At 47.4% G+C, this 72,089-nt stretch overlaps 1 protein-coding gene across 1 annotated transcript; it reads left to right on the top strand.

Moving 5' to 3' along the window:
• The first annotated feature begins 31,554 nt into the window (after positions 1-31,554).
• LOC144102681 (speckle-type POZ protein-like) lies at positions 31,555-32,241 on the top strand. The gene has a single exon (XM_077635883.1). It carries the CDS (start codon positions 31,555-31,557, stop codon positions 32,239-32,241), a length of 687 nt encoding a protein of 228 aa, XP_077492009.1.
• Positions 32,242-72,089: the final 39,848 nt, after the last annotated feature.

Raw genomic sequence — 72,089 nt, 5'->3', positions numbered from 1 at the left:
CATTTCAGCTACAGCAGCACGAGTGTTGGCCGGCAGTCCACCACCGGCAGAACTGGTAGCGCTCATCTGGACACCCGTGCACCAAGGGTTGAGGGGAAACGAGAAAGCGCACGAACTGGCCCGAGGATTAGCTACTTTCCGGGATCCCAGTGGCGTCTTGTGCACAACCCCTTCCCCCTCGCGCGATGAGGAGCTCCTAAAGTTCGAAGACGACCTTAACACGTATCAGGAAATCCTAAACCATTACAAATTAGGCCGAGCGGTACTTCTAAAAGCAAGTAAGCAGCTAACCAAACACGAAGAGGTTGCGTGGCGCAAGCTCCAAACCGGAGTATTCCCTAACCCTCAGCTTTATAGCAAGCGGCACCCTGAAATTTTCTGCCCCAGGTGCAAACGTTGCGACGGCATAGCGGACATGATCCATATAATATGGACATGTCCGAGCTTTGGACAACTTGACCGAACAGATGAGTCCTGGGAGGCACTGCTTCACAACGAGGACGAAACTAAACAATGTGAAGTCATCCGTCTCGCCCTTGCCGCTGCTGAGATCCAAGAGAGCCCGGTCGACGACTGATGTGGAGGACATGGCTGGGACCGAGCGGCGCCTCGGATACCCATCATCTTTTTGACGGGTGCTAATAAATGTTATTTCTCTCTCTCTCTCTCTCCTGACACGCTGAATTAGATGGTGCATTACATTTGTTCATACTTTATCGCGCACATCGCGCAAAGCTAACCGGCTGAACCTCCGTCCATTAAAAATGCATGCACCATCTGTGAGGTAACGTGAAAAGAGGAAGCTCTGCTTCTGTAGAATGTCTGCCTGAAGTGAAAGCCGGCAGAGTGTATGACATCACCGTAGCGTTCCCATGCGCTGCGAAGAAAATGTTACAATTACAAATTATGACAAATAGAAATTAATTACAAATTATTCCGAAGCGTGTTCAGTGTACGCTTTGCACAGTAGAAAATGCTTATGAAGTGTCATAAAATAAGCAAGGAAAATGCACTAAAAATAGGTTTGATAGTCTGTAGTTTCACAGGAAAAATGGACTCTGTGGAACAATAAAGGAATGAAAGCAGTCACAGTGCGGTTAAGTAGTGTCACTTTCGCTATAGTCGGCGAAGCACATGAGGTGTCATCCAAGTGGTGACTCAGATTGGCTCTAAAATGGAGGGGCATCGAGAGATTGAGATAAATTTTATGCTTTGATGCTGTTAGTGCATATGTCTGAGAGCGTCACGATAGCTCGGGGAGAGACACAGGTTTGTTAAGTTCCGGGCATCCTGCATTGCGCCCAAATAGTCGAATGGCACAGCCAATGAAACGGGAATGAGACTGATGGCACAGTGATGCGGGTATAAGCTGGCCTTGAAATAGTAGAAGCTTCACAATAAATTCTTAAGGACAGCCTACCTAATCATGGACTTATTCCCGCGATGCTTAGGTTTATCTGGTGTAGATAAAAATAAACATGTATAAAAAGCTTTAGAAGCAAAGAAGCATATTGTTGTCACATCTGCGGTGCTGCTGTGTTAGTTTTTCAATATTTTTGACAATGTCAGCTCAGAGGAAGTGGCAAAGCGCTCACTGCTCTAGAGGTTGGAGATAAAATTACATGGCTGAGAAGTTTCTAGCCAGTAGATAACAACACCGAAAAAACGAGAAGTTTTACATGCAGCAGCTGGGAAACGTGCTTACTTCTACTCGTATTCGGGTGCTTATCTCCACATCGCCTGTTGCGTGACTCCTTCAGCTGTAATGCACTGAAAAATTTTATTTATGGCAGTTGGTTAGAAAGAAGCGCATTCTGCTTGTTAGAATATAACTCAGCCTCAGAAAATTTGTTTTATCACAATCTCAGTGATCTCCAGTCATTTCCACTAAAGACGAAAGGCGATTCAAAAAGAATTCTGTCCCATGCCAAACAGAAATACTGCCTACCACAAACTCTTGCAGTACCCTCATATGTACAAAAATGGGAGCCATATAGTTCATATCCCTCCATGTCAACGACGAGTATGTAGCAATATGAAGTGGAGTCTGCATGATACGGCAAATATAGAGATATACCCGTGCGACATTATATGTTGTTCATGCGATTTTTTTCTTGTGTGTACTTCACACGGTAGTTCCATATTATTAGCATAACGTGCCATGTCCGTGTAAAGTTTGTCTTTGGCACCATCAATGTCGTTATAGCTAATATAGGCTCCTATATAGTGAATACGAGCTCTTTATCGCTCGCATATGAACCAATCGCAGACCAACGGAGTTGTAGGAATTGCAAAAAGGAACTTTTTACATGGAATAGGCTCAGTACACGTCGGATGAAATTGGGACGAATGTGGATTTGTTATCCTAAGAACTTATGATCCGAAGCGCGACAAGGGTTTGTTTTTCCGCGGCAAATCCTTTAAGCCTCATTCTTGATAAAAGATTATTCATATTCCACCTCGCACACTTTCTGCCCATGGTGTGGAAAATACTGGCACGTAACAAAGGGTTCCGCGATGGTATGGCTAGCTCGTCAATGTGTGAGTGCAGCCAATGTCAAAAGGCGATTCAAAAAAAAAAATCTGTCGCATGCCAAACAGAAATACGGCCTCGAGACATTTATGTGCTCTTCCGTTCAGATCTTGCACCCTCCGTTTAGTCAAGAGGCCTAGCCGTCTCTGGAAATGTCTGGGCACAATGTAATAACACGCAACTATTTCTATAACGTTTCTATACCTCTCTATTTCTGTACCTTGTTTCATTTTCAAACTACTTCCTCACATTTAAAATTCCCGCTACAGACACCTGGATTGAGCCTGAAATGCAATGACCACCGAGCATACTTGCCGCTGTAGCTGCTGTGGGGATGTTTCTGTGAGCGAGCACGAATTTGCACAATTAAGTGTTTTAGTTAATAACAGCATTTTGTCTGTCATCCGCACCTACGGCTGTGGTGTCATCAGAGCCGCCTAACCACATCCCTATTGATTTACTCGGTGTTCAGTACTAGGCGCGTACCATGGTCGCGAACTCGGTGAACTGTTGTAAAGCTGCGCTTGAAGCTTGATACCGGGAGCAAGCTTCGCGCGAAGCTCGTTTGAGAGCAAAATGAAGTCGGAAAAACAGCTTTATAAATTGACATGCACAGCTATTTCAGTATCCAGCCCGAATTCTTCACTGTCCGAGGCCATGGAACTTATGAATTTGTGCTCCATCACTGAAAGGCAGCCAAAGGTTTTTAACACGAAGCTATGCTTGTGTTATGGGACAAGTTGCACCGCTAGACCCATCAGCTGCCGTGTCCACATATGTGAACCCGACCTAAGCATGCATGTATTTTCGTATACAAGGCGAATTTCCACCTTTCAATTCACTGCGGTCGCGTTTCGATGTAGGCGAAACGCAAAATAAACGCGTCCAAGTGCTGTGCGATGTCAGTGCGCGTTAAAGATCTGCAGGTAGTCGAATTTATTCCGGAGCCCTCAATTACGGCACCTCTTTCTACCTTTCTTCTTTCACTCCGTCTTTTCTCCCTTCCCTTACGGTGCGGTTCGGGTGTCCGCCGAGGTATGAGAGTTACTGCGTCATTTCCTTTCCTGAAAAATAAATTTTCATTTCCATTTTTTACTGTCCTCTATCAGCAGCTTTTTTCGTTCAAGTGGGGTATGAAATGGACTTATTGCTAACAGAATTTGAAAACAATAATTCTATAAGGAGACCGTTGGACGACTTCCGCGCTGAAACCTTCTTCATGAAAATGGCCAATGGAGAAGCACCTGGAAAGAAGCATGGCCGAACTTGCACTGAAGACCCGCAGACGGTCGCAAACAACCGCCACTACGCCGAGCCGCTGCTGACAAACACAACGCGCTATGATCAGCGTTCAAAGTAAAGGGGTCTTGAAGGTTCTTAGGTACTCTACCAATATTGAAAAAGAGTCTATACCCCCATGCTGAGAACCCCCGCGCACATGAGTGGGCATAGGAGCAGCTTCGTGCTGCAGCTTTTCAATTTCGACTTTCTTTGCCCAGGTTTCTTCACGTCCAGTGTTTGGCGCCCTGCTTACTTCGGATGCGCGGAAATGCCACGAACCGTCAATACATTTCGCCACCACGCATAGTGAAAACTCCATCGCTGAAAGGCAACAAAAGGTTTTTAACACGAAGCTATGCTTGTGTTATGGGCCATGCTGCACCGCAGGACCGTTGAGGCACTGTGTCCACATATATGGACACGATCTAAGCCTGCACATATTTTCGTATAAAAGGCGATTTTGCACATTTCAATTCCGCGCTCCTACCATTTTGACACTCAATGTCAAGTTGGTGGCTGCATCTCTTGCAGCTACAGTGCAATGTGTGAATAAAAGAAATAAAAAAGGTAAGGAAAAATTGGCGGTGGTTTAGCTCTGGCCACACCTGGACTGACGCGATAGCTACAGCTGGCCGAGTGGAACTTGCTCAGTTGAATTGCAAAGTCAGTCTTTCGCCGCTCCGTTTCTCTGGGCGTTCCTCCTTCATATTTGTCCCACTTGACACGGCGCATGCGCACAGCAGTTGCAGCTCGGTTTCGCCGGCGCGCCGCGGCTCTGGCTGCTCCGCGCCACTGGTCACGTGACCAACCACGTGACATCGTGGTGGCGCGGCCACTATGATGGCTCGAAATGCTACCGTAATGTAGCTTTCGCTACAAAACAAGAAAACCGCGCATGATCGCTCCACAGTGGCACAAGGCATCCGGATCGACCATACCATCAAAATCGATCGTCGATAAGAACGGCGTGCTCCGGAACATTACATGCGGTGTGGGAGCAGCTTGGGGATGCGGCTCTTCAATTTCGTCCGTTTCTTTGCCCAGAGAAGTCATGACCCTTGTCTATATGCGAGTAAATCGGAGAGTGTCTACTTATTGTTGTTCCCACGCCCGGGCATACTTATTTCTTTGGTAAGTGATCGTCTTAAAGAGCTGCTCGGCTTTGCGGTGATGTGGAGGAAAATCTCGGGCCCACTACGCATGCTCAAGACACCGATATGTTAAGGGGAATCAGCAGGTTGATTTAATTAGCACACTAAATGAAATAAAAAAGAGAAGGTAATTCATAATCACTTATTAGATATCGGTAGAAAGCTAAATGTGGTCATATGCAGAAGTGCTGCTAGTGAATCGCTTCAGCAAGAATATCAGCGCCTACGATGCTTTGCCGAGAACCTAGCTAGTGAAAGCTTAAATTCATGGTTAGTCAGGCGGACCTCGAAGGTAGGCAGCGCCATGATTATCTTGTTTTATGGCCTGCCTCACGCCAGTTCTGAATCTCGGGCCGAGACTGAAGAAATGTTAATTTACTCTCGTCTGCCTTAAATGTTCCGGCATCGTAGCTCTCGATTGAACGGGAGCATAAGATTGATGGTTTCTTAGAATAAAAATGTAGACCAGTCATTGCGAAATTCTCCTCTTTTCAATCAAGACAAGAAATTTTCAAATTACAAACTCAACGATAATGGAATGAGCGTAAGTAACGATTACTTTCTTCTGACGCGTCAGGCGAGGTGAAAACTACACTAATTTGGACTCTCTAAAAAGTATAAACTCAAACTGGGCTACAATTAGCTTTACATGAATAGATTTTATAGCTACAATCATCTTAGTGACAGCGTTTCTGAAGGTGGTATTGTAACTAGCCTTTCTTCCTAATCTTCCACAGACTAAGTATGCGTGAGGGGTGTTGGCTAACGATTTGCAGCCCGGAATTCATTGTCCTTTTTGTATATTAACATTTTAGTAGCAAACGAAGGCGTTCTACTCCGATCATTCACGAACAATATGCTGTGGCCGGTGTTACGTTTCGCCTTCGACGCGCGGTATAGCCGGCGCGGATACAACGGACGCCGGGGCTTCGTTCAAAGCGGCGGTCATTTGGACCCGTTCAGTGCTGCCGTAACGCCTCCCGCCAAGCGCGTCCAGGCAGGTTTCAATGCCACGTGTCGTCGTGTGTGTGTGTGTGTGCATGTTGGTGCCCACGCTTGTCAAAGCGCGGCAGCCGGGGAGAGGAGCTCCCCAACTGGGAGGCGAGGAGGTCTGACCGGCGCCGGCGCCGGCCCGGCTGACGCGCCCGTCACGTCTGTATATGTTCGAGCGTCGCCGTATCGGACGCCTCTTCCCAAGCCGTTCCTTCTTGCCCTCGACTCCGTGGGTATAAAGGGAGCTGCCCCGGACGCCAAAGAGAGACTTCGATTTCGTCCTTCGAGTAACGTGGTCGCCCTGACCGGATGCTCTTTTGAGATGCCAGAATAAACAAGTTGTTCTGTTGCCAGTCGACTCATCCTTTGCCGGGACCTTCGGATGTTTCCAGCTTTGCCCCAGGCCGCCAGGCCAACGCTACCCTTGGGGCTTGCAACCCATTTGCAACAACTGGTTGCCAGCGGTGGGATCCCGACAACGGAGGCCAGCAGCGAAGATATGCGGTCAGCTGTATGCTGAGCAGCACAACGACCATCCGGGAGCAGTGCAACGAGCCCTGTGTGATGACTGGTTGCCTGCAGCGGAACGACTGCGCTGAATTCTTGGTTGCGAGGTTTGGTGAGTGCGGGACTTTCTTCTGAGTTTTGCCAGGCTTTTGTTAGTGTCAGAAACAGAGCTGGTAATTGTGTTGTCGTTGCTGCCGGGTTAGCTTGCGGCAAGACAATAGTAGGCAGTAGAGAAAGCAGCATTCGGAGCAGCCATGGATTTGAAGTCGTTGCGCAAACCGAAATTGCTGGAGCTTGCAAGAGAGTTGGGTCTGGATGTCTCAGACAAACTCAGAAAACCAGAACTGCTAAGGGCTATTCTTGAGTTGGAGGCTGAGGATGACGAGCTGTCGGAATGCCTTGAGACCATTGAGGAGAGGGAGCAAAAAGAGGGGCGCGAACGTAAAGAGCAAAAAGAGAAAGACGAGCACGAACGTAAAGAACAAAAAGATAAAGAGAAAGAAGAGCGCGCTTTGGAAATGAAGCGTCTCGAGGTAGAGATGGAACGCGCTCGTAATGGAAGTCAGGCACACGGTGCAGGAGAAAACGGTAATCGTTCAAAATGACTGACCTGATGCGGTCGTTTAAGCTTGGAGAGGACATTGGTTTGTTCCTGGTTAACTTTGAGCGAACGTGCGAGAAGCAGGGGTTCTCTCGGGAAACGTGGCCACAGCGCTTGCTCACTTGGTTACCCGGCGAGGCGGCCGACGTAGTCGCTCGCTTGAAGAGAGAGGAGGCAGAGGATTTCGACCAAGTGAAATCGAGTCTGCTAAAAAAGTACAGGCTGTCCGCGGAGGCGTTCCGTCGGAAGTTTCGGGAAAATGAAAAAGGCAGAAGTGAGTCATATACAGAGTTTGCCGACAGGCTTATGTCAAACATGCAGGAGTGGCTCAAAGAAGAGAAAGCGTTTGGTGACCACGAGAAAATTCTGCAGTGTTTCGGGCTGGAACAGTTTTACAGTCGGTTACCTGAGAACGTGCGGTACTGGGTCTTGGATAGGCCAGACGTTAGTACAGTGGCTAAAGCCGCCGAGCTAGCCGAGGAGATGTGACGCGTCGGGCTCGCGGAGCTAAGGACGGTCAAAAGGGTGAATTTGGCTGCAAGTCTGAGAGGCCGAAGTTCACACCCATGAGAGCAAGGGGGGACACACGTAGTGCGGATGCGAGTGAAAGCAGTCCGACCGAACGTAAGGAGACGGCGGCAGCCGAAGCCGAACGCAGAAAGCGGTTCGAGAGGAGGCAAGCGCGCGTGTGTTATACGTGCCAGAAGCCGGGTCACTTTTCGGCGCAGTGTCCAGAAACAAAAAGAGAAGTCGTGTGTTTGTCATTATGTAGCACTGACGAGAACATGAAGCTTCTCGAGCCTTACATGCGAGACTTCCTCGTGAACGGGAAAGAGTGCCGAGTGCTTCGTGATTCCGCAGCTACAATGGATGTAGTTCACCCCTCTTATGTAGAACCCGATATGTTCACGGGCGAGTGCGCATGGATCAAGCAAGCCTTGGAAGCTCATAGCGTGTGTCTGCCCGTAGCAAAAGTGCTTATTGAAGGACCTTTCGGAGCACTTGAGACGGAGGCCGTAGTGTCATCTATGCTGCCCCCCCAGTACCCGTACCTATTTTCGAACAGGTCCGATCACCTCCTGCGCGAGAAGGGGCTTTTGTTTGGTGAGGCTAGCGTTCAGGCCTTAACCAAATCGAGAGTTCGGGAGCTCGCTGCAAAGGCGGTGGTTGCGGGGCCGACGTTGTCGAACAATGAGAAAGGGTCGGAGGCGCAGCAAGCTGATATTCAGAGCACGTCCGAACTGAATAAAATTGAGCCTGTAGCGTTGAAGGCACGAGGTACTGGAGAGGAAATGCCCGACACGGGAAAGTTAGAAGAGCTTCCGATCGAGCTTCCGGGACTAAGCTCAGTGACGAACAGGGAAGACACTGATCCGGTCATTAGTGACTTAATCATTAAAGCACCGCTGTCGCCTGAGCAGAAAACCGAACTACACCAACTGTTACAAGAGTTTCAAGGTCAGTTCTCTGAGAGGCCTGGTAGGACTTCTGTCCTTACTCATGAAATCGAACTTACCTCCCCAGAGACAGTACGATCCAAGGCGTACCGAGTGTCACCCCGCCAGCGCGATATTATGGAGGCTGAGGTAAAGAAAATGCTACAGCTCGGTGTTATTGAGGCGGGTGAGAGTGATTATACCTCCCCTTTGATTTTAGTAGAGGTACCGGGCAAGGAACCTCGTCCTTGCGTCGACTACCGCAGGCTTAATTCCATCACTAAGGATCAAATTTATCCGATCCCTAACATCGAGGAGCGCCTTGAGAAAGTTAGTAGCGCTCAGTTTATTTCCACCCTAGATCTTGTCAGGGGTTATTGGCAGGTTCCACTTACAGAAGAGGCTAGTAGGTATGCGGCGTTCATTTCACCAATGGGAACATTCCGTCCTAAAGTTTTGAGTTTTGGTTTGAAGAACGCGCCATACTGCTTTTCAAGCCTCATGGACAAAGTGTTGCGGGGACAGGAAGAATTCGCTTTACCGTATTTAGACGACGTAGCGATATTCTCCGCATCCTGGTCTGAGCATATGGCACACTTGCGGGCAGTGCTAACCCGCCTGCGCGAAGCGGGCTTGACAGTCAAGGCTCCCAAGTGCCAATTAGCACAGGCCGAGGTTGTCTACCTCGGTCACGTGATTGGACAGGGTCGTCGCCGCCCCTCTGAAATAAAGGTGGCCGCTGTGCGAGACTTCCCGCAACCGCGCACGAAGACCGATATTCGGTCGTTCTTAGGTGTCGCCGGCTACTATCAGAGGTACATCCCCAGGTACTCCGATATTGCGGCTCCCCTGACGGATGCTCTAAGAAAAACAGAGCCCCAAACAGTCGTCTGGAGCGAGACAAAGGAAAGAGCTTTTAGCGCCCTAAAGAGCGCCCTAACAAGCCAGCCTGTGCTACGATCGCCAGACTACACAAAAGGGTTCGTTGTTCAGTGCGATGCTAGTGAGCGAGGCATGGGCGTTGTACTGTGCCAAAGGGACAATGGAGAAGTGGAACACCCCGTCCTGTATGCTAGTCGTAAGCTGACCTGTCGTGAGCAGGCGTACAGCGCCACCGAGAAAGAGTGTGCGTGTCTCGTGTGGGCCGTTCAGAAATTGTCATGCTACCTAGCCGGCTCGAGGTTTATCATTGAGACGGATCACTGCCCTCTCCAATGGCTGCAGACCATCTCTCCCAAAAATGGCCGCCTCCTGCGCTGGAGCCTCGCTTTGCAACAATATTCCTTTGAGGTGGGCTACAAAAAGGGGAGTCTCAACGGTAACGCCGATGGCTTAAGTCGAAGCCCCTAACGTAGGAATCCGCCTCACAGTTGTTTGTTACTGATTTTTCTTCCTGAGGCAGGATTTTTAACATATTGCTTTTGTTTAGTGTTTCAAAGTGATTATGTGCTTTCTAGTGCAATTTTCCAATTTGTGGACGCGTTCTGAGTGCTGCATGACTACTGTAAGGAACTAGGCAGTAGTATAAAAGGGGAAAGAGCCTGGCAGAGCTTAGTGAGGGTTGTCTCGTGCTTGCTGACTGAGCGGTTGCGTTTCGGCGTAGTTCTAACGCTTGCTGGGAACGAGCACAAAAATGGCAACTCTCCCGAAGTGACTTTGCAGTGTCCTGTGTGATCCTGAACCTCAGAACGAGGCCTTCTCTGTGCGCTGCGCTCAAGCAACGTCGAGGGACGACCGGTATTGATTACGAGCATCATCGAGCGACATCCATCCGGACAGCGGATGCAGTCCCCTGACCATCGGGATCTCCTTCTCCCGGCGGGGCGGTCTGTTACGTTTCGCCTTCGACGCGCGGTATAGCCGGCGCGGATGCAACGGACGCCGGGGCTTCGTTCAAAGCGGCGGTCATTTGGACCCGTTCAGTGCTGCCGTAACGCCTCCCGCCAAGCGCGTCCAGGCAGGTTTCAATGCCACGTGTCGTCGTGTGTGTGTGTGTGTGTGTGTGTGTGTGTGTGCATGTTGGTGCCCACGCTTGTCAAAGCGCGGCAGCCGGGGAGAGGAGCTCCCCAACTGGGAGGCGAGGAGGTCTGACCGGCGCCGGCCCGGCGGACGCGCCCGTCACGTCTGTACATGTTCGAGCGTCGCCGTATCGGACGCCTCTTCCCAAGCCGTTCCTTCTTGCCCTCGACTCCGTGGGTATAAAGGGAGCTGCCCCGGACGCCAAAGAGAGACTTCGATTTCGTCCTTCGAGTAACGTGGTCGCCCTGACCGGCTGCTCTTTTGAGATGCCAGAATAAACAAGTTGTTCTGTTGCCAGTCGACTCATCCTTGCCGGGACCTTCGGATGTTTCCAGCTTTGCCCCAGGCCGCCAGGCCAACGCTACCCTTGGGGCTTGCAACCCATTTGCAACAACTGGTTGCCAGCGGTGGGATCCCGACAACGGAGGCCAGCAGCGAAGATATGCGGTCAGCTGTATGCTGAGCAGCACAACGACCATCCGGGAGCAGTGCAACGAGCCCTGTGTGATGACTGGTTGCCTGCAGCGGAACGACTGCGCTGAATTCTTGGCTGCGAGGTTTGGTGAGTGCGGGACTTTCTTCTTCTGAGTTTTGCCAGGCTTTTGTTAGTGTCAGAAACAGACCTGGTAATTGTGTTGTCGTTGCTGCCGGGTTAGTTTGCGGCAAGACAATAGTAGGCAGTAGAGAAAGCAGCATTCGGAGCAGCCATGGATTTGAAGTCGTTGCGCAAACCGAAATTGCTGGAGCTTGCAAGAGAGTTGGGTCTGGATGTCTCAGACAAACTCAGAAAACCAGAACTGCTAAGGGCTATTCTTGAGTTGGAGGCTGAGGATGACGAGCTGTCGGAATGCCTTGAGACCATTGAGGAGAGGGAGCAAAAAGAGGGGCGCGAACGTAAAGAGCAAAAAGAGAAAGACGAGCACGAACGTAAAGAACAAAAAGATAAAGAGAAAGAAGAGCGCGCTTTGGAAATGAAGCGTCTCGAGGTAGAGATGGAACGCGCTCGTAATGGAAGTCAGGCACACGGTGCAGGAGAACGGGTATCGTTCAAAATGACTGACCTGATGCGGCCGTTTAAGCTTGGAGAGGACATTGGTTTGTTCCTGGTTAACTTTGAGCGAACGTGCGAGAAGCAGGGGTTCTCTCGGGAAACGTGGCCACAGCGCTTGCTCACTTTGTTACCCGGCGAGGCGGCCGACGTAGTCGCTCGCTTGAAGAGAGAGGAGGCAGAGGATTTCGACCAAGTGAAATCGAGTCTGCTAAAAAAGTACAGGCTGTCCGCGGAGGCGTTCCGTCGGAAGTTTCGGCAAAATGAAAAAGGCAGAAGTGAGTCATATACAGAGTTTGCCTACAGGCTTATGTCAAACATGCAGGAGTGGCTCAAAGAAGAGAAAGCGTTTGGTGACCACGAGAAAATTCTGCAGTGTTTCGGGCTGGAACAGTTTTACAGTCGGTTACCTGAGAACGTGCGGTACTGGGTCTTGGATAGGCCAGACGTTAGTACAGTGGCTAAAGCCGCCGAGCTAGCCGAGGAGTTTGTGACGCGTCGGGCTCGCGGAGCTAAGGACGGTCAAAAGGGTGAATTTGGCTGCAAGTCTGAGAGGCCGAAGTTCACACCCATGAGAGCAAGGGGGGACACACGTAGTGCGGATGCGAGTGAAAGCAGTCCGACCGAACGTAAGGAGACGGCGGCAGCCGAAGCCGAACGCAGAAAGCGGTTCGAGAGGAGGCAAGCGCGCGTGTGTTATACGTGCCAGAAGCCGGGTCACTTTTCGGCGCAGTGTCCAGAAACAAAAAGAGAAGTCGTGTGTTTGTCATTATGTAGCACTGACGAGAACATGAAGCTTCTCGAGCCTTACATGCGAGACTTCCTCGTGAACGGGAAAGAGTGCCGAGTGCTTCGTGATTCCGCAGCTACAATGGATGTAGTTCACCCCTCTTATGTAGAACCCGATATGTTCACGGGCGAGTGCGCATGGATCAAGCAAGCCTTGGAAGCTCATAGCGTGTGTCTGCCCGTAGCAAAAGTGCTTATTGAAGGACCTTTCGGAGCACTTGAGACGGAGGCCGTAGTGTCATCTATGCTGCCCCCCCCCAGTACCCGTACCTATTTTCGAACAGGTCCGATCACCTCCTGCGCGAGAAGGGGCTTTTGTTTGGTGAGGCTAGCGTTCAGGCCTTAACCAAATCGAGAGTTCGGGAGCTCGCTGCAAAGGCGGTGGTTGCGGGGCCGACGTTGTCGAACAATGAGAAAGGGTCGGAGGCGCAGCAAGCTGATATTCAGAGCACGTCCGAACTGAATAAAATTGAGCCTGTAGCGTTGAAGGCACGAGGTACTGGAGAGGAAATGCCCGACACGGGAAAGTTAGAAGAGCTTCCGGTCGAGCTTCCGGGACTAAGCTCAGTGAAGAACAGGGAAGACACTGATCCGGTCATTAGTGACTTAATCATTAAAGCACCGCTGTCGCCTGAGCAGAAAACCGAACTACACCAACTGTTACAAGAGTTTCAAGGTCAGTTCTCTGAGAGGCCTGGTAGGACTTCTGTCCTTACTCATGAAATCGAACTTACCTCCCCAGAGCCAGTACGATCCAAGGCGTACCGGGTGTCACCCCGCCAGCGCGATATTATGGAGGCTGAGGTAAAGAAAATGCTACAGCTCGGTGTTATTGAGGCGGGTGAGAGTGATTATACCTCCCCTTTGATTTTAGTTGAGGTACCGGGCAAGGAACCTCGTCCTTGCGTCGACTACCGCAGGCTTAATTCCAATACTAAGGATCAAATTTATCCGATCCCTAACATCGAGGAGCGCCTTGAGAAAGTTAGTAGCGCTCAGTTTATTTCCACCCTAGATCTTGTCAGGGGTTATTGGCAGGTTCCACTTACAGAAGAGGCTAGTAGGTATGCGGCGTTCATTTCACCAATGGGAACATTCCGTCCTAAAGTTTTGAGTTTTGGTTTGAAGAACGCGCCATACTGCTTTTCAAGCCTCATGGACAAAGTGTTGCGGGGACAGGAAGAATTCGCTTTACCGTATTTAGACGACGTAGCGATATTCTCCGCATCCTGGTCTGAGCATATGGCACACTTGCGGGCAGTGCTAACCCGCCTGCGCGAAGCGGGCTTGACAGTCAAGGCTCCCAAGTGCCAATTAGCACAGGCCGAGGTTGTCTACCTCGGTCACGTGATTGGACAGGGTCGTCGCCGCCCCTCTGAAATAAAGGTGGCCGCTGTGCGAGACTTCCCGCCACCGCGCACGAAGACCGATATTCGGTCGTTCTTAGGTGTCGCCGGCTACTATCAGAGGTACATCCCCAGGTACTCCGATATTGCGGCTCCCCTGACGGATGCTCTAAGAAAAACAGAGCCCCAAACAGTCGTCTGGAGCGAGACAAAGGAAAGAGCTTTTAGCGCCCTAAAGAGCGCCCTAACAAGCCAGCCTGTGCTACGATCGCCAGACTACACAAAAGGGTTCGTTGTTCAGTGCGATGCTAGTGAGCGAGGCATGGGCGTTGTACTGTGCCAAAGGGACAATGGAGAAGTGGAACACCCCGTCCTGTATGCTAGTCGTAAGCTGACCTGTCGTGAGCAGGCGTACAGCGCCACCGAGAAAGAGTGTGCGTGTCTCGTGTGGGCCGTTCAGAAATTGTCATGCTACCTAGCCGGCTCGAGGTTTATCATTGAGACGGATCACTGCCCTCTCCAATGGCTGCAGACCATCTCTCCTAAAAATGGCCGCCTCCTGCGCTGGAGCCTCGCTTTGCAACAATATTCCTTTGAGGTGGGCTACAAAAAGGGGAGTCTCAACGGTAACGCCGATGGCTTAAGTCGAAGCCCCTAACGTAGGAATCCGCCTCACAGTTGTTTGTTACTGATTTTTCTTCCTGAGGCAGGATTTTTAACATATTGCTTTTGTTTAGTGTTTCAAAGTGATTATGTGCTTTCTAGTGCAATTTTCCAATTTGTGGACGCGTTCTGAGTGCTGCATGACTACTGTAAGGAACTAGGCAGTAGTATAAAAGGGGAAAGAGCCTGGCAGAGCTTAGTGAGGGTTGTCTCGTGCTTGCTGACTGAGCGGTTGCGTTTCGGCGTAGTTCTAACGCTTGCTGGGAACGAGCACAAAAATGGCAACTCTCCCGAAGTGACTTTGCAGTGTCCTGTGTGATCCTGAACCTCAGAACGAGGCCTTCTCTGTGCGCTGCGCTCAAGCAACGTCGAGGGACGACCGGTATTGATTACGAGCATCATCGAGCGACATCCATCCGGACAGCGGATGCAGTCCCCTGACCATCGGGATCTCCTTCTCCCGGCGGGGCGGTCTGTTACGTTTCGCCTTCGACGCGCGGTATAGCCGGCGCGGATGCAACGGACGCCGGGGCTTCGTTCAAAGCGGCGGTCATTTGGACCCGTTCAGTGCTGCCGTAACGCCTCCCGCCAAGCGCGTCCAGGCAGGTTTCAATGCCACGTGTCGTCGTGTGTGTGTGTGTGTGTGTGTGTGTGTGTGTGTGTGCATGTTGGTGCCCACGCTTGTCAAAGCGCGGCAGCCGGGGAGAGGAGCTCCCCAACTGGGAGGCGAGGAGGTCTGACCGGCGCCGGCCCGGCGGACGCGCCCGTCACGTCTGTACATGTTCGAGCGTCGCCGTATCGGACGCCTCTTCCCAAGCCGTTCCTTCTTGCCCTCGACTCCGTGGGTATAAAGGGAGCTGCCCCGGACGAAAAAGAGAGACTTCGATTTCGTCCTTCGAGTAACGTGGTCGCCCTGACCGGCTGCTCTTTTGAGATGCCAGAATAAACAAGTTGCTCTGTTGCCAGTCGACTCATCCTTTGCCGGGACCTTCGGATGTTTCCAGCTTTGCCCCAGGCCGCCAGGCCAACGCTACCCTTGGGGCTTGCAACCCATTTGCAACACCGGCAATAGTAAGACACTTCGATCCCGCGTTCACTGGCAGGTGCAAAACATTGTGGGGTGGTGGCTGACACCTACCACATGGTTTCGGCTTGCCAGCGCAACTCGGCTCTTTCCCCCCCCCCCCGCCAACCCTTCCAGAGAGGAATGGGAGGCAGCCCTGCTTAGCTGTTCGGACCTTGAGGCCCTTTGGTCAAGAGGGCAAAGCTGGCGTCATCGACCAAAGGGGTCCCGGAATAATAATAATAATAAAAATAATTGGTTTTTTGGGGAAAGGAAATGACGCAGTATCTGTCTCATATATCGTTGGACACCTGAACCGCGCCGTAAGGGAAGGGATAAGGGAGGGAGTGAAAGAGTAAAGGAAGAAGGAGGTGCCGTAGTGGAGGGCTCCGGAATAATTTCGACCACCTGGGGATCTTTAACGTGCACTGACATCGCACAGCACACGGGCGCCTTAGTGTTTTTCCTCCATAAAAACGCAGCCGCCGCGGTCGGGTTCGAACCCGGGAACTCCGGATCAGTAGTCGAGCGCCCTAACCACTGAGCCACCGCGGCGGGGCTTGAATAAGGACTCCACCCATTTCTGGTCTCTTTAAAGAGCCTCACCTCTTTCGTTCAATAAAGCCTTTTCACCACCACCACCCGGCGTGGCTGCACCGCCACCGCCACGTGGTCACGTGATTGGTCGCGTGACCATCGATGTGGTGCAGAGCAGCTGCTGCTGCCGGCGGCGCGGCACTCCGGCGAAACCGAGCTGCAACAGCTGTGCGCATGCGCCGTGTCAAGTGGGACAAAGATGGAGAAGGAATGCCCAGCGAAACGGAGCGGCGAAAGACTGACTGCAATTCGACTGAGCAAGTTCCACTCGGCCAGCTGTAGCTATCGCGTCACTCCAGGTTTAACCAGAGCTAAACCGCCGCCAATTTTCTTCCTCTCTGCGTACTCGTTAGAATATCAAAAAAGCGAGTGAACTGTAGGGGCTAGACTCTGATGAACCTGAGTTAGAGCGATCACAATGGACAATAAAATGACGCCGGAGAACATTGTCACCGATATAAGGCACACATCGAGACACGCACTCTATACCAACCTACTTTACGCTAGCATGCATTGCAGCTGAGGGAAAACGACCGCGATGTATCTGGCGCGGATATAGAAAAGCATTATTTTCGCAGGTGGCCGAGGAAAGCGTCAACGCGACGTGGCGACGACGCCCCACTCCGTCGCGAAATTTCCGGAGTCTGCGCGACTCGTGCGGAGTGCGTGGAAGTGTGCGTCAATCCGATGAGCACACTATAGGTGAGCGGATTAGCCACTCCCTGCGAGCAACGAAAATGGCATAAACGACGGAACGCTGGTGACAGCTTGGAGATCCAGCTACTTATACCCGTCTATCTTAGCGAAGCTTGCGACTTATGGTCGTATGCGAGACCGATTATTTCACCCCGAAGAAAACATAACCCTTTAAGATAAATGTCGTTTCAAAAAGCTTTGCAAGACCCTCATCATATATATCCTTACTCGCAATATCCTGTGTACGATATTAACTTTTTGCACAATACCTTTATGCTTAATTTATAAGTTTTACTATGCACTGAAAAGATCTGCGGTTGCAGTGGAGACCTCATCATTGATTTCGACAAACTGAAGAATTTCAGTGGCTATAAAGGTACCAGTTCAAGGTTGTACTTTAATTTCGCCATCATAAAATATGCGGCCACTAGAGAATGCTCATGCGTAGAATCCTCGAGCATGTGCTCAGGAGTCGAACGCCCGTCTGTGAACAATCACACGTGCACTAAAAGAAGAACGCAGCACGAAACCTGCTTTCCAGCGCGCTTTATCGGGTGAAGCGCATGCAGTGTCTGGCGGACGCATCTTTCAGCTTTGATGCTCGGCTTGCGTTTGACACTGGCGCAGCAGGGCTGCTTCATCCGCTGTTTACCAGGGGCACTTTTATTGTTTCATGCAGGTTTTGAAGCGAAAAGCTTCACTAGGCTCGTCAACACCGGGCTTCGCGTGAGCCACACTACAGATTTGCCACAGCGGCGCAAAAGCAAAACCGAGTGACGTCACGCGGAGCGCAGGTGGTCGCTATGGCCGCAGCCGTCGTCGCCGCCACGCGCTGACTCCGTCGTCTACCGTGAAACCGAGTGACGTCACGCGGAGCGCAGGTGGTCGCTGTGGCCCCAGCCGTTGTCGCCGCCGCGCGCTGACTCCGTCGTCTGACCGTGAAACCGAGTGACGTCACGCCGTAGCGCAGGTGGCCGCTGCTGCCGCAGCCGTCGTCGCCGTGCGCTGCCTCCGTCGTCTGACCTTTCGCCATGCAAGGAGGAGAAGGAGAAGACCCTGAACTGGTAGCGTGGGAGTTGAAGATTTTAATAGCCTTGTATAATGATTGCACAAGCTTTGTATACCTAAGACAACACGTTTTGGAGAAGCTAGAAAGGTATACCCATATTGTAACCCTATGTATGAAACGTTAAGCTAAACCACACGCATCGCCATGAAGTTTTTCGCTTCGAGATATCCAGGCTCAACACTTCAGCTAAGCCTCAGCTCAACTTTTTTGTTGCTGGCGCACCAAGATTCGGTCGTTGAAGAATTAGCACGAGGCCAAGCATGTGCAATGGCAGGCAAGCATTCTGAGAGAGAGATAGAGATAAAACATTTATTATTTCATTGAAGTGTTCTACGAGTCAGGTAGGCGGACTCCTCAGTTCAGGACTCCGGTGGCTTGTGCGGATGGCTGGACCAGTCTGGTGATGCGACACTGGTCCTCCAGACCATTGCTGGTCAGGGCTGCCTCCCACTGCTCGTATGATGTCTGTAATGTTTTTAGATGAGGTGGTTTTTGGGGAAAATTCCGGGAAATGTGAAACAGCGTAGGCTTATCGCCGCGCCATGGACAGAAGGGGTGGTATTTGGAAGGGTGAATGAAGCTGTACAAGCACAGGTTAGGGAAGGTATTCGTTTGTATTCGCCTCCAAAACATGGCTTCTTCTGTGGTGAGTTTAATATGGGGAGGGGGATATATTCTACGATCCAATCTAAGCATCTCCAGCCGTTCTCCATAGTTTGATGGTAGAGGGGTAAGGTACGGGCAAGGACCCGCTCGGTTTGTTAGCTCACGAGCTAGATCGTTTGCCGCCTCGTTGCCTTCAAGACCTGAATGGCCCGGAGTCCAAGTAATGTTATGGGGGCGTTGAAGTGTAGGTGAGAGGCCCGACGGTATGAGTAGAGCCGCTGTCATTTTTGGAACTCTCCCTGTAATGTAATATTGAGAGGCTCGCTTCGAGTCAGTTATTATGTGAGCTGATTTGTCCGCCACATCACAATGCCTTATGGCAAGGGCGATGGCGGAGGCTTCCGGCGCGGCAGGATCCTGAGCCCGGAGTGAAACACTCGTCAGTAGTTGAAAATTGTGGTCAAGGGCGACTGCAACAAATATGCTCGGTTCAGTGTACGCCGCCACGTCTACATAGACTCCTTTGTGATCTGACGCTAGACGCCGGCGTAGATGAGTGACCCTAGCCTCCCCTCTGCTTTTGTGGATTTCTGGATGCATATGTTTTGGGAGCGGAGCCACCGAGATATGTCTTCTTATGTTTGCAGTTAGGGAAGTCTGTCGCCAGAGCTCTTGTAGATCTCGTGGTGTACTAATGCGCTCAAGAATGGCTCTTCCGGTGGTGGCCTGTTGGAGTAGGGCTCTCTGCGATGCTAAGACCGCACCTCTGATCTGCTCAAAGGTGTTGTGGACTCCAAGCTTGATTAGACGTTCGATCGAGGTGCTTGGATGAAGGCCGAGAGTTGTTTTGTACGCGCTGCGAATGACAGTCTCGGCTTGCTTAAGTTCTCCCTTTGTGATATGATGATACGGAAGGCCGTATGCTGTTCTGCAGATAACCAAGAACTGTACAACACGAAGAGTGTCTTCCTCGCGCATGCCTTTCTTGTGTCGTGTTATACCAGGAATCATACGTGTAATTTGGTGGGCGGTTGTTTTGACAGTTTTTATGGTATGTCCAGCGCGTAGGTTACTTTGAATCCAAAGCCCGAGAATTCTAATGACCGAGACCTCTCGAATCGGTTGGCCTTCTACATAGAGATCTATTGGTCCAGAGGTTTTGTAATTTTGACCGAAAGTCATCGCATTCTTCGCATTCTGAAAGTCATCGCATTCTTCACGAAACAGAACTCGCGGGCCGCCAAAGTAAAACTCTTTCGGCACGATGTGTGCTAACCATAAATGTCGGAATGTGTCATTAAAAACGGCCTTTACGTGCGCTAATAGCATAGCGCGACTTCGCAGTTGCAGGCAAATGGTAAACGTGAATACTTGAAAATCAGTTCAACGGACTGCAGGCGCTTCCGCTACTACAGAACGCTGGGAATTAGTTCATCCACCACTTCATCCACCACTCGCAACCCGCCGCGGTGGCTCAGTGGTTAGGGCGCTCGACTACTGATCCGGAGTTCCCGGGTTCGAACCGGGCCGCGGCGGTTGCGTTTTATGGAGGAAAAACGCTAAGGCGCCCGTGTGCTGTACGATGTCAGCGCACGTTAAAGATCCCCAGGCGTTCGAAATTATTGCGGAGCCCTCCACTACAGCACCTCCTTCTTCCTTTCTTATTTCACTTCCTCCATTATCCCTTTTCTTACGGCGCGGTTCAGGTGTCCAACGATATATGAGACAGATACTGCGCCATTTCCTTTCCCCAAAAACCAATTATTATCCACCACTCGCAAGCGTGGTTTGGGTGCGAAAGAATATTACTAATGTTTGCAGCCTTTCAAATCATATCTTGTATGTGCACCTCGGGAGCATTTAGAAAAGAGGCACGAAAAGAAATCAAATATACACGTATGGGAGTCGAACCAGCGCCGACGAAACAGATCAGGTTCAAAGGCCGCTGAGCGAGACCACTAGGCTAGCAGAACCGGGCTGGCGGTAAACTGCAGCACACTTTCGCGTTGTGGATTGCAGAGGGTCTTCTTCATCCACCTTCGGAGCTAACAGTTGTGCCTTTAATTTTCTCAAAAGCAGCGCAGGGTTAAGACACTGTTGATTATGATGAAAGAAAAGGCGCATAGCTGGCTCCCCTGGGTAAGTGGACAACTCAATCACGCTTTGAGGTATGCGGCGGTGGTGCCCACCTACAGAAAACCGTGCTTTTGTACAACACTTCGCGCTTAACAATGTAAACCTCAAGTCAATTTTTACTTTGGCAACACCTCTGCTCTCTCTGTGAAAAGTAATGATGATTCACGGCTCGCTTTATAGTGCAGTGATGACACCCCCGAAGTTCAATTTTTTTTTCTTAGCACCTGAGCCGTCTTCCACAGCTTTCAATACCGTTCTATATTTATAGCGCTCGTAAATTTTGTACCCAACGATACACAATCTACGCATATTGCCTGAAAAAAACTTGATCGGGGCTGTAGATACGAATGCGAACACCGGAAACAGAACATTCACTGCCGGAAACCGAGCAACCATGGTACTGTGAGAGGCGAGTTTTCAGTGAAAACTACAGGAATAGGTACTTCTCTGTTCATTATTGAGTCCAATGTATTGCTGAAAGCGCACGCCAAGGCTCAAGTTTCTCTACTAGGTATTTTACTCACATTTATCTTCTCCAGAATAGGTATGGGACTCGCGTTCATTGATGCGTCCGGAGGTTTTGCTTTGAGCACGGCCGCCGATCGTCGTACGCTCTGTTTTCCTGGGCGCACAAGCAAATCAATTCCAATCTAGCCCCTTATGGCTGTACTGTTCATTAGGACACCGTAGATTTGAAGCAGGCCCACGGGACTTTCAGCTGGAAGGCCTCACCGCCGGGGAGTTTGCTATGCTTCGTAGGTGGTGGTGTAGGAGATGTATTTTTATGCTACCGCCACAGACCACATCTCCGATGTTGCACACAATTCACGTGCCCACGAGGCCGGAGCGCGTCTAGCAAAGAGAGAAAGGGTCTCCGTCTTCCCGCTCTTCTTAGTCCTATTTATGTTCCAGATTTATTTTTTCTTTTCGTTTACTAGACGAAACAAAAATGTGATATTAATATTTCTGTGGCTCTTGAGGCTCGTATAGCTTTCGAAATATGGCAAATGCCGGCCGGAAATTTTTCATCAACCCCGTTTAGCTTATCGAACTCAATGCGCTCAATGCGCAGCGTCAAACGTGGTCCCAGCGCATAGTTGTTTGTGAAATCAAGCGTTTCTTTATTTCTGGTTTCTTCGGTTTTTCATAAGTTTGGGGTAATCAAGCCCATATTTATTACCCTCTGTTTTATTTTACAGCTCACTTCCTTTCAAGTGCATTCAGCGAAAAAAAAACGGCTCTTTATTGGTCAAGAGCGCAAAAAATGTTTCTCAGAAAAGAAAAACGCAGTAACTGTCTTTGTTCTCGGTGGGTACTTCAACCTCACCGTGAGAAAAGGGAGGAAAGTTGGATTGAAAGAAGAAAAGGATTAAAAGGTGACGCTGTGAAGGGCTCTTGAAAAATTTCTTCCACCTGGAAATGTTTAACGCTCTCTTATATTGCACTGCAATACGGCTACCTTTTGCGTTTCGCCTCCCGTGAAACTCGGCCACCACGGGAGCGTTCAGAAATAAAGGGACATTTAATGAGATTTAAGTAGGCATTTTCAAAACGCGCTAGAGGAGATACGACCTGCTGCTCAAAAGCTAGCGCTTTAGCAATTCATGCTATAATACGCTCGTTCATTGGTAATTGGTTGCATTTCGATAGCGACTGAAATGCTCAAAATGGCGGGAGTTGACACTGTAAACATGCACGTCTGTGGCATTCGTTTACTTTGCATACTGCTTTGCGCCAAAATTATTTGGCGCAGGGAACTTCTTGAGACGACGAGACTTGCGGAATACCGTCTTTATTTGTGGTTATAATCAGCTTCCTATACAACTGAAAGTTCACCTGACAGTAGAGCTCCTTTTTTGTTACGTACCACATCACAAAATAAATCACCTGTTCTTCATGCAGATTCGTATTTACTGGTTTATTGTGCAGGTACTGCAGTTTATCCTCTCATGCAAGTACGTAAAAACTAAATTTTAAAATTCCGGAAATGCTACACTGTATCTATCAACTTATTTTACGGGAAGGTGCGGGCAGTATTAATGCGGCTATTAGTTTAAAACAGGAATTGCCACAGAAGGATACAAAAAAAATGGGTGTGATGTAAAATTTTTGCAACGTTCGAGCAAGCACAATATAGTGTGATTCGAGCATTTGGCGGCGCAGACATAATTCAAGAGGTTCCATCGTGAATATTGTTGCCGTAGGCAAAGGCTGATACGCCGCCCTTTGCATAGTGTGTAGTACTTTCTTCCGTGAAACCCCCAGCATATATAAGTACGCATTTCATGCACAGTTAAATTTTCATGTTTGCAAGAATCATATGCTCCTCCATGAAGCATGGTGGCTCAGAATACAGTGTTGCAGTGATCACTTATTCCACGTCTATAGCGTTTTCAGAAAAGTCCAAGACGTGATGCACGAAATATTACTTCCTACACCGTGTCTTAGGTAGTGTGCCAGCCAACCTTCACCACCACCTTTCTCTATTTAGGATAGGTCGCATTTGTTAACATACATTTTCCTTTAAAATAAAAAGGGATTATTCATTACTACCCATCAAAGCGCTATCAAGGAGCAAGAAAGGAAGGTTGAAAATATTTCCCCGAAGCCGTCTAGTTTAAAGAAATTTGTCCTCGTCCAGTTGCTTCTCTTTTGACAAACTTTGCAAACTTTACATTTTTTTGGAACTTTAGATCAAGACAGCTTTATTTATGCTGAATAGTTAAACAAACTGGATTTTCACACTATAATTAGGCTTTCTTGCCTTCCTGTACTAGAAAACCGTGCAAAAAAGACTTGATGCATAATATTTTTCAGTTAAATCAGTCCTTTGCAGCTAAATTTAGCGCTAAGATGTGGTGGCGATCGATCACTCCAGAGAGTCAAGATCTGAGGCTGCTTATAACTGAAAACATAACTAAAAAAGTGGCACACTCGAGATCAACTTTTTATTGAATACAGGTCTTACCACTTGTGGAAGCTATAAAAAAAGTCTCATAAAGGATCAAGCTGATGGTAGGGACATAAATGCAAGCTGCAATACATTCCCAAAATCCCCACTTTGCATGAAATGGAGCACCTCGCTGCTGCTGCAAAAAAAAAAAGCAGGAAGAAACAAGAAAGCAAGGAGTGGAAGTTGAGAGCGTGCTTTCGCTTGTAGTTCATAAAGAACAAGTGGTTTTCTGGTTTCGGCAGGCAGCACATGACAGTTCTGCAGGGTGCATTCGACAAACCCCCGTGTAGCATTACCATAAAAAAGGACTTCGTTTGCTTCCACTTCAAGCGGCAGAAAAAACTCATCTCTTAATCTAATAGCTACTTGAGAGGGAGGGGGGGAAGAAGATTTAAGGAAGCATGTCGGATGCACTGAAGCGAAGTATTTATTCTTTGAGTTCCTGGTAGATGTTATCGCATAAAAAAACTGCGATTTCGCTGTTGTCGTCAAAGTAAGTTGAATTTTTCACCACCACCACCAGGTCCGAATCAGGCCAAGTATATAGACTTGGTGCGCATTCAGAATTTGATATTTTGTGGTTGCATTTCGTGGTGCTCAGTACACACGCCTGTTCTCTATTAGAACTATTCACTGGATAAGAAGTCTAAGACGGAAGAAGATACAAAGACGATACGCCGAAGTTTTCCGCGCACGTCGGCTCCCGTTTGCTGTCAACGCTGTTAAAGGCGTTGCACGTAAACCGCAAAACGTGGCAATTTTTTTACTCCTAGGTTTCTCTACAGCAATGGGCCCGCAGAAATAAACATGTAAGATATTTTGTAAGAATTGATATTGGGAATGCGAAAAGAGACCAAGCAATAGACGATGGAATGCGTGCGGAATTCATGACGTCCACAGTGCTGCGGGCTCCTTTCCTTGTGTGGGCTCTGGTTTTACCACAGAATTCTTACTGGTATATCCGGTTGTAAAAGTATGATAGCCACTGTCTAAACAACCAGCACCTGCATAACTAAACGTACTTCTGTGCCGATCACAGAAACCCTTCTTTGGAAGTTGACGTTTCGCAGTTCAGTTTTCTTGAATGCAGCCTGCAATGGTAGAAATTCGGACGCAGAATTTGCCTCTTTTTATTATGCATCGTAAAGGCATTATCAAGGGAATATTGAATACTGCACAAAAGGAGTAATTACTCAAAGGTGTCCACCGAAGCGCAGCCATACGGCTACAAAGGAAAGCTATACAGCTTTTTCAGAAACATCGCAGTCAAAGAAAAATTACTCCTGGTCCGTGGCACGAACGAGGGATAACCGCGTCTCTGAAGCTGCCGCTCTACCAACTGAGGTAACCAGTATTGCTAGCATGAGACAGGGCAACAGCGAACTGAACAATAACTCGAAGTTTATACATTGTTGGTCGAATGTTTAGAGGAATCCGCCTAGGTCGTGTAGAATTTGTAATAACGGAGATATTACTCATTGGTTAGCACTAAACATTTGACGAAAATTTTCAGCAATTCAAGTTAATTATCAGTTCGGCCTCGCCCTACCTTGCTTCAGCCGTTCCCGTTAGCTCAGTTGGTTCAGCAACTGTTCCAGTGAAGTGGTGGTTCTGGTGTCGAATCCCAGACCAGGAAGAATTTTTCTTTAACTACGATCTTTCTGTGGACGCTGTAAAGGTTTTCTTTATGGCCGTATTGCTGCGCTTGGATGGAGGCTAATAATTAATTGCTCCGCCTGGAGGGATTCCTCTAAACATTTGACCAACACTGTATTTTGTTATAAAGATTAATGATATCAACTTCCACTTCTGGCGCGTGTGGTTTCTACGTCTATGTTCTTTCTTTTCTCATGCGCCTTCCATAATTTCGCGTAAACCGCCAAACAATTGTGGCATCAGATGCGTAGAGGAACATCTTGCACTAGCCGTCATGTATACAAGGAGAGCAGCACGTCCAGTCAGGACTGCAAAATTGATTCTTGTCCAGCGCTTTGATATTGTTCCCAAGTCTTGAGTGTTTGTAACGCTGAAAGCTGTCAGCGCGCGGCTTCATTCCTTCGTTTGTAACGCGAGGTGCCAACATGTTTATATCAAATAATTGCTACTAAACGCAACTGCATATTTGATGTTCGAGACTGTTGTACTCTTTTTCATTATTTATCTCGAAAGTTCTTGGCTACATCGAAATGGACCCCTGTCGAGAGCAGCGGTGACTTGGTCCTTCGGCGGCACCCTGGCACGTTTGTTGCTAGCACCGCAGTGTTGTTTAGTTATTTGCTAGAGCAGTCCTCCAAATGAAGTGTTCGTTTCAGTGGCACCTCACTCAGCTCGTCTACTGTGCCCTTCATTGTCACTACCACGTGACAATGTATATTATTTGGGTAGGAGTAAGTTCTGCGCACACCTCCAAACTATTGACACCATAGGTATTAAAGGGGTCTTATCCATGCATCATGAAGAACCAATTATATGTACATTGCAGGTGTGAAAGTTACGAAGATTTGCTTCCCGCAAGCATGGGGCTGCTTACTGAATTACGCACAATGTTTGCGAGCAGGGGCGGCAGAAACCTGGCACGTGAGGAGCGAAGAAGTGCCCGCTGTGCCCACATGCGCACACTTAAAACGTAAGACAACGAACATTACGTCATTGGTCCACTCAGAACAACAACGCGGACTCATTCATATGCAAAGCCAAGAACATTCACACCCTTTCGTTGTGCCAGCACAACCAAGCCACCACACACGACACCCTAACATCCACCCCTACAAAAAAAGACGCTGGCGACCGTGTCACTAGACGGTGGAAGGGAAAATTGGTGTGTGGGGAAAAGAAATGGCGCAGTATCTGTGTCATATATCAGCCGACACATGATCCGCGCCGTAACGTAATGGATAAAGGAAAGAGTGAAAAAGCAGAAGAAGAAAGGGGGCCTGGGGATCTCTAACGTGCACTGACCTCGCACAGCACACGGACGCCTTACCGTTTCGCCTCCATCGAAACGAGGCCGCCGCTGTTGGGTTCAAGCCCGGGTACACCGGATCAGTAGCCAAGCGCCCTAACCAGTGAGCCACCACCCCGGGTGAATAGACGGCTCGATCTGAAGTTCACGTCTCATTATAGGTCCGGACGCCGGGAGGGGGACTTCTGTGTTTTATAGAACGAGCATTAGGCACACCTGTACATTGGGCTTCACTCTAGAAACACTCTGGCCCTGAAGCTGCCTCCTCCGGAGCGCTCAATGTGTGCATCTCCGGGCACCTGCATAGTTTTATAGACTTGAGCCACGCCAAGGACCAGTGTGTGATTGGTGTAATGGCTCTTGCCGTAAAATTGAATTGCGATTACGAACTTCGTCATGCACAAAGCCAACGCCAGCGTGTATGCAATAATGATTACGCGAAGAACGATGCAGTCCGTGCGGGATTCCTGCCGCCCTGCTCTGCCCCTGCCCTCCATTCCCTGGTCACGCTTGCCTGCACGGACACAGAATATGCACCAACACAAACGTGTCGTTCATCCGGGAACATTCGCTATGTGTGCTCTGGAAAAGTTATCGCGAGGCGCAAAGGACCGGATATGTGCTCGGGGTGAATACGTGATCGTGCCGCCGTGGGTGGCACCTCCTACGAGGTTGAAATTCGGGGTGCCAACCTGCGCACAACGCGCCCCCTGCCCCTCACTTTTCTGTGACTCTCCATTCCAGGGACGAGTTGTCACTACTGCTAGTAGTACAGCGAACACGACGATGGCAAACATGTTTTATCGCGGTAGAGTTAGGGAGCTCTTATCGAAGAAAATCCGTTCTCGTCCACGACGTCTTCGTGGTCGGCGTCTTTGGCCGTGAGCGAAAAAATCCCGAAAAATGCCCAGCGAAGCCACCTAGGATATGAGTGGGGTGAGTAGGTGACATGACCTTGTGGCGTCATCACAACCTGCCCACTCCACTTTGGGCAAACTGTCCACCATTGCAGGTGGGCCGTTGGAAAAGACTGGTTTTGGGGTAAAGGGAATGTTCCCACCGCGGTGGCTCTATGGTTATGGCGCTCGGCTAGAGATCCGGAGTCCCCGGGTTGGAAGCCGACCGCGCCGGATACGTTTTTATGGAGGAAAAACGCTAAGGCGCCCGTGTGCTGTGCGATGTCAGTGCACGTTAAAGATCCCCAGGTGGTCGAAATTATTCCGGAGCGCTCCACTACGGCACCTTTTTCACTCCCTCATTTATTCCTTCCCTTGCGACGCGGTTCAGGTGTCCAACGATATATGAGACAGATACTGCGAAAGTTCCTTTCCCCAAGATCCAATTATTATTATTATAAAGGAAATGGAGCAGTACCTGTCTCAGATATCGGCCGAGACATGAACCGCGCCGTAAGGGAAGTGATAAAGGAGAGAGTGAAAGAAGGAAGAGGTGCCGTAGTGGAGGGCTCCGGAATAATTTCGACCACCTGCGAATCTTTAACCGGAACTGACATCGCACAGCGCACGGGCGCCTTAGCGTTTCGCCTCCGTTGAAACGCAGCCGACGTGGTCGGTTTAGAACCCGGGAACTCCGGATCAGTACCGCAAGTCCCTGCGCGTGTGCCTAGGCCTGCCCAAAAACTCGCAGTGCGCCGCAACTTTGGCCGAGGCAGGAGCGTGGCCACTTGAGCTCCAAGCAGCGCGCAGGAAATTGAATCACATCGACCGGCTTCACCGCGCGTCGGACGGCGGCTCGCTGCTGCAGCGTATGCGCTCGCACCCGCGCTCACGAATAAGCGCGGCGCTGCTCGAGTATGAGCAATTGACCCAAGGCCCACCCCCCTCCGGCTCCTGCGCACCCTGGCCTGCTGCCTCGGAGGTACAGCGAGAGATCGTCGGCATTGCGGGAAAGCGGAGCACACCCCTCTGTGCTGGGCAGCAGCTGGACAGAGCCGTCATACACGAGGAGCTCCAGGACCATCTCCTCGTGTACACCGACGGCTTAGTGGCCCGCGATAGCTGCTCCCATGCTGCGGCGGCCACCATCCCCGCCCTGCGACTGCACAGCCAGCAACACGTAGCCTTCCTGGGCTCCTCCACCACGGCGGATGTGATGGGGATCCGGCTCGGGCTGGACCCTGGACCTGCTGCACACCCTCGGCCCTCCGCCGCCCAGGAGTGCTCTGCTGTGTGACTCCCGCGCCGCCCTCAGCCGCCTGCAATCTAACGGCCGCGGTACCCCACTGGTGCAGGAAATTCGCTTGCGCATCGAGTGCCTCGCGCAGAGATGTGCCGTGCGTGCACAGTGGGTGCCCGGTCACTGCGGCATCGCCGGCAACGAAGAAGCTGACGACCTCGCTACCGCTGCACACCATCTACCTGCCAGCGATCTGCCCCTTGCGCTGGAGGACGTGCGTGGGGCCATCCACGACCATCTCCGAAAGCAGCACCCCGACCCACGCATCGCGGGAGGTGAGCGCATCGACAGTGTAACCGGCTGTCGAGCACTTACAAGGTCACAACGTGGAATGATCCTCCGCGCGCACATTGGCTGCGTGTGGCCCGGGGAACGACGGGTGCGTCACGGAATCGCGATGAGTGATGTGTGTGACGGATGCGGTGCAGTCGAAACACTAGAACACCTGCTCCTTCACTGTACCGCGTTTTCCGATGCTCGTCGCGATGTGCTCGCGGCCTATAGGGCGCAGGGCATACTACCAGACTCCATCAAGGCGCTATTGTGGCCGCAGGGCAGTGCGCGCACTCTTGAGCGAACTTTGGTGAGCCTCTGTGCATTCCTCGAACACACGGGCTTGACGTCCCGTCTGTTTTCCGTCAGGTAGTTACACGCAGTGACCGAACGCTCCGCGAGTTCTACCTTGAACGATTTATAACTGGACGGCCCACTCCAGTTGTAACCAACACAGTGCTGTGCGCGTTTGTGATCTAATTTCTCTAAAATGAACTAATCACGCGCACAACCTGGACACATTTCTTATTGTGTAAATATTTTGTACATATTACTTCTCCCCCTATCCTCTCTTCCTGTCCCCTCACGTCTTTCATTTCATTTCTCCATTCTGCCTGTTATCCTTTATTTCCGCTGCCCCAGCTCAGATACTTCAGTATCTATGGCAGATGCCAGGCTAGCAAAAATCTTTTCCTTCCTTTTTACTATTATTTTTAATAAAACCGCTACCACCACCACCACCACCAGTAGCTTGGTGCGCGAACCACTGAGCCACCGCGGCAGATAAGGAGCAGTTGGGCAAATTAATGATTGGTCGCGAGAGGTTGCTGGGGAGAGCTTCATGGATCGCACAGGTCCCCCCGGTAGCAGCACCTGCCAACGCAAGGGAGAGACGCATCGTTTAACCGCTACACCACTGCGCCAGGAGTGGTTTGAGGACTCCCGGGTATCAGTGAATGCAAATTCGGGAGTGTCCAATTCTGCATATATTGCCATTAACCAATTAGCTATCGCATCATACCCTTAAGCTGGAGCTTAAGTGCCCCTCCAATGCTATCCGCTTGCCTCCTACTACTGGTCTTGCAGTCGTGTTGTTACTCGTCTGTTACTTTCAGGTGTGCGCTCGTCGATGCTAGCAAAGAACTGCCAAGAGAGAGAACGAACAGCGAACGCCGACGCAGATGCAAACGAAGCCTAAAGGTTCCACCCAGATTATGCATTTTACATTTCAGCCAACATGAAAATCGGGTCCTCGTTAATATAGGGCAATTGCAGAATCTAAAAGAAAATGAAAGTGTTTTTTTTTCACCATAGTGCATACTTTTTTCGGTAATTACTGCTTCTGTGCATTTTGTCTAGTATGGTTCGCATTAAAACGTACACCGCCGTAAAATTAGTCTCAATAAAGGTTGTGGCAGATTCCTCTGCTTGTAATGCTTGTCCCGCAAAGCGGCATTCGGTGGTTTCCTTTATAACGAACATAAAAAGGCAAAAGACCATACAGTTAATAATAATAATAATAATAATAATTGGTTTTTGGGGAAAGGAAATGACACAGTATCTGTCTCATATATCGTTGGACACCTGAACCGCGCCGTAAGGAAAGGAATAAAGGAAGGAGTGAAAGAAGAAAGGAAGAGGTGCCGTAGTGGAGGGCTCCGGAATAATTTCGACCACCTGAGGATCTTTAACGTGCACTGACATCGCACAGCACACGGGCGCCTTAGCGTTTTTCCTCCATAAAAACGCAGCCGCCGCGGTCGGGTTCGATCCCGGGAACTTCGGATCAGTAGCCGAGCGGCCTAGCCACTGAGCCACCGCGGCGGGCCATAAAGTCTCCGCATTTGGAAGATCTTGGGCGGTTCTAGAATGCCAAGAGCAAAACAAGAAAATTTCTTTTCAGGAGCAATTTTTTACCAGCAGTTTTGTTTTTTTCGGGTTGCCTCTTCATTAACACAGTCACGTGAATAGGATTGTAACAATGCCTCGTGTTTAGGGCGAAGGTTCAATTCCCAGAAAAGAAAAAAGAAAATTTTCTCCTGGGGATTCAGAAGCGATGAAAAAGCAGAAGGGAGGTGAAAGCACCGCTGGTTTTCGGCTGCAGTATTTGGACTTCCGAGTCACCAAGCCTCGGTCCTTGCGACACGGTTGAGAGATCCTTATCCTGCAAGGCCTAAGGCTCCTTATCTCCAAGCTCCGTAGTGAGCGTAGACTTTTAACACGCGCAGCCTTCTGAGATGTGCGCCATGAAACTGCCTGAAGGCGACTACATCCCCACGAGAAAAATCGCGAAGGCTTCCTTTATATGGCTAATCGAGAGTTTTTCCTTCTGCTGGGGGCGTCTCGGGCAAGAAATAGCTAGCTCCAAATTTCAGTCGCACGGTTCTTGGTACCTGGCCTTCCGCACTGGAAAAGATAGCAACGACGATGACCGTGAGTGCCAATTCTTGTCTTTTTTTCTCCACCACGAGGATAGCCAAAACGTGACTGCAGAAGCAACGTTCTGTGTCGTCGACGTGAAGAACAATGGTGCTCTCAAGAGCACGACTGTACTAACGTTCACCGACGGGATAGCGACCAGCGGATTTTTGGGCACCATAACCAGAAGCGCTCTGCAAAGTGAAGCTGCGCAGCTTATGCCTGGAGACTCGCTTACAATACGCTGCGATCTGAATTTCGTTGAGTATTCCGACGAGCACACCGAACGACACAGGACCACTGTGAGTGTCACAGACTGCCGTCTCTCGGAAGACTTGGGCTGGCTCCTGGACAGTGGCAGCGGCGCCGACGTCACTGAAAATGTGGGTGACGGCAGGTTTCGTGCGCACAAGGCAATACTGGCGTCCCGGTCACAAGTATTTCGAGCCATGTTCGAGCACCACATGCTCGAGAACCTCCAAGAGCAATTCTTCGTGACAAACATCGAGCACGAAGTGTTTGGGGAAATGCTCCGGTTCATCTATACTGGACGCTCACCGAACCTCGACAACATGGCGCACGCCCTCATGGTGGCGGCTGACAAGTACGGCTTGCTGACTCTGCGGGACGAGTGCGAAGACGCCCTCATTGAAAAACTCAGCTTCGAGAGTACGACGTTCAGTCTCATCGTCGGCGACAAGCTCAATGCTACCATTCTGCGTCATTACTCCCTGAATTTTATTTGTGCCAACCTGTGCGAAGTGATGAAGACGGACGGAGGGTGCACCCTGGCGGACGACCACATAGATCTGGTGTTGGATGTGATTATCGCTGCACTTCCCGAATCTTGCGAGGACACCATCGAGCCGCCTGCCAAACGACGACGACTGTACGAGAGACGCTAAGATGAATATGTCCGATGTTCATAGCTCTACGCATTGCATAAGTCTGCAACACCACGGACAAGCAAACGTGTGGTTGCGGACATTTCAAAACTTCTCCGGTCTTGTCATTTACCCTGCCACGGAACTCCTAAAACTTTGACCTCGCAGTGTGGTTTTGTTTCCTAGCAGGCGTCAAGCAATGCAATGTGCAGCCGCCTCTGGAATGCATATCGCTCTTAACCTCTTAACCTGTCACTTTGTTAAGTAATGTGGACATTTCCTTGTGACCAAAATTATTTTAACATGCAAAAATATAGCCAAAGAAAATAAAAATACAAAATAAAACGAAGAGGTCTGCGCTACCAGGGGTTGTTCAATATTTTTCAGAAACGAAAGGGTCATGGATCTGGCCAAAAATATATTCACATTAAATTACTTCGTACCCGCTCTCACATTCGCTTTCATGCCACGTAATCAAAATAACTGATAACCACGCATTTAATTCTCCGATACGCAATTTTATGAAATTAAAGCAGTTTGTGTGCACCAGGAATGTCGCATTTAAGAAACTAAATTAATAGCACCGCAATGCCTGGTCACTTCAGGCACGTCATGGTATTTTGATTTTTCATGAACGCTAAATAAGCTACGTGGACCTCCTTTCACGCAGATAGGAAAATTTGTAATATTGTAAACGTGTCTGTGCGTGTACAAACGCAATTTCATTTCTTCTCATTTCTGCGAGAACGCGTGCTAAGATTTTGTATCGTGCTATTAATTTTACAGGCCGATTGTTCCCGTGAAATGGTAGAACTACTCGCAAGCAATATCGTGTGAATCTCGTCACAGCACGTGTTTCTTCCTTTCTCCTTCCCTCTTCCCTAAGTTCGCGGTTTGGGAGTCTAGCGAGATTTGTGAGACAGTTACTGCACCATTCCCTGCCCTTAAAAACGAATTTTCATTTTCAAATTTTCACTAATATTTTTAATAAAACCACCACCCCCTTTCGCCGTTGTGGAATACCCGCCGCGTTGGCTCAGTGGTTAGGGCGCTCGACTAATAATAATAATAATAATTGGTTTTTGGGGAAAGGAAATGGCGCAGTATCTGTCTCATATATCGTTGGACACTGAACCGCGCCGTAAGGGAAGGGATAAAGGAGGGAGTGAAAGAAGAAAGGAAGAATAGGTGCCGTAGTGGAGGGCTCCGGAATAATTTCGACCACCTGGGGATCTTTAACGTGCACTGACATCGCACAGCACACGGGCGCCTTAGCGTTTTTCCTCCATAAAAACGCAGCCGCCGTGGTCGGGTTCGAACCCGGGAACTCCGGATCAGTAGTCGAGCGCCCTAACCACTGAGCCACCGCGGCGGGGGCGCTCGACTACTGATCCGGAGTTCCCGGGTTCGAACCCGACCGCGGCGGCTGCGTTTTTATGGAGCAAGAACGCTAAGACGCCCGTGCGCTGTGCGCCGTCAGCGCACGTTAAAGATCCCCAGGTGGTCGAAATTATTCCGGAGCCCTCCACTACGGCACCTCCTCTTCCTTTCTTCCACCTGGGGATCTTTAAGGTGCGCTGACATCGCACAGAAAACGCTAAGGCGCCCGTGTGCTGTGCGATGTCAGCGCACGTTAATGATCCCCAGGTGGTCGAAATTATTCCGGAGCCCTCCACTACGGCACCTATTTCTTCCTTTCTTCTTTCACTCCCTCTTTTATCCCTTCCCTTACGGCGCGGTTCTGTGTCCAATGATATATGAGACAGATACTGCGTCATTTCCTTTCCCCCAAAACCAGTTATTAATATTATTATCTTCTTCACTCCCTCCTTTATCCCTTCCCTTACGGCGCGGTGCGGGTGTCCAAAGATATATGAGACAGATACTGCGCCAATTCCTTTCCCCAAAAAACCAATTATTATTATTATTATTATTGTGGAACGCAAAATGCGGCCGAGTGCTGTACGATGTCAGCACAGATTCCCGGGGGGTCGAAATTCCTCTTGAGCGCGCCACAATTGCACCTCTTTGTCTTTCTCTTCCTTCACTCCCACCTTCCCCTCCCTCACGGTGCGCTCGTGGTGCACTACAAATGAGGCAGTTACTGCTCCTTTCTTTTCCTCTAAAACAATTTTCTCCACTCCTCTGCACCTATGGGAATATCCCTGCGCTTTCGACACCTGGACGGAACTTTCGAGAGACCTGAACTAGGGCACCTCTTTCTTCCTTTCTTCTTTTACTCCCTCTATATCTTCCCTTACGGCGCTGCTGGGGTGTCCACCGAGATATGTGAGACAGTTACTGTGTCATTTCCTGTCCTGAAAAACCATTGTTTTTTTATTTCTTCAGAGGAGTCCACCTTTCTTATTTATTTAACCATCCTCCTCATCTCTCATATCATAAACTTTATGCCCTGACGCAATAAACATGGCTTGAAAAACAAACAAACATTCTTTTCGTCAAGACGGAAGCGCGCGCGAAAGCGGTCACGGGACAGCTAAAGGAAGATGAAGTTGGAGTCAGCGTTCTCTGCGGGCTCTTCGATGTGAAAACTTATGTGTACGCCGACGATATTGCATTCTTTGCATCAGCAGGTGACATTCACACTCTTTATTGAACCCTGCAAAATTATCTCACTATTCTTGGGCTACCCATGCACACAGCGACTGAGAAAGTGTTAGGTCTCGGTCTTCATAACACCCTAAGCGAGATTATTGAAGCGGTAACCGTCTCGCAGTACGAACGCCTATCGGCCACACCAACTGGCAGACACATTCTGTCCACACTCGGCATAACATACGAACGACAAGGCGGACCCACAACTGACCTTCCCAAACATATACGCCAGCTTCTGGTCATTCCTCCACTACCTCGAAACATGCACCCAGATTTCCACGCTGAACGTCGTACAGAGAGAGCCAAATCATTAGGCAAACGCTTTCTTAATGATACCTCTGTGGTATATGTAGATGCGGCAGATTCTTCGGCTGACAAGATGGTAGCTGTGGTCACCACGGAACGTGGTACACTCATAACTGGGGGCACTATACGCACTCAGCACACACATGTTGGAGAAGAAACAGCCATTGCTCTAGCCATTGTGGGATCCTCGGCAGAAACCATTGTCAGCGACTCAAAATTGGCTATACGTAACTACACGTTTGGAAGAATCTCCCCACAAGCAGCACGGATTCTGCTAAATTATCAGCCCACGCGGCGCATTCGCCTAATCTGGACGCCTGCTCATGCTTCCCTTGCTGGTAATGAGGCGGCTCATAACCTAGCTCGAGAACTGTCCCGCCGAGCTGGGTCGTGCAGCCCACCCGCCCTATACTCTGGCAAGGACAGGTTGTTTTCTTACAGAGAAATCCTGCAGCACTACAGGCTTGCAAGACTCAGATTCCCCCCAGCAGATAAAACGCTCTCCAAGCAACAGGGCAAAGCCTGGCGTAAACTTCAAACTAACACCTATCCAAATCCCCAATTGTGTAGCTTCTATTCGGAAGGGCTCTACTCGAACAAATGCAAAAACTGTGATGCGAAAGCCGATCTAAATCATATGATCTGGAACTGCCCGCAGTCCCTACCCGCGAGTCACTTCATTACCGACTCTGCTCATTGGGAGGCTCTATTGCTCAGCCCCGACCCGGGGATACAGATCAAGCTCCTCCAGCTGGCTGAAGACGCCGCCGCTGCCCAAGGGATAGCGGCCGCCGTTTAAGCGGGGGGCGACTTCGTGTCGCTCCTCTATATCCGCTGGAAATAAAGTTTCACAACCAACCAACTATTCTTGACAACTGGCTAGGAAGAATTCATCTGTCCCTTAATGTGAAGAAATGCTCATTGTTAGTATTTCCAGTTTCTGTTCCTGTAAACATGTGCCTGGTCTATAGAAATAACATAATACCTCAAGTTCAGACGGTGAAGTATCTCGGTGTAATATACGACTCTAGTCTCTCCTGGCGGCCACACATTGAGCAAGTTTCTGCAAAAGGAGTTCGCGCCATTGGCATCCTGCGCAGGCTTTGTAGTGCTAGGTCAGGCATGAGAAGGCATACACATCTGATGATTTATAACATGTACGTCCACCCAATTTTGGAGTTAGGGTGTGTTTTATTCTCAGGAGCTCCTGCCTGTAAACTTCGCCCTCTTGTGCTTTTGGAGCGTGAGGCGTTGCGCCTTTGTCTGGGGCTTCCAAAATATGTCGCCAATGCTGTTCTGCACCTTCAGGCGCGAATGCCTTCGTTATCAGCTAGGTTCCGCCTTTTAACAGTTCAAACATTTTTAAAATTGTGCGACTCACCTCTTCACGCTTCCAGTATAATATTTCTTAGACAACCTTCCGCCTTTTTTGTGCTGCCTGGTCTCGATTTCATACCCCGCAGATATGTTACGTGCAGTCCCTCCTTGATTGCATAAATATTTATTTCACAGATGTCCGCCAAATATATAACAACTCCTCGTCTGTCCAGATTGAATTCGATGACATTTTCCCATCGAATGCAAAGCTGCAGCCCTTCCCGCTTCTTCAGGGTCTATTGCAGGACCACCTAAGGGCCTTTCCCTCTCATGTTCTTATTGCTACCGATGCCTCGCAGGATCGCGAAAAGGCAGGTGTGGGAATTTTTTCGCCTTCACTGGATTGGTATTTTTCTCTCCGCCTTCCTGACTTCATTCCAATTTTTCTGGCTGAATTATTAGCAGTAATCTTAGCCTTACGAAAATTAGAATCTACCGTTTCCCAGGTCGTGGTTATGACAGACTCTCTGTCCATTTGCTCTTCCTTATCCTCCCCCACTGACTCTCGGCCATTAAGCCTCCATCTGAATTCGGTAACGTTGCTTTGGGTACCCGGTCACATTGGCTTTCACTTAAATGATGTTGCAGATTCCTTAGCACGAGCCTCTCTCAGCGGCCCAATTGTTGCTGTCCTGCCATCGTGTTCATGTACAGCTGCGGTGAGGTTTCGCAGCTACACAATATTTCAGGAATTTGCTGCCTCGGCTCTTACATCATCTCCCGAATATCAGCATCTTCTGCATCCTTGGAGTAGCAAAGACTTGCGCTCACGCAGACTAGACGTCTCTTTCACGCGCTTGCGTTGCAGGGTTCCCCTTCTAAATTTCTACCTTCACAGATCCGGCCTGGCAGCTTCCCCACTGTGCCCTTTTTGTGCCGAACCTGAGACAATACACCACTTCCTGCTGTTCTGCCGCCGCTTTTCTTATTTGAGGAAGCGTCTTTTGCAAATTCTATTTCATCAACTGGGCTTGCCTGTGTCTTCCGCGGTTGTTCTTTCCATTGGCGCTTCTTTGCTTGGACGAAGCGACAGGAGTGTGCGCTCTGCTGTGCAAAATTTTCTCAGGAAACGCTGCGACTCCCATTCTGATTTCCCCCCCCCCCCCTCAGTCAGTACGACATTGCAACATTACAGGCATTGTGTACTATTTTGCACATTAAGCAATTGTCCCGTCTTTGATCTCCAAGTTAACTGGACCCCTTTCCTTCCCTCTTCCAATCTCTCAGACTAAATACTATTACCACTCCTTTTCCCGTCAAAACTTTTCTGTATTCTGTAATTAACCGCCTGTGTCTTGGTCACTCCCCCGTAGTGGGTATGTGCCAGCAACGTCTGAGGCCTTCATTCCTCCTTCCTTTTTGATCTGCTGTCGTGGCATTCCGCCGAAGCAGTCTGGCCTACGGCATCAGCCCAGCAAGACGCCACTCTGTTCGGGCCATGTCGCAGGCCCCGTACCAGCCGTCTTCATAATGCACAGAAGGGGACTCCTTGAAGGGCCGGCAAACATCTAGATCACATTTAATAATTACATCCAGCGATATCTAAATGCAGCAGCTTTCCGAGATATCTGCCCGGCCCTGGATGCACACATTATCGTACAAGGTGAGGACTACAGTGCCCTTCTTACAACGCGAATACATCCAATGTTCTGGGACAACGAGGCCGGGTAGGTCGATTCCTGAGTTTTTGGGATATGTCACAGGAGGTCTCTGGCAAAATAGTTAGCCCGGTAACTGGCATTCAGGCCATCATCGGATACTCTGCCGCATTTTCTCGTTTTCCTCGGCGTTCAAAGTGTTCGCTATGCTTTGAATATAGATCTAGCACTCGACGCGCGTCGCAGCTATAGCTTCTTTGACGCGCTTTGTGCGTTCAGACTTCTAGTGACATTACGAGACGGGGAGCCGGTGATTGCGTGTTCGACTTCCTCTGTCACACGCGCATCGGCGCGAAGTATTTTTTTCGAGAGTCCGCGATTGTAACATAACGCAACGGCTGTTTTTGTTCCATGTGCTGAAGGCGCCGGCGACTGAAGTTCGAACACTGCTTTCCACCTTAAAGCCATTGCAGCCTCATGGACCAGCATCCGTGTCTAGGCCTAGTTCTGAAAACTATTTACACGCGTGTCTTGAAAAAAATTTACAAAAATTCTCTGCAGTTCAACAACTGCTAAACGTGGTTAGAGGGCGAAAGCTGTGGTGTATTGGGCAAGCAGACGTGGCTTGGCGTTGTAACATTGAGTGCGTTCCGCACACAATAGGCAGCGCACCCACCCTACAACAGTGGCATGTGTCAGCGGCTTGGCCTCTGTAACGTTGAGAGCGTTCCGCACGCTGCATAAGTACCCGCCAAGGTCACTAGGTGGATAAGGCGCTCGAGTACTGATCCAGAGTACCGGGGTTCAAACCTATCCGCGGCGGCCTCGTTTCGATGGAGGCGAAGCGCAACTGAGGGCATCTAATCTGGTTACTTGGAGAAATGTGAAAGCGTGTGTTTTGAGGTAGGGAGACGTTTTTGACAGAAGGAAAGGGCGCAGTCGCTCTAAAATCTCGACATCTCGCTGGACGCCTCAACCCCGTGAAAGCATGTTTTTTGAACAAAATTTCTAAAAAAATTGAAAATTGGTTCTCGGGGAAAGGGCGTAGTATATGTCACATCTCGGCGGAGACCTGAACCGAGCCGTAAAGGATGAGATAAAGGCGGGACTAAGAGAAGAAAGGAAGAAAGAGATGCCGTAGTGGAGGGCTCAGTAACAATTTTGACCACCTGGGCATCTTTGACGTGCACTGACATCGCACGGGCGCCTTCGCGTTTCGCTGCAATAGAAACGCGGCCACGGTTGGCTTCGAACCCGGGAACATTTTTGGTGCAGTGGACGACATCTCGGTGGACACTTGAACCCCGCGACATCGTGATCTCTGGCTCTGGGAAGGCCAAATTTAACGACACGCGAAGAGCGGCTTTGCCAAGCGTAATGAAGCTTTTGCTTTGAAATGCATAAATAAGGATTTTTTGGCAGTATAAGAGGACTATAAGTTCGGCTTTTGGACTCTCGTTCCTGCAAGAACCCCTTTGTAGCATGATTGGCTGTTCCAGTTGCCTCAAACGCACTAAGCCTTTCTTTACTATTTATGGAAGAAGAAATTTGCATCCATGGGAATGAAGCCATGAAATGCACGCAGCGCTACGTCCGGAAATTGGAGACGCCCACGTGTGTACTACTTTACCGTCGTTGAAAAGTTTAGTTGCTTAGAGCGCTCGGCTACTGATCTGGAGTACCCGACTGCGGCTGCAGCGTTTAGATGGAGGCGAAACTCTAAGGCGCCCGTGTGCTGTGCGATGTCAGTGCGCGTTAAAGATAATAATAATAATAATAATAATAATAATAATAATAATAATAACAACAACAACAACAACAATAATAATAATAATAATAATAATAATAATAATAATAATAATAATAATAATAATAATAATAATTCGTTTTCGGGGAAAGGAAATTGCGCAGTATCTGTCTCATATATCGTTGGACACCCGAACCGCGCCGTAAGGGAAGGGATAAAGGAGGGAGTGCAAGAAGGAAGGAAGATAGAGGTGCCGTAGTGGAGGACTCCGGAATAATTTCTACCACATGGGGATCTTTAACGTGCACTGACATCGCACAGCACAAGGGCGCCTTACCGTTTTTCCTCCATAAAAACGCAGCCGCCGCGGTTGGGTTCGAACCCGGGTTACCTCAATATCAATAGGTTACCTGAATCTTTCTTCATAAAACTATGATCGTTTGCATCCTCTATTCTTTATTCTACAAACAAAGCATTCGTTGTTGGCGTGAGGTATCCGAAAATGGCCTAGTCGATCACCTGGCGAAATGAAGATGCGCTTCTATTGCACCTAAGGGATGGCATCGAAATTCATGAAACCCGGTGATAACTACCATCACCATCAACTTAACCATCTCTGTTATCATAAACATCACCATAATCATAACCATCACCATAACTATACCCACAACTATCTCCGTCAAAGAAAGCGCGCGATTGGAATGGCCAACACGATGAGAAAGAATAACTGATCGAGAGCGGCATCAGTAAGATGTCTTAACACTTCCTAACATTTTTGTATTTTCTGTTTGAGTAACTGCCCGTCTCACGGTGGCTCAGTAGTTATGGCGGTCGACTGCTGACCTTAACGACGGGTTCAATTCCGGCCACGGCTGACGCATATAAATCAGGGCAAAATAATGGAGACCCGTGTACGATGTCAGCGCCTGTTAAAGAACCCCAGTCCTGTAGCCGAACATTCCAAGAACTCAGACCATAGAATCAACTTCGAAGAAACCCGCATCCTCAGAACCAAAAAAAAAATAACTAGAAAAGGCTACTTCTGAAATACTGCACATCCGAATGCAATGAGGCATGAGTTGAGAAAAGGGGAATGGAATGCAGGAGACAGAAAGTGAAGACAAGGAGTGAAGACCAGTTTTGCTGAGGTAGTCGCAGAGGTTACCGGGAGGCACGCTTGAAACAAGCATAAATGACTCGAAACTGGCAGCACTAACCATCCCGCACTCTAAAGGCGAGCATTCCTGTTTGCCAGAAACTTTTCACGAAACAGACTACAAATTCCACTTACGGACATACAAATTCTACTTGCAGCACAAAAGAATAGTGGGAGGACTTAAAACTAATGTCAGGTGCTCATTCAGTGCGCTTCGGTCTTATTCTTACTCCATAGAAAAAGGTTTCAGATGGCCCATTTCTGTCATTCATAGCTTTACTAAAACAACGTTGTGCAGAACACCGAGTTCATTTAAAGGTCAACCCTGCAAAATAGTACTAAAAACCGGCGAAAAACAGGCACTGGCAGATTTCGTGGCCAAGAAGGAACGCAAGCTTCACGATAAACAGCAACATAAACAAATCAGATATAACTGTCCACTGGAAAAGGAGCTATCTTGACAGCTCAGCACTCGATTAAATTCCGATAGAGCCAGAAGAAACGCAGTTGACACTGCAGGACGCTGACAGGAATGGAGCTGCTTTTTCGCAATGCATAAATTATAATGGCTAACTGATTCTGAAATGTGGCCTCCCATTTTCTCAACTAACAATAATATCAACGTGCGCTATCATCATCGAGATCTCACACTAACTTTCGCGGTGGATATGTATTGAGGAGTGCTTCACCAAAAAAAAAAAATAACGAAAAGCTCAATTCCTACTTTACCTATAGCCTCTAAAACGTCGTCGACACGTGTTCGCCAAGCCGAAGCGGTCAGTTTTAATTCTATCGCTCTTAAAGCCCACAGCACGTAGACAGCGGACAAAGAACAGAATCCCGAACTTGACGTACAGGTATATTAAATGTGTCTCCAAAAAACTGTGGAAAAAACAAAACAAGGTCGAAAGCGAAGAAACTGTTTCCCAAGAGAACAGGCTACTCTAAACCAGTGAGCTTCTAGAACCGATACAGTCATTAAGCCAGCAGACAAAGGTGATACTTCCCAACCTAAAAATGCAAAAAAGAGGCGAGAAGGCAATTCAGAATCCCCTTGCAAGAAAATAAATTAGATTTTGACCCCACTTTAGGGCTCTGCATGTAATTCTGAGCAGACTTGCAGACCTATTACCCAGAAAACTAATAACGCAATCAGAATACAACTTCTGAAATCCGCGAAATAAACAAGCAGGACGATTTTACTTACTTCTTAAAAATCATACGGTTACTGCAAAAAGACTTATGTAACGCAAATATCCCCAGCAGGCCTATCGTTTCAAACAATAAGGTAGATAAATAGATAAAGAGGAAGAGGGAAAGGCAGGGATGTTAACCAGAAATGGGTTCCGGTTGGCTACTCTGCACTAGGGAAGAGGGATTAGGGGACGAAAAGGAGGAAGAGAGAAGGGAAAAAAGGCATAACACACACACACGCACAACGCTGTCACAATTTGTCACTCAATTCAGCCGCTCTCAAGTAGGCAAAGAGTGCCTTGTATGCCTTGAGGGCAGTCGACTGCTGTGGCCGCAGACCGAGGATCTTTTGCTCTGTTAATGGGCGAGGATCGAGGCGGTCCAGGGCACAACACAGTGTATGTCTTGCACTAGACCTATAAAGAACAAGTCAATCTTTCTTAACCCAAGCCTTTCAGGCATTCCAACCCTGTCGCCTTCCTTCGACCAGTACACATCGCGCTATCTTGGAATATTTGAATCACTTAATGACGCTGCCATTATCCCAGAGGATAGAATACTGGTTTTTCTTGATGTCGCCGTTTTCTACACAAATATTCCTATAAATGAGGGGATTGACAAACTTTCGCACGCTCTAACTCAAATTCCATACCTGCATGAAAATGACGTGCATCTATCGATAATTCAGCTAGTACTGACGCTTAACTATATCGAATTAGATACTTCTTATTACCTTCAAGTGCCTGAAACAAGTATACGCAGTCTCTTCGCAACGACCTACTCAAACATTTTCATGGGTTCAGTGGGGTGTAAAGTTCTCAATAAATTAAAAAACTTCTCATATAGCTGCGTTACATAGACGCCATTTTCATGATATCGAAAGATGTACAAGGTTTCGTCATCATCACCAGCAGCATCACTCTCACTACGCCCACTGCTGGGCGAAGGCCTCTCCCAAGTCTCTCCAATTAACCCTGTCCTTTGCCGGCGGCGCCCACCCTATGCATGCAAACTTCTTAATTTCCTCCCTCTCCCCCTAACCACCGGCCGCACCCTGCTACGCTTGCCTTATCTTGGTATCAATTACGTTACCTTTAAGGACCAGCGGTTACCTTGTCTTCGCATTACATGCCCTGCCCAAGCCCACTTTTTCCTCTTGATTTCGACTAGGATGTGATCAACCCGCATTTGTACCCTCATCCACTCTGCCCGCTTCCGGTTTCTTAACGATACATGTATCATTTTTTCTTAACTTTAGCTAAACCATTTTTGTTAGCCTCCACGTTTCTCCCCCATAGGTGAGTACCGATAACATACAGCTGTTCTATACTTTTCTGTTGAGGGATGTTGGTAAACTATCATTCATGCTATGGGAGAACATACCATATGCGCTCTGCGCCTTCTTATTGATCCAATTATTACATTCTAATGATCCGGAACAGCAGACACTGCTTGCCCCAAGTAGACATACTCCCTTACCACTTCCAGCACATCGCTACCAATTGTGAGCTGCTGTTCCCTTGCTAGGCTGTTGAACATAACTTTGGTTTTCTGCTGGTTACACTTTAGACCCACCATTCTGCTCTGCCTGCAGTTTCTCTCCGGAGTGACAGCAAGGCAATGTCATCAGCGAATCGCAGATTACTTAGGTATTCGCCCTTAACACTTAACGCCAATTGTTCCCAATGCAGGCCTGGAAACACCTCCTGTAAACAGGCAGTGAATAGCACTGGCGAGATGATGTCTCCCTGCCTGACACTCTTCTTTACTGGAAATTTATTGCTTGCTCATTTTATGGAGGCCTATTGTAGCTTTACAGTTGCTATATATATCTTCCACTATTTTCAGCGAAGGCTCTTCTATACCCTGATTCCGCAATGCTTGCATGACTGCTGGGGTTTTCACACAGTCAAATGCTTTCTCGTAATCAATTAAAGATCTACATAGGGCTTGGTTTACATTCTGTGCATTGTTCTATCATCTGATTTGTAATGTGTAGGTGTAGTAGTGTCGAGTATCCTTTTCGGAAGCCTACCTGATCATTTGGTTGATCAAAGTCTAAGGTTGCCCTATCTCTATTAGCGATTACCCTAATAAATATCTCGTAGTCAATGGACAATAATCTTATCGGTCTGTACTTTTTCAAGTCCCAAACCTTCTTATTCTCCTTTTTTTCCTTTACTTTAGTTTCGTTTGTTCTTACCTTTAGCTTAAGCTCGGCAGCACTTGATATCCTTTCTCAGAAAACCTTTGCTTTCACAGTCCCCCCCCCACCTTTCGCCCTTTCTCTCCACCCCATCTTTTTTCTTCGCTGCCTGCTATTTTTTCGGCCTTAATCCTCAGTTATGTTCAGGTTTATCTAGCTCAGCCCAACTAGTCACACCGTGCCACCTGTCGCAGCTCCCCATGTATGCACACAGCCCTTCGAGCCTAGTTTCGCTATCTATCCACCCCTGGCATTCTCTTCTACTGAGCTGTCGTATTTCTTTTCGCCGTTTCGCTGGTGAGCCGGTTAATCCTCTTTAGCAGCTATAATACATCGACAAAATTTACGCTCCTCATCCTAACACCCTTCTCAGTTCTCGTCCTCCTCTCCCTCACCGTGAAGGCCCTGTTTAAATACCACCTATGCCCAGATGAACACAAGTGTTTTTGTCGAAACGTTGGCAAGCTCTCTCAGGCTTTCCCTTTTCTTGTTCACTATATGTTTACGCGAGAACAGAACATTTATTGTTGTCTCCTCTAAGTTGTGCTCTTTGTATTATCATGTCCACACTGCCATTGTTTACGATCAATGTCTTGAAATACATGCCGCTTTTAACACTAATTGAGAGCCTGAAGGTTACATCACTTACTCGTGACATTTCTAAACGGCAATTTGTGGTCGTCGATGAGTCCGCAACGAAAGAGACCCGAACATGGAAAACTTCATTGTGCAGCATCTGACGCAAAAGGACTCTTCTGTTGGCCATATATTGTGAGCAGTTATGAAAATTGGCTCGAATATTCACGTATATTCTTCACGCAGGTGCGGAGAAGAAAAGCCCGAGAGAGGTAGTTGCTGGAACCAGCACCGTGGAGAGTTCCCCATATGTTGCCGCTGGTTCTGGCTTTGCTAACGAAAAGAATGTGCAGTTCAGCCAATGCCATATGAGTACATCGCGTTCTGGATGGTACTCTGATGTCGTTTGCATTGCAGCACCAAGATGATATTGGTATTGCGTGTTTTATTTTTATTCTTTTTCTTTGGGGTAAGACTGCGGCAGCACTGGTGGCTTTAAGAAAGAAGTAAATTTTTTGAAAATACAAATGCGTTTTTTCTTGCGCGAACGGAGAACCTTAAGTGGTGTTTCACGCACAGCTATGACCTACAAGGCTGCAGCAAAAGCTAGCGCCCCAACTCTACAACAATACTGTTTGTTTTGGACAAAATGAATAGACCGCCGCCTTTATTTTATTAGTTATTGAACCAGCGCACCTAACAGCACCACCTGGCAATACTAATCCTTTGAACTTGTGATGCCGCATGCGCCATGAAAAGCTGGTTGGGTCGTTTCAGCTTGCACCTGGTGCAGCTCCTTGGGCGCTACACGCTGCTGAAGGGAGAGTGAATTTGCTGGAAGCGCCGGCGCATCGCTGTTTGCTATACATGTAGATACCGCATCAGGTATTTCTCGGTTCTTCAAAGCTGCAATTGCCATTACGTAGAGAGAACCACACGCTGTGCTTCCACTGCTCAAGATGCTGAGCTCGAATCGATATAAATTCGAGTGAAGTAGCGCTCACAACTAACATGTAACTTTTCCCAGGGCGATTGTCTTCCCATATCTTCGCGTGGCCCCTGTTAAGCCAACGGCGCCTGCTGCGAGAAGAGCGAAAGCCGAGCCCATGCAAGTCGACCTCGAAAATTCGGCCCCGAGCGCGATAACCATCCCCCGACGAGGGACGAGAGGCATATTCTTCGTAAGCGCGAAGACCTATAGCCACAAAAAAGGACGCACAATCATTCATACCCAGAACTATAGTTGACTAGAACAACCTACCATAAGATATTGCCACTGAAGGTCACGCTGATAAATTTAATCAAATTCTGCGTGCTCATACCAGAATGTGACGTCTCTGCTTTTCCGGCTTAGTCATTCTTCTTCAGGACTAATCTAGTACCTTTTGCCGTCTCTTTCAATACCGTTTTGCATTTTTTTTGTGTTTTGATTTTAGTAAATCCAAATTCCCGGGTGTTTGAGTTTTTGCGCTTTACTCTTATCTTGCGCTGTCTTGTTTTTGTGCGAGCTCTCATACCACTTCAAATATTGGCATATGAGTATTTTTGGGGTTTTTCATAGTTGTTGCATTTTCTCTCAGAAATTGCCATTATTGTGTTTTGTGTGCCCCCTCCCCCCTATGTAGGCCCTTTTCCTGAGGGTCTTTGGAGTACTTGAATAAATAAATAAATAAATAAATAAATAAATAAATAAATAAATAAATAAAAGTCGACAAAATGTGTTGTAGTTTTTTTCTAACAGCACATTCTCCTCTCGTGTTGTAGCATTTTTCGGCGGCGCAGTACTTTCTTTCTGTAGTTCTGCCGCTACGACAACGGGGCGCACAGTACTACGCAAAATTATCTTGTTAATACAAGTTCATGGCCATAAACACTGCAGAAAATTTGTTGCGAAAAGAGCAATTATCCTGTTGTGTTTTGCAACAGGGGATGCTGGTACCGCAAAGACTGCAAGCGAGCACCGAATGCGGATCGGCTGATTCAACAGGGCGCTGGAAACAGGGAAAAATTTGTGTAATAATAATGTGCTTAAAACTCAGTGACACATGTTCATATTATGCGCCTGCAATGCGATAGCATTTGACACTTTTCATGCCATTACCGGAAGTTTCGTCCCTTGCAGGTTACGTCACTAAGAGTCTCGGCACGTCGTTATGACGTCCCACCTCCGCGTCACGTGAACTGATGAGGTCTTAACTGCGCCACTCCTTCAGCAAATCAAAGATTTTTAATAGAGAAGACAGGGCTTTTTTTTCGATGGGCTTCGAATGCATTTGCATTACCAATCATGCATAAGACACTGCTTCATCTCCAGCAATGGAAATGGACACAATGATAACACTTACTTCCAACTTTAATATTATTAAATACCTTAATTATTATGTTAATCGCCTAGTTAGCAGATCACACATGTCTTTTTAACTCCACGTTGATCGGTTTCATCAATGTTGTTTCAAACGCAGCCGTGGTGTCTCCTATGATTGGGCAAGAAGCATTACACTCACCTCTCATGTGTCATGACAGCATCATTTGCAAAATCAAGGTTTTCGTGCGATTGCGTATTTTTGCTCAGAACCTTTTTCCTCCATTCTTTTAAATATAACAGGGGTAGGATTTTAAGTAAACACAAATTACCAGTAAATTTACATTGCGCACAGAACAATAAGTTTTTTTAATTTCCATTCACCCATGAAATATCTGGAAGACGAATATGAGGACCCGTTTACGACATAAGAAGCTAGGTTCTCTTAATGTTCGCACCAACCAAACTGAGCACTTGCTTTTTTCTTAAGCGAATACTATTTGTAATTTTTTGCTGACACACTGAATTATTCGCACCTCGGGTTCATTTCAACATTCCTCGAAGAAAGAATTACTAAACTTCCATAACCAACAACCTGACAAGCAATCTCTCATTCCGCATAGCCTAACCCTCCCCAGTACATCTCAGGGGAAATCAGGGGATTCTCCCCGGTTATGCGCTGCTGTAGTTGCACATGTCGATTGATTTCTATCCACCTTCAGGAGGGAAAATCTCTTCTGCCGCTTTAAGCCTGTTCTCTTAGTTTGCGATTAGGTTTGGTTTGGTTTATTGGGGTTTAACGTCCCAAGGAGACTCAGGCTATGAGAGACGCCGTAGTGAAGGGCTCCTGAAATTTCAACCACCTTGTATTCTTTAACGTGCACTGACATCGCACGGTACACGGGCCTCTAGAATTTCGCCACCATCGAAATTCGAGCTCCGCGGCCAGGATCGAACCCGCGTCTTTCAGTCCAGCAGCCGAGAGCCATAACCACTCAGCCACCGCGGCGGCTAGTTTGCGATTAGGATTACACCAGGGATACATTGTTAGATGTGCTCCTATGCCTGCGTTTTTCACTTTGATTTCTTCTCTTACTCCGAGGTAACGTCGAATCTAATCCCGACCCGGGGAACTCTTCGCGTTCTGATCAGCTGAAGGTTATTGCGGATGATATCAAAGAAATCAAGGTGGAAAAATCTGTCAATAACTAGAAACTAAGAAGAGTTGATAAAAAATTTGAAAAATTACCTGCGCTCGAAAAATCTCAACTTGTTCAAAGTGAGTAGCTGAGCTCCAGAAAAGCTTGCACATATGAAAGAAAAAAAATAGATGAAATTGAAAACAGAAGTCGCCGTTCTAACATCACTGTTATGGTATTAAAGAATAAGCGAATTAAACTACTGAAACGCTGCTCCAATTTACTAAATAGAACGTATTTGAGGGCCTGCTAGGGCTAAATATTTCAGGAATCGAGAGTATAAACCGGCTTTAAAACCAGACAAAAATGATCGAACAAAATGTCGACCCGCAATCCTGAAACTTTTAAATTACCGCGATAATGTCAGAATATCCAAGCATTGCTCCAAATTGAAACGCTCTCGCTTTTCTATCAGTGAAGGTTTTCACTTGCTGTTCATAATATCAGAAAAAAATTCTGGGACCTAACAAAAGAAAATTGCGACCACAAAGAAAAAAATATTCTTAACCTGCAGCGAAAAAAATGAACTGTTCGCTTGGGATACCGACCAAAACGACATCATCGAAATAATTGTAGAATAAAAAACATAACACCACAACCGAAATCCGGTACCACCAGAAGCAAAACCCAATTACCTTTCTCAAATTCAATGGCCGCAGTATATATAATTAATAAAGTGCATGAACTGGTGGCTACTTTGCTAGCTTTTGAGCCTGACGTCGCGACCATCACCGAGACATGGTTGCATCCTGGCAGTTCAGGCCATGAAATTGTCCCGCCTGGATTACACATTTCACATATTATGAACATTAGGCAGACCCTTACAGTTTTATATCAGTTGTCCTTGCCCTGCAAACACAATTAAATGGCATATTCTTTCTCGGTTTCAAACTGGTGCGATATAGAGTTTATTAAAATGGACTGATAAACTCCTCTGAGCTAAGCATAATCCATTCAGGTGAAAGGGACCAGAACCACGAAAACATTCTCATGTAACGATATTTTAACTTCATTGACATAAACGTCTTCCACTGAATGACGTAAAGGTTACTCACAGAGTAATGGATCCAGCGAGGTTCCGAAGAATATGATATGACAATGCCTGTGATCATGGTTTTAGAAGCAAAAGTTCCGGAAAAGCTCCGGACCGTTACCCTTACAATAAGCACAACTTCGTACTTTTTTCTTGGCCAAATTATTGCTTTTAAATGCGACCTAAACAAAATATGTTGGGGAAATGTGTTAGGAGCACTTACATTTTAAGCTGCCATAAAATCACGAAATGCCTGTCGCAAACCTCTATGAATTGGGTTCAGCTTATTCTTCACAAATACCTCGCAGTAACGTAGAGAGTTTGAATGTTCGTAGCACTTAAAAACACTACACCAAATGAAAGTAAATCTCCACCCAATCAGAGAGAACTTCTCCCGAAGGCGTAGGGCGGTCGGCCGTTGTCGGCTTGTTAGAGACCACGGCTGATGTGTAGCGGCGAGCTGCTGACGCCCGTAGGCAGAGGCGCAGGCACGAGACAGTTTCAGCATATGCAGCTCTGCTATTATCTTGCGGTCTGCCATGCACCATCCCAGTAAAGCTTCGATTCATACAGGTAGATCTCAAGAACGAATTGTTTAGTACACGGGCAAAATATATATAATTAAAATTGGCTACAATGAGAAAAGAGCAAAGGTAGGCATTAGTTGTTTGTAGAATTCTAACCGCGGAATCACAACACTAAGCAAAAACCTTCTCTTTTAGCGAAAATACTGATTGGACGGGTGTGTATTCTCAAAACATTATGGCAGATCTTTAAATAAAAATAAATCTGTGTGGGTAACATCTTCTACAATACCTTAGAAATAAGCAGCGAGAACTAATTTTTTTAGTTATCATTCTTTCAGTGGACTGAAACTGCATACATGCCGTTCCATTTTGATTACTGACCATATTAAAAATGTGAACGGCGCTAGGGACACGGACGCTGGCAATGCAACGTGGATAGAAAGAGCGCCTACTACAAACTGAGCTTATTGCGGAAAACACCATTTTTTTTAAACGCCAGTACGTTATCGCTGCCAGAACAACGTATCAGAAAAAAAAAATGCAGAATCACCACGCAATGACCGCCTACGTGTGTCCGTCTCAAAAAAAAAAATTGAAATTGGCGGTGGTTTAGCTCTGGTCAAACCTGGAGTCACTTGGTCACGTGACCAACCACGTGACCATGCACGTGATAAAGCACATGTTTGATAGCGCATCTGGGCAGTCATCTGGCCTTCAAGGAACACAATTTTCTAAGCTTTCAGGGTGCTGAAAAAAACCGCGCTCAATTTATACCGACCGCCTATTTTCTTGACGTTGTGCGCTAATTTGTGGAAGCAGGTAATTACAGCCACAGGCCACTCCTCTGTCTGCTTTGATGGTATTTCACCACTGGATCTGAATTTCATTATCTGAAACAAAGTTTCGACAAAGGCAGTCATCAAGGGGCACAGGTAGCCAACGCTATCCACTTGCTGAAGCTACACGTCGAACCCAGTCTGCACAGTGATCATGGCAGCCGCATGTAACCCCGTCATAGAGATGCTTCGTTTCACCAGTTTTGGAATGGGCACCGCTGAACGGCATAAGGCTTTTCTTGGACCTGGGGTTGTATACCCACCACACATTATGTTTACAATAAAAAGACAAATTGAACATCCAGAAACTGTATTTTTCGCCCTATAGGCAGTTCCCAAGTGAACGTAAGTCTTTGAGAAATGTGTCCAAATATGTTAAGAACATCTGCAACCGTTTTGTCAATTATGTGGGTACACTAAAAAAATAAAATAACCATCCACAAAGCGGAACACCCGAACAACAGGTGTCCCGCTCAACTCCGCACGTGTGTACTTGTCATTATAAGATAAAAATGTGCGTTGACACCCCATTTTCACCGGTGTCTATGTCATGTTTCCGCCACTGCACGACAAGTTATTGAAGAACAGGTAGAAACCATGCTTGAAAAAGCAGTTGTTCAGCTCTCCAACAGCCCATGGGCCTCCCCGGTTGTTTTCGTGAAGAACGATGGGTACGTTTGATTTCGTGTCGATTACGGACGCATCAGTGTGATCACGCGCAGTTAGGTCAATCTTCTTCCCTGTGTTAATGGCGCTCTGGACTGTCTACAAGACAAGGATCTCTGTTCTTCGGTTGATTTGCGCTTTGGTTACTGTCCCAATGGCAGCTCCAGATCGTGCAGAACTGTGTGACCCCTGGCAGGATGTGCGAGTTTCCCGTCATGCACTTCGGCCTATGTAACGGTCCTGCTACTTTCGAGCGAATGATGGATACAGTTCTGCGTGGCCTCGGGTGGACGATGTGCCTGTGCTCTGGACGATACAGTTATATTTTGTGCCCAACTTTGAGACGCATCTACATGTGTCGCCTGAAGCACATCTTGGCACCCCCACAAACTCCGGCCTGCAGCTGGGCGTTTAAAAAATGCCCGTTTGCTTCAATTGAACTCATTTTCGGTCACGTTGCATGCAAAGAAGGGGTAAGCCCTGACCCCGCCAAACTTCGTGCCGCGACTGCGTTTGCCAAACCTTCTACCAATAACGAACTGCGCAGCTTCCTGGAGTTCTGGTCTTATTTTAGGCGTTTTATTGACAACTTTGTATCAGTTGCTGCCCTTCTGACGCGGCTGCTCGGCCGCAATGTCTATTTTTCGACTTGGTCACCCGCATGCGACGACGTCTACAACACGTTGCGTCGTCTCCTCACGGCACCACCCATCTTGCGACATTTTGTCCCGGCGCCCTTGACTGAAGTCCTAACGCATTCCAATGTTATTGTCTTGGTGCAGTGCTCGCCCAGCGCAAGTGTGGCTTCGACGAATATGTAGTTGCATATGCCAGCTGTCCACGTTCCAATCCCGAGTTCATTTACTTTGTTACCTCGATATTTTGGGGGCCCTAGGCATGTTTCGCCCTTACGTGTATGGCCGTCCTATCGATAGTTACGGATCATCACGCCCTGTGTTAGCTTTTTCATTGAAATCTACTTCCGCCGCATGGCTTTAAGGGCGCTGCGTCTCTAATAACATGAATATGAAGAATAGGTAGCACCTTCTCTAGAGGATCCCACTTTTGTGAAAAAATCTGATTGCATGCCCCTGACACTCAGCGCCGTTGAATTTTTCATGAGTGGCTGATCAAATTTCGAAATATTTTGAGTGACTGCGTCTCGCCGTCGAGGTGATAGTGGAGCTTTGAAGACACTTGAGCATTGTGGTGATAGTTGTGAAGCATAAACACTACAGTAATATGGTATCGGGCAAGCATCGCAGTTGATCAAGGCTCAGTTTGTGGCAAGTGGGTTTCAAGCCATGTCTCAGGATTTTTAATCTCATACTTTTGAACTTTAGAGGCATTTCAAAGACATATAGACGAGACCTGGTAAGAGACATTTCACCAGTAATGTGAGTGCATGCAGTTGCCTCGACACAAACGCAATGCCCTAATCACGTGCAAACACTGACATATAGAGATACTATGATTTTTCTTATTTCATAAATTAAGCAACCTAAACATCATTTGAGTGAAATTCTATTTGGCTTCACCATTTCTTGTCAGTTGTTGAATATGTGCATCTTAGTCCACAGAAGAATTTCGGTATGCCGACGAGCAAGCGAATTAAAAAGAAGCGCCCTTCTAAAACACAGTAATCGTCTGTTTATTTTCCACATTTCATTTAGGCCACTCTCGGGAAAATTATAGATGGCGGGAAACCCGATGTCTTTTTCTTCTATGTTAGGTACTGCTGAACAGCCAGGCGCGTTTTCCTATGATAAGAAGCAGAATCGGCCCTAGCTTTATATTAAGAGCTTGTTGCATTGCACGTCGTTGGCGGTAGTGGGTCAGCTGCGTATCAGTTTAAGCCTTATGTAATTTTTTGCTTTGCGTCTGTTCACTTCGTCTTGACAAAGTGCGGATGAAAAAAGTGGGGAACGCAATGAAACTGTATCGTACAAACCAAGGGCCGCACAATATATACAAGAAAACTTACTCCATATTCGGGATTACTTTAAACATTCGACCAAAGCATATTGTAAGAGTTTTATTGATTCTGATGCTGAAGGATTCCATGGTATGCTATAAGTTACATATTAGACGACATCAGTACAATTTCCAGAACAATTCTTATTCAGCGCCGATTGGAATCTTGGCACGCGGAGATTTTGCCTTTTGCCTTCACCATATGAGCAAAGTGAATCAAGCGCTTTATACTGAAATTGATGTAACCACTGCCACAGCCGTTGATGATGTGGATATTCCTAGAGGCAAATGTGTTTTAGAATGCCTCAAGTTCATTTATTTTCACAAAACTGGAACACGGTTTTGTGGATTACACAAAAGTTTAAATATGACTGCATACTATAAAGTAGAGTGCGGGTATTACTGAACACTTCATGAAAAGCGTTGAACACAAAGAAAGCCAACCTAAGGCAAATGAGTTGTGTATATTTTTAGTTCAATTTTATTTGCAGCCTTTCACATGTCAGTATTCGACGATGTCGTCCAGCTGTACACCAAAGAGAATAAATAAAGAAAACTTTCAGCCTTTAACTGCTTTAGAGAAATTTTTTTCCTGCAAGTTCCGTCTCTCCAAAAGAAATAAGTTGATCAAATGATATCATCTATATTTTGAACAGCTATGTCATCTTTTTATATTGTGTTCGTTATAGTTTCCCTGTTTAATATTTTTCGTTTTTCACCTAAAAGGTTTTCTATCGTGCAATTCACCGTGACATACCTGATGTATGGGTATGCGTGCATTTCATTCGTACGCATCATTGGTTGATCAGCCGCTGTTTTCTCGCGAATAAACAATCACATTGTAGCTTTGAAAAAGCTCCACAGCAGCTCCAGCGCTGGTGCTTAGAAATATTCGTGGAAAATTATTTGGGCTGCGCTTGGACAGTGTCCCTATGTTTCGACATCTGTTTATCTGCAGCTTGTAAATAGGCAATCACGTAATCTTCATGAAGAAAGGTCTCTTGCGGACGAAGGGGCCGCCGCTCAGTCTGAGTGTCTGCACGCAAACAGCAAAGAAAGGTTAAACATGATTAGCGTCATCAACGTGTATCCACGTAATCGTGTAGATCTTGCCGGGCTAACATCACGTTACAGCTACAGTGCATGTGATCTCAATCGCCAGAGCAGAACTGAACCTAGAAGGTTGCATGAGCAACACCACAACTCGGTGATAAAAGTACCAAGCTACCTTGTTGGTGAAATGGAAGTACTCTTCCTGGCCGTCGATTATAACTTGAGTTGGAACTTCTGTCAGGCCGAGCACGGTGATCACGCGCACGTTCAGATCTAAGGCGCACGGGGAGCAGTGGCCGGCGAGAAAATTCTACGAATATTTTTGAAGCGAAAAGCTTCACTACGCTAGGTAGAGCAGTCGTCGCGTGGGCCGGAGAATGACCTTGAACGACCTTCAGCTCAACCACGTTAGCCGTGTATGATCATATGTGGTACAGTTGTGGTGTCGAACCCTTCACCTCTGACCTCGACCCATGACATTTAGTTGACCTTTGTCCTCTGACCTTAAGAACATTCAATAGGGTGATGTGGAACCACGTGATGACATTCGACGGTGATGTCGTAAGACCATGTGGTACAACGTCATAGCCACGTGGTCGTGTGAGTATATACAGAACGGCTGTCGCGAGCGTGTAGCGGAGCCGCCATGGACGAGCCTCAGACGCTTAGCTTGCTCTTCGCTGATTTCCAGGGTTAACCAAGTTCAGCGACTGGCAATGTTTTTTTCTTGTGTTGCCTGTAACTATGAAATTTTAGGAGCACCAGTTCTACGTTATGTGACACAGGTCGCTGCTTCCACACGTGTTTTCAGTAGCTTAGTCTAAGATATTCACGAGCACCAAGTAAGAACCTCTTGTTAGCAGGCGCCGCAGCAGCCGAACGACAATAAAACAACAAAATCATTCCTCTCAAACAACGAAGATTTCATTTCTTTTTGACGACACATAAAATTTGAAGAACAAGCCGATAGAAATCACACTGCAGGAACTTTTAAATTAACTGAATTCAAAAATGATGTCAGGCGTGCAAAAGCTACAATACCGATTATTTTTAGTGCCCTTGGTTAAAACCATTACAAGCAAAAAAAAATATTAACATTTATTCCCTCTCTTCAAGCGTTAATTAAAACGTCTCAAATTAAAACTTCCTCGATCATGCCTTGAATCGTATAACCCGAGTCCCACCTCGCGCTATTGTGCGCTATCAGATGAAAAAAAATTGGACTACTTAAAGGGTTTAAAAAGAATACTTTCATATTGTAAATATTTACACTGGGGATAGATGTCAAGCACATATAACCCGCGTTTCTCACCACCACTATTTTTTGGCTGCAGTATAAAAGTGGACATTGGAATTAACCCTACATTCACTAGTTATGCATGATATATGAACACCAATGGTCAGACGCATATAACATTTTATGCTCGTTTCTTAATAGCATATTATTTTCAATTGGGTTTTATAGTTTAAGAGTGATCCTATTTCCCACCCTCGTAAAGTCACCCCCGGGCGGTAATTATTTAAGATGAAGGTGCACAAGTTTTCTTATGTCCGCATTCGAGCCCCAGCTCTTCGGAGGAATAATCTTTTTAGTTTTCTTTATATGCTCAGTACTCATGAAGTAAAAGTGAAAGCGCGCCCTGCATATTTACATAGAAAGGTTTTCTACAAAAAGTAAAAAATAAATCAGCCACAAAGACGCACAGGAAAAAACTTAGAATTCAGAAGAAAGAGAAGTCAGGAAAGAGGCTTTTTCCAATCTTTCCATCCTCTTTCCTACCTTCCCCTCCCTCTCAGTTGTCCTCTGTGCGTCTCTTTGGCTGGTTCAATTTCTTAATACAATGCACCAAATAGCACAACAACGTGTTTTACAAGAATAACTTTCAAGAGGAAAGCACACGTACATAGAATACAAGATATGTACTGCACTCCACAAATTCTCATTATTGATGCCTAAAAAAAAAGATCTGTAGTACTTCCATAGGAAACGCCGAAGGAATGCTTATTAGCAGTCGTAGGGAATGTCGAGGCTGAAAGAATAAACCCGAAGCTTTTTCCCTCAATTGCCTCGCTTGTTGCTTCGTATGCTTTTGTATTTAGTTAGATTGGTGTAGCATTCCAACCCAAGGGAGTGCTTAAGCTCAGATCTCTCCTCTTCATGATGATGCTAAGACGCTTGTGGTCCGTCGAACGACACTCTCTGAATTCGCGGTGTCCCATGGCTATCAGGAGCCCCATTTTCTCAGTTTCCGGCCAACACAACTTTAAACAAAATTTCCAAATTTTCACTGCGTACTTCGCCATGTTTTCTTTCCCAGACACACGAAGTCCCGAGAACATGAGAAATATATAAAAAATAATTATTTTACAGAAGCGCTGAATCCGTTTGCCTCGTCTCATCTTCAAGCTGTCTCCAGCACTTCAACGCTGAAAGACCAATTCAGTGAACTAATTGTTCGACTGTCGTTTTTAGCAACGTCATAATCAGCGCACATGGATTGTGAAACGCACAGCGGTCTCCTTGTATGAGAGTACGGAGGTTAAGATGTTCCGCCTTATGAAGCTCCACTCTTCTTACTTGCGCCACGCTGTTCTGTTTCGCCGAGTTGCACGTCTATAGTTGACAGCTCGCAGCGCTTACGTTTTCGAAGAAGAAGTGGAAGTGCGTGTATTGCCTCTTGTCAACCGTGTCGGGGACTGAAACGGAAACGTCCCGATGAGCCAGAGCTGAATCATATCTACCTTAGCTCAATGGCTGCTACTGTCACGCTTTCCAGGGACCACAGCGCATGCGCATGGCATACTAGCTAGGCCTAACTACTAACTACTAGCTAACTGCTGTATTTAGGCATACTAGCTAGGCATACAGAGCATTGAAAGCGCACTGCAGCCAATGGTTAGAGCAGCGCTTAGACGAAACCTTGCTGTGATCGGGGGCCCAGTCAGCGGGAACAGACGAGCCAGGCAGGCGCCATTGAGCTACGTTGGCCAAAGGCGCTGTAGTTCGGGGAAGAGACAAGAAAAAAACGACGGCTTCTGGCGACCGGCGGAGCCGTGAACAAAGGCCTCTAATCTCTTTTGCCGGAGATGTGGAGTCCGGCGCTTCTCCCACACTGTGCGTTCCCGTGGACCGGGGGAGGAGACCACGAGCGCGGCCAACCCGCCCCCCCCCCCCCTTCCGTCGGCTTGCACCTGAGCGGCCCGACAAAGCGGGGGTGGACACGGATAATTCGTCCTTCCCTCCGGAAGAATTCACCGGAATCGTCAGGACACGTGTTCCCAACGGAAGGGATCGCCGCATACGGAGCCAACGAACTTTTGAACCTGGTCGACCGGTAGGAAACCGCAGTCCGCGACCGCAAGGCGCCAGGATTCCTTCTTGCCTGTGTGTGTTTCTGTGCGGTGTGCGCGGTCACGTGGTGAGGGCGGAGCCTACGAAGAGGCTGAAGACCCATTGGACGCTCGACCAGCTACCGGATTCCCTAGCTAGGTGTCTGGGAAATATCACCTGTGTTTAAGCAGCAATTTGGCGTGTTTCAGGGCACTTTTCTGACCTTAGGTATCCCTGTTTATGTTGTATATATGAAAAAGAAACCACCAAGCTTGCTAATTCTCCTGAAGGCTTCCCTCCGTAATCTGCCGAGTTCATCCTCATGCGGTGAAGACCTCGGTCCCGATCCCCAAGCAGATCAATGTGCAGCAGATACAAGGGGGCACTGAGAGCTGTGCGCTTGAGGAACAGCTGTGTTTTCTTAAAGCACAGCTCCATTGAGCTGTTACGAAATTTTGCTTTGAGTTATGTTTTAACAGCGTTAGCTCTTACCCATCACGTTTCGATATTTCGGGGTGGGGTCTGCTACCACCCTTGATCACAGTGCTATCTGTGGTAGCAACTACTCATCACGTTTCGAGATTTCGTGAGGTCTCCTACCACCCTGAGATCAAAGCGCCATCTGTGGCCGCAAAAATAAAACAGCGCATCTCGCATTGAGACTTGTAGTGCCATCTACAATAGCATTGTAGAAACAACCACCTGCCGCATGCCAATGATGACGTCAAGGTCCAATATAGTGGATAGAGGTGGAACTATGTGAGTATGACCTCAAGGAACGAAATGGCGGCATAGTTTCCGTTTCTCGAATCTAATATGGCGCCCATAAAATTGGTTGTGCCCTCTCATCCCTTCCCCCTCACCAAAAATATCCTTAAACGGGTACGAACACTGTCCCGTTACCGGACCGCTATACATCTATATCTTCTTTCCGCTATAACATATACTCCGACAACAAAGGGCACCCATCCGAGGACAGTTGTATACCCAATTCGGTAGGCAAATAAAATCCTATGGGGTGTGGTATACAAATAAAACCAAAATTAATTAATAGGTAAACACTGCGTGCGTTCAATTACTAATAGAAGCATTAACATATCGCACCGCAAGCCAAATTCTAGACCCCCAAAATGAAGCAAACTTCGTTTGGGACGTCTCTTGAGGGGGTGCAACTCGACAATGGGTAGACGTGCGTCATAATTTCTCTGATAGATGGCGCTATTAGGCGTGCGTGCACCTGTAGCCGAGCATGGTGGCAGTCTACCCCGTTTCAAAGGGTATTACATTCTGTTTCTCGAGACAAGCGGCGCGTTCTTCTTCGCTTTCCAGAAGAGGGCTGTAGCGCCGATAAAGACAACACATAACAAGCGAGACGGGACATTGCGCCTATCCCGTCTCGCTTGCTATGTGTTGTCTTTTTCGGCGCTACAACCCTCTTCTGGAAACATGCACCAACTCACCCCCCAACAAGTATTACTTCTTCGCTTTCTTCATCTAGTAAACCAAACAGCTAACACTCGTAGCTTCAACGTCTTCCAGACGGTGGCGGTCTTTTTTTTCGTACCTATTACAGCCGGAGGTTTCAAGAATTCTCCGTAGGCAAAGCCTTCGGCATCTGGCGACACTGTGAGCTGCAGCCCCCTGCAAAAAACGCACGCTTTTTGCAACCACCTGGCAGCACGACAAAAAATTTCAACCCTGCCTACAGGTTTGGAAAATACACATGCAATAATATAACACATATTATAATCTCAAGAAGTATTTTGGCATTCCTCTGTACTCTTTTTAAAGTTGAAACACTGATATAAATAAAGCCCCACCAATAGCTGGCACAGGCAATCTGGAGATGAGATGACAGGTGAAACGTGGCAACGGCCTTAATGCGGTGGAAATGGTAGCGTATCCGGCAGTTACATAATGTCAGAAGGGGGAAACGATTACGACATTTAATGGTTAAGATTGCGCATGGGCGTTGCAGGATGGTGGTAAATAGACAAAATTGCCAGATGTTTTCGTTTTCCAGAGGATATAAGTGAGCTGACCATGACAATTGCGTTTTTCTGGGTACGGCTATGGCCTTGTTGTTGAACAATTGGCAGCATAGCTGTCATCGTTTGTTTCGACAATATCTCGGTCAAAACTTGTATAATGGGTGCTGCGGCTCTGGGAGCAGGGTGTGATGGGATTTCTTAGAGTACGGCATATTATAAGCAGTGTACGCAGCGATTCTCTAAAAAGTTGTCTAGAGAAAACATCAGCGTTTTAACTAAAATTTATCCCGCCATGGTGTATCGTGCGCCCTGTTTCCAGTGGGAAAACGACAGTGCGAAAACCATCTTCTCCTGAAAGACGTTTCGTGCATAATTGTTTAGGCGATTCCGTGACAGCGATGGTTGAGCTGTACCGAACTTCTCCGCCCTTACACATCGCAAAGCGGCTGTTCACAGACGTTCGCACCTAAAACTTGGATCATATCGTCAAAGACGGCCAATTTTTATTGTCCAACTAGAAAAGACGTCAGTATGGCTTTTATAGGTTACATAAAATTGTCTTTACAGAATGTATTCAAAAACCTCGATTCAAAATTCCCGATAACAACAATATACAATACCTTAGTATTCTGCTATAATAAGCAACTCCGGGGATAATTGCAATGTAGCCTGGCAACCATCTGTGGGCCAGCGTGAACTTTGGGACGCAGGGACGTAGAAAGACACACTGAAACACGGGGCACAGCGCTGTCTATGTACACAACCTGGCTACGTAACTAAGGACACAAACTACAAATAATGATTACTGACATTTTAGGCAGGCAGGGCAGAATTGAGGGTGGAATTTAAAATGGAGAAATAAAAAAAAACAGCCTTGCAAGGAGGCATCAGTTTACATACAACTCGAAGCGTTGGAACTGGCAAGAGAAATCATATTCCCAGAGAAAGAAGTGACCACAGATTGGGATCACAGACAAGAAATACTTTAGAGAATAACACCACTATCACACGGGCATGGGTTCTGGTTACTGCTGTTTACACGGCGGACCGAACGAAGGTTACGCTGCTAACCACTGTTATCGCGAACCGACCTTGGCGACCTCGGATTGCGTCGCAAACCAAGAAAATAGCGGCATCTGTGGACGAGAAGTGCCCATCGGAATCCGAGTGCGAAAAGCCGAGGCCCACTTCAACAACGTTCATTTTTCGCGCAAAATAATTCTTCAAGAGCAACACATTAATATAGGCAGTGCGTAGAGTGCCGCCTGACAGCCCTTATATGCAGCCTCACACGCCGGTCACACGGGCATTTCGAAGGTCCTCGAACCGATAGTCTATCGACTGGAAGGCCATTGAGCGCTGCTACACAGGCAGTTTCAATAGCCATCGAGTCAATAGTCTACCCAGTCAGCCGAGCAGCTCGGAACTCTATCGAGATTTCGACGGCCTTCGAGCGCTGCCCAAGGTTATTAGCGTTGCTTCAAGCGGTACCAATGCGCCCTTTCGTGCATGATACGTTCATGATAAAAAAGCATGTAGAAACACTTCATCTCAGCTTCAATGCAGGAAGTCAGTACCATAATTTAAAAATTGAATCGGTCTGGTTTAAAGCGCATTAAATTTATCCTCTACATCGTAGAAGACATACCTCCAGCAGCGTTGCCAGAGCGCTGCGAAACTACGAAGCAAATTCTACTACGGCAATGTCTTTCAAGACAATGCAACTGACATTTAATGACAACTAAACATCTGTTGTGGCTCCGAATAAGTGTATTTCGGTAGTTAGTATATAGAATTATAAAGTATTTTTTGTTATTTACGCAAAATCGAAACTAGCGATTGTGGCGCCACTCAAGCGTGGCGTAAGACACGAGAACAATTTCGAATTTGCCGTGTAGCAGCGACAGAACTCCAAGTTCGATGGCGATAGAGATTTCGATGGCTCTCGACTGGCTGGCCATTGAAACTGGCCGTGTGACAGAGGTATTAGAGTACCGCCCTCCGGCGCAGCAACAGCGCGTGTACTGTAGCCTGTCCAACGATGCTGACGGTATCCATTCTAGCGCCGTAACGTCGAAAAAGGTCCGGTCCCTGCCGCATCGTTGCACTTGGCGAGAGGATCGCAAGGCTCGCAGCACCGGATATCATGAACTAACCGCTATGAAAGTGTGCTCTCGCAGAGTGCCGACTCCAAGACAAGGCGACCGTAGAAGAGGGCGGAAACAGGCCAGTTTTGCGGATGAAGTTTGGAAGTTAACGAGGTTAAGGTGACCGCAGCTGGCACATGAAGAGGTTGAGTGGATTGATATGAGAGAGGAATTCGCCCTGCAGTGGCGTAGTTAGGTTATGTTGGTGACGACACAAAGGTAGTTTTATTCCGGTGCGCTGAGGCATTTCTTTATTTAGCCGAACCCTGGAAGATCACCGCAAGGTCATCCGACACATGCGCGAAACATTGATAGCCACTGGCATCCTGAAATGAGAAAGCCGGCCATCATAGCCGAGGTAATCCCTCGCTGTACAATAAACGTTTCATCTCTCTCTCTCTCCTCCACAGGTAAGCGCGTGTAACGAAATACTACTGCTACTGCTAGAACGTTGCCGGTGTCACCATGGTATGGTTAGTACAACTGCTAGAACGACTATACCCACCGCTACTACCAGTGCACTACTACCAAGCAAAACGCTCATCGTAAATAGTACCACTCCTAGTACATGACACTAACGTGTACGCGCCAAAACTTGCCGCTACAGCTAAGACTTCACAATAAGCATAGATACAGAGCATGTTTCAATTCTGTTCAGTCTAAAGGGATTAGGTCGAATGAGCTCTATGTAAGACGACCTCAATGATGATTACGATATGTACACACCTACTGGGACTGGTCGTTACTAGCACACCTCCGCCGCGCAGGAAGAGCGTAACCGCTCTCTGTTTCGTAGCAGTGGCGTTGGTGAGTAGTCCTCTGCGTAATGTGATGTTGTAGCCCTGGTACCACTCGTACCAGACTCCGGCCGGGAGGTAGACAGGCACTGGCGTCCAGGCTACCGTACTGTCCTCAGGCCGCTGTGATTGGGCATAGACAAGGGCGTTATAGGCAGTTTTAAGCTTTCTTTTTTATAAATGAACATATGGGCTTTGCCACCATTAATTCAAGTGCACAGCAGCCTGCATGTGATTCATGGTTAACTCCAATGCCTTTGGCGTCGCTCTAGGGCTCATGAACCGAGAACACACCCTTCTGAGAAAGAAAATGGTACAGGCGCGTCTAAACCATGAAAAGCGCTTCCTACGTAAGCTTCCGGCTGGTTTTGAAAATTGCTGGAGGTTTGGCATTGATAATCACGAAATATTGTGCGAAACGATACTTTTTTACCACCTGAACACCACCGCCCCGTATCTCAAAGCGTTATTGAGCGGTCCACTGACCAAGGGAGCCAATTATTCACGTCTTCAACTTTTTCAACATCAATTCCAATTCACCAAATGCCGCCCGGCGGCCTCGGCTTCAGAGTCGCCTTTTTGCAGCAATTGTGTCAACCCCAAAACGCATTGCTCCACTGCCGTATTTCTACCACAACGTTGTCCACGCCAACGCATGCAGCGCACATCTCTGTATCACTACCGCGACATAACTCAGAGCGCGCATTTTAGTTTGGTAGTAGCATTAGCTGATGAAGAAAACGATGGGCAATCCACAGGGAAAGAGTAAGTTTCTGTTTAACACATAGCGTACGTGTTTACCTGCGGCGATAGCCTAGTGCTCTCGAGCAGTGGCCAGCGAAGCTGATCAGTTCACGCCGCCGAGGCTTCGAATCCCAGTCGTTGATGTTTACCTTATTTTTTTCAGTTGGCACAAGCACAAACACACATCGCGGTATGATGCTCGGGGTTCGCCAATCGTTATAGTTCTTTCGCACTCATAACACTCTATAATGCGTTTACGTCTCTAAGAGCGGAATGCTTCTGGCGCTGTGACCGAGAAAAATTGGCAGTGGCTTAACTTAGCTAAGCCTGGAATTCAGCGAGAAGCAAACACGCTTGCTGAGCATCTGAGGCTCGTCCACGGCAGCTCCGCCACAAGCTCGCGACAGCCTTTCCATATATACCCAAACGACCACGTGGCTATGACGTGGTATCACACGGTCTTATGACACCCCCTTTGGATCTCATTGGTTTGATTGGTTTGATCATAGAAGGTTGTGGCCAAGTACTACACCAGGGTGGCCAAATCCTGCTCTGGTGAGAGAGTGCGTTGTCGGTTCTGGTCACCGAGATAAGGCCGCACTCCAGGCCTGGTTATGCAATTTCATCGACACGCGGATTTTTCTTTTTTTTTTTAAACCGGTGGAGAATTGCGCGGCACCAGGATTTGAACCCCGGTCCTCTTGCACGCGAGGCGGATGTTCTACCTCTACGCCATCGCTGCATCACCCCATCGGATGTTCTTAAGGTCAAAGGTCAGCCGAAAGGTTGGCCAATGTCGAAGGTTACAGGGCCACTCAAAGGCAGAGGACAAAGGTCCACTTAAGCACATGGGTCAAAGTCAGGGGTCAAGGGTTCGACACCATAATTGTACCACATACTCGTATGGTCATACACACCTAACCTTAGTTGGACTGAAGGTCTTTCAAGGTCGTTGTGCTGCCTACCCGAAAACTGCTTTACCTAGCTTTTCGCTTCAAAATTCTGCCTTTCCCGACGTCTTCCATCCAAAACCAAGAGCTTGCTGCCGCACACTCGTCCACAATTACCCAAATGTTGTTTCGCCACCTGAGCGTTCACGATGCATTTCCCTGAATTAGCGAGGAGCTTCTCGGTGTTTCCTATTGTCTGCCAAGTGGCTAGAAATCAGAACACATACGAAGAATTTAGGCAGCTAAGGAATATGGGCAGCGTTCGTTCAGACGCTAATTGTCATACTTGCTGCAGGGAAGCAAATAGGAATCCTCCTCATGGGTGACATGGGCACCCGGGTTTGAACCCGACCGCGGCGGCTGCGTTTTTATGGAGGAAAAACGCTAAGGCGCCCGTGTGCTGTGCGATGTCAGTGCACGTTAAAGATCCCCAGGTGGTCGAAATTATTCCGGAGCCCTCCACTATGGCACCTCTCTCTTCCTTTCTCCTTTCACTCCCTCATTTACCCTTCCCTTACGGCGCGGTTCAGGTGTCCAACGATATATGAGACAGATACTGCGCCATTTCCGTTCCCCCCAATACCAATTATTATTATTAAGACATGGGCAGGCTTGACGACGCTAAGAGTAGCCAAGTGTACCACATTGCGGTCGTCGCCTGAAACACCATATATGATATCATGCCATCCTCTAGAAGACCCAAGGTAGAACAGAAGTAAAGCTGTAAGGGGTAGCCTATGAAATCTTATGTCGCAGAAGGCCACCTTCAGCTCCTCTGAATAATATGCAAGGCCGCGAACATCTAACATTATATTGTCGCCAGGGAAAAAACGACACCCTGGTATATTATGAATTGCACCGTGTGAGAGCTTCTTTTCGACCAACCAATGCAATGTGCCGTTTTCAGGTTAAGTGACGTGCCTTCGGTCGCAGAGAAAGAGACAAATGCAAAGGCCAACCATCACAGTGGCGGCATGAACGCAGGCATAAAGATCCCGACGCGCTTCTCAGCACTCTTGTTTTCGGAGGCGTGTACATGCAAAGTCGTAGTGCGATTAAACAGTCTGCATCCAGATTACAGATCTAGATGACCGCCGACTGACGGATAATAAATGTAAGATGTTCTGGCAGGGCGTTTGCTTTGCGTTGGGTGGCATCAGATACTGCAGTGATTCGACATCTCCGCAAAGCCATCATGGGTAGTATGCAGTGTACCTCAGAGTTGGCATAGTATAGTAGAACAGGTAGATATCCTCATGAACTTATATGATGTGATTTCAGGCATGGCGTCGAAAGCAAATAAAAATTTGTGACGAAACGTCAAATGGAAGTCGAGACTATAATTCTTAATAAAGTTAGAACAGTAGGACCAGACAAAGCCGGCAAAGGCAGCGTAAGAAGGACGCTCACCTTCTATATTTTTTTCTTCTTGCCACTTATCTAGACGTGGCCTGAAATTGCTGCCGGGACTGCACCTTCGCAACCAGGCATTCTGCCTGACGTCACGGAATTCGTGAAACTCGTCGCGCTCCTGGTGGCAGCGGCGGAATTAGTCACGCGGGAGGCAGCGGCTACAGTGGAAGGACGCTCCCCTTATCTATTTTTTTTTCTTCCCGCCGATCCAGGTAGGTGAACAAGCTTCAGTTTGTACGTGCTTAGCGCTATTTTTGCTACCGCCATTGCCCCCGTGTTGTGCGCTTTGCTGCCGTTCTGCGTGCTTTGCCTCTGTATGAGCTGCTACTGTAGGCCTCTAGGCCTACATTCAAACTTCTTCCTTGGACCATGGCTTTCACGTCTCAAGCCTGCAGTGAACTCCTGCCAGGCGACAGACGCTTCCTGACGTGCTGCGAATGTGAGTGTTCTTCTCCTATTGGTAGATGTTCAGGCTCGTCACAATCGACGTTTAAAGCCAAAGGAGAGAGCGGCCGCGCATGGCGATGCATGGCCTGTCAATCATCAAATGTGAAAGTTGATAGAGCACCCACAGAACCTAATATTGCTGTCTGTCTGGCAGACGTAACTAAATGGCTTGAAGCCCTGGTTGACCTGCCTGTTTAGGTAGGAGAGAATAAGGCCTCAATTAGCTTTGTCAGCAAAGTATGACCAGATCCTGAGCCGACAGGCTCAGGTGTAATGCCACTGTGGCGCTGCGGGTAAATAAATAAATAAGTAAATAAATAAACTTAAGAATGATTATAGTACCTTGAACAGGCATGTAACCGAAAGTCAATATGCAAGTTGATGGCATCCCAGTAACAAAAAACGAAAACGATGTGTAAACTGAATGGTCTAGGTAAGACCGTCCATCTGCCATTGCTGACTAAAAATGAAATTGCCGCTGTTTACAGACTTACTTCGATGCAAAACAAAACGCCTGGGATCATTGGCTTATTTGCTAAGCAGTCACTTCCTGACTTATGGCTAGAAGCGCGTAAAGAACTTCGGAATAATTAATCAAATGTTTCAATCAACTAGAACATGACTCCAAAGAACAGAGACCTGCTCCTCCGCGCAGGGGACTGGGCAAGAAGCCATGATTGCAAGTTTTCGTGGCGTTGCAATGGCATGATACTTATCAGGAAAAAGGAAGGTGATAGCGCCATTCTCAGTCGCTGTGCCGCAGACATTGACAGTCTCTGATACACTTTGGCCTGACATTTCTTCCGGTATTTTTTTTCAGTGCCCTATCATCTAAAATGCTTCCTTCTTTTACTTATCATGCTAACTTCTGATATCTTAACAACGTACTCACTGCTGATGGTCCGTGATGCCTTAATTGTATCTTAGATCCTTAAGAAATAAGCGAAATGATCTCTATTATCTCCCTACTGAAGCGCAAGTTTGCTTTGATGTAACGTTTTATGAAGCTTGGTTTGCCTCGGAAGAGGATATTTGTACACTTCAGACACACAAATCATATTACATGAACCATAGTGAAAAAAGGGATGGCTATGTAGCAATGTTAGTTTAATAATTAAGGGATTCTGAACTACTGTCTGAATTTTGCTGTATTACCCCCTTTTATGAAACCATTGTGATTAGATGCGGTACTACAGTATTCTGTGCGTGATGTCTTCCTTCCACCAACTTCCGGTTCTCTTTTCTTTTCTTGGTTCATTTTTATAATTTGTGAGTGAAAGAAATATCAATTTTTTGTGGTGATCTGAACATAAATATGCTTGTTGATAGCAATGTATATTTAGAACTCGGATCACTGTTAAACGCCCATTCTTGCCAGAACATTGTAACATCTGCAACAAGAATCACTACAAAATAAACGACACTTTTGGACCTGTTTTTATCCAGCTTTATTGCATCCCTCGTTAAAGCTTCTACTTTAATTCACAGTGTCAGCGATCCCTTGCCGATAGTTATCTCAGCAAATTAGCCCATTAATAAACCAAAGCAGATACGTTGGGTATTCCCTTACCGAGTTATTAATCCCGCAACCCTCTGCACATTTAAAGACCGGCTAACAACTGTCGGCTGAACGATGTGTTTGCAGCAATTGACGCGAATGTAGCATATGTCACATTCTTGCGCTAATTTTCTGAAATATATCTTGCATGCTTCACTGTGGATAAGTATAGAACATGTAAAAAAGGTCGCAAACCTTTGATAACTTAAGAATCGTTACACCTTATGCAAAAACGAGATCAATTGCATATGAAAGTCATTCATTCTAAATCCACGGAAGCTTCCAAAGCACTCGAGCCATGCAGAAATTTTGTTACGAAACACCTTCGTGCTGAAAAAAAGGCAGTATTATATGAACCTGTTTAACTCGACAGAAGGGCGCACAGGGAATGTTTGCAAATCACATAACGTTGCAACTCGAACTGCAACAGATAGACGAAGTAAAATAACAGAAGGTGGAAAATGTAGCCCTTAAGCAAACACTCGTGTAATATTAGAACGCATCTTACCTTATATTCGGTACGAGGAATGACCATCAGTTGACGCCCCAACATGAACTGCATGACTTGTTGTTGGGTTATGTCGTCCGCAGGAAACCTGCGACATCACGTTGGGAACCTCTCAGACATTACGCACGTGTTCTTGGTTTCTCGCGAATACGCTTACAAGCATTTTTTCAAGGTGCTGCGTCTGCCGAAGAGCCAAGAGGGTAACAGCCTCAATGATAAGTATAAGGCCGAGGGGTGCTCGTGGAGCATGCTTTATAATTCATTACAGTCAGATCTCTAGCGCTCGAAACAAAATACCTTGAATTATCGCTCCGTCAGTTAGGAAATCCTATGGTCGGTGCAAAGCCCCACAACACTAGTTTAGAAGCGCACCATTTGTACTATTTAGTTTTCGCAAAGGCAGTGCGTAGGAAAGGCAGAAATATCTAAAACATCTAGCTTCGCGATTGTCAAAAACTCTAAAATCCTCACAAAAAAAACCACATGTGGTGGCTTAACAGCATAAATGTTGGAGCAAAGAAGTCCCATTCAAAACTGCGTTCAAGAGTTGGTTCAGTAGCATAAACTACTATTGCTTCTTGTAAAAATATTCAAGAAATGTTCTTCCTGGGATATTGGGATATAACGCATTTCCTCTAGCAATCTGCTTGCTTTTCTCTAAAATTCTCGGAGACTTTCCAGGCAAGGTCATTCATTACGGGGAGTAATATATCAAGAAAAAAATTTTCAATTGGTGTAAACTGTACAATCTTTATGCGATTGCAACTGATACTTAAGCCTGTACGGCTCATCTTCAGCATAAACAAACATTTTTTAATACTTCTTTGCTAAGGACGAGGTGCGGTTTCTACTGTTGAATAACGTTGAAGTCTTTTCAATGTTGGCAAAGGGACCATGGTTCAATCTGGTATTTTCACGAGTATTACGAGCGAAAAGTGTAGCCAGCATTTCTAAGTGAGCAAAAAAAATGGCACATTTCCCAACCAAAGAATTTTGCCTGTTCATCGTGAGAGCGTGTTCATTGAGGCAGCAAATAGTTCCGACACACTTTCCCCTGCAGTGGGTGTAGTCAGGATGATGATGATGATGATGATGTAGGCAGTTTGTGGTACTGGGCTAAGTTTAAAGCGCGCACCGGTTATACTCAATCGAAGTATAGCGGCCTCACCACCATGTCTCCACTCAGGGCGCTCTTGAAAAGCAAGCTCGTGATGTGGGGCAAAAACTGCTTTCGGAGGCGACGGGATTCTAGTACAGCCTCCGAGTACGTTACGGCATGGCTCCTATTTTCGGCCTGTTAAAAGAAAGCGGGCAAAGACGCAGCCACCGCTCATCATTCAACTGATACGTTCATCACAAAGCTGCGCTTACAATTAAAATGTTTAACCGAAAGCTTCACTACGCTAGGTTCACTATTGAAGCGAAAGCTTCACTACGCTAGGTTTTTAAGAGGGCAGCGTCAGCGCAGTCACGCGATAGGTGTCACTTGGTGTCACGTGACAGGTCATGTGGGCCACTGATGTCATCACAATCTGCCCACTGTGGCAAGTGGCAACTGCCCCATCGGGCATTTCATCGACGCTTTACAGACACTCCGTTCGGCAGTGAGTGTGGCGTTTGTGAACGTAGCCATGGATGCAAAGGAAGCTTTCGCTTCTCACGAGGGTTAACCAAAGTTTAAAACACAGCTAATTTTTTTTTCGAATACCCGACTTTGGTGCTAAGACCTGCAGGCTGGAAAATAGGCATGAAATTAAATTTGAGACAGCACATATGGGTGTGGGAGGGATATCGAATGTGCGAATGTTATGAGAGAAAGATAGCACCATAAATTAGAGAGAACGGGAAAAGGAGAAATTATTTAAAACTGGCATTTATGCGGGCAGTAGATAATGTATAAAAATATCTGGTTCGAAACAAAGGGAGGCGTAGCCAGTGGTAGCAGAGAGTTACGAGGCTACGTAAGTGAAAAAAATAAGCCGGCAGCCGTGGTTATCGCTGGCGCAGCACGCGGCGAATTCGCAACCAAACGCAGGGGTGTTTGCCCTCCCATGAGGTTATTCAGAACAGAAAAAGATTATGACAGTTTACTCTAGCAAATTCCGGTCCAAACAGGAACGCCAACCTTTTAAGCAAGAGATAAGTTTTTCAGTGCGTTCCTCTTGACTTAGGATTATGAGCTTATGGTGTTTAAAGTCCCAAAGCGACTCACGCTATGGGGGACGCCGTAGTGGAGAGCTCCGGAAAATTTTCTACCGCCTGTGGATCTTTAACGTGCCGTGAAATCGCACAGTACATGGGCACCTGAACGTTTCCACTCTATCGATATTCGACCTCCGCGGCCAGGATCAAACCCGCGTCTTTCGGCCAGCAGCCGAGTGCCATAACCACACAGCCACCATGCCGGCTGACTAAGGGCTTTGATACAAAAACCGCAAGATGGGAATGAAATGTGAGAACAGGGCAGCTCAAGAACCAAGACGGGAAATGAATATTCTAGAATGTTTGTTTCAGAGCAACAATGAAATATTCTTTCGTATTTTTAGGGGAACTCCGCAAGACAAGGGGCGGGGGGGGGGGGGGGGGGGGGTTCAGTGAAGCGACTGATCGCCACCTAATTTCCACCGCCGTGCAGCAGTTTGCTACAAATGAAACCTACGCATTCTCTCAAATGCGCACCGCACGAACAGCCTTCTCCTAGCTGGCTCAGAAACCTGCCTTTCGGCTAGGAATCTCCGAGGCATCCGCTCTATCACTTGAGCTATTGCTAATGCCGTAAGCAGTCGTAGGTGTGAAAGCATTCAGTCGAGGCATGTTGCTCCTCTATGAGTCTAAAAAAAATTCGTCCACTAACCCTCATTCAATATTTGGGAGTCGTTCTTCAAATGCATTGCTGTAGTGTCACTGCTCCTGCGAATTGTGAGCAAATTCGGGCAGCACAAAGTTGACTACATGCCCTGGTCAGTATGTTAACTAGTAGAGCGAGTGCGCCAGGGAAATGGCTCAATTCCCGGAGCCAGAGGTATATTTTCCAACTATAGGATAGGTCGAAAAATAGGCTATTGCTTTCGTGCGTAGAGTGCGGCTAAACTTGGATATTAGTTGTGTGTGGTCAGTGGATTGTGTATAATGTAAAATAAACATGAACACGTAAAAAGAACTACGCAAGCATTACAGAGCGTTCAAATACCGCAGTAATTTCAAAGGTTACATGGCAGCGTATATGTCACGCTGAAACTAATTTTTTTCCTGTAGTGTTGAAAGCATGCCAACAATTGTTGTCTTCGCTTTGTAATTATTTTTGTCGCATTCAACACATTACGTGCCTATTTATAGTTGTTAAATTGACTAAATACCCACATTTTTGCACATTCATATTTGAAACTTTTTTTGCAATTTATATCCCGTGATGAATCTGTTAGTGATATGCTAGTGGAAATCAAGAGGAGGAAATGGGCTTTGGGCAGAGCATGTAAAGCAAAAGCAAGATAACCGCTTGTCCTTGATGGTAACGGAGTGGATTCCAAAAGAAGGCAAGCGTAGCAGGGGGCGGCAGAAAGTTCGGTAGGCGTATGAGATTAAGAAATTGGCTGGGATACGGTGGCTGCAGGTGGCAC

This window comes from Amblyomma americanum, chromosome 8 (assembly GCF_052857255.1).
Source record: "Amblyomma americanum isolate KBUSLIRL-KWMA chromosome 8, ASM5285725v1, whole genome shotgun sequence".
NCBI lineage: Eukaryota > Metazoa > Arthropoda > Arachnida > Ixodida > Ixodidae > Amblyomma > Amblyomma americanum.
This window is presented reverse-complemented; position numbering and strand designations above follow the sequence as displayed.

Excerpts from the sequence above, each read along its gene's own strand:
- LOC144102681 (XM_077635883.1), top strand. The coding sequence starts at position 31,555 with ATGCCTGGAGACTCGCTTACAATACGCTGCGATCTGAATTTCGTTGAG.